The sequence below is a fragment of the Myiozetetes cayanensis genome, unplaced genomic scaffold, assembly GCF_022539395.1.
Source record: "Myiozetetes cayanensis isolate MyiCay16 unplaced genomic scaffold, myiCay2020 scf248, whole genome shotgun sequence".
Lineage (NCBI taxonomy): Eukaryota > Metazoa > Chordata > Aves > Passeriformes > Tyrannidae > Myiozetetes > Myiozetetes cayanensis.
The window spans coordinates 1-63,819 of record NW_026087465.1 but is presented as its reverse complement, the minus strand read 5'-3'; the positions used below and the strand labels follow the sequence as shown (position 1 = coordinate 63,819).

The window sequence follows — 63,819 nt, the reverse complement described above, 5'->3', positions numbered from 1 at the left end:
TTGCATAGGGTTCTTTGTCCACTCCCGTGATGATCCAGCGGAACCCGGGGAACCTCGCTGGAGTAACATCCCAGGGTGCGCAGAGGGTCCCCGGTTCTGGAGGGTCTTCACAGACGAGCGGAGGTCTAGTCCCATCTCGGGGTGCTGCAAATTGATTCAAAGAAATCCTTGAACTATATGTAAAGTACACTTTTATTACAGTCGGGGAGATGCAGGGGGGTTGCCCCCCCGTGCATTCCACCGAGTAAAAAAACACAACAGCTTTTTATACATTTGAAGGAGTGAGTTTCAAAATTATCTATCACGTACACTCTTTACAAAGTCTGCCTTATCTAAAGAGACATTTGGTTGTCTAACTCCTATTCTTACTACCATAGAGTAGTTACCTAAAGATTTATCAATTAAACAGCTTAGGTTTCCCCCACCCCTCTTTTGTCTCCCTTGCAATCCTACACGCTGGAAGTCTTTCTGCTTTCCCTGACAGTCCCTTTTGTTTAGGTAAGCTAGCTTTATCTTAATTGCCCACAGTTAGGGCAGCAACCTTCTTTCAAGCAGTTACAAGTTTTCAAAGTCACACTTAACATAGGTAAATTTTACTAATATAACAAAATTTTTATTGTATTTTAACTTACCTTTATTTCACAGTTGTATAAGTACTACCCAGTTAGGCCAAAACCCCCTAGATCAATAAAGTTGTTTATCCTGGTTACACTATACCCCTTAGGAAAATAAAGGTTCAAGCTTATATTAAGCACTCTTCAAAGGTTAAGGAGAACATTTCCAATAAATAAGTTTGTTAAAGAACCAAAGTAAGAAGTGAGTAGAGTCACTGTGATACTCTGGTAATTGTTAAAAGTTTACAAAGTTTAAAGATGTACTGTTCTGTTATTTGCACTGTTCTGTGATTCACCTTAAATATTTAGAGAGGGGGAGATGTAGGTAATGGCACGGGCTTAAGCTCTGTCAGGAGAGGTTTAGATTGGATATTAGAAGTATAGTTTTCCTTCTCTCTTTGATGTGCACAAGGACCACTGCTAAGAAAGAAACAAATGGGAATGGGGAAGGGGAAAAAAAACTTCCCAAAATAGTTCCTCTCCGATGAAAATCCAAGCAGGATCCACAGCTGGCAACCAGACTGAGAACAAACAATCACTCCGAGCTCTCCTCCAACCTTGTTCCAACCTCCGCAGCAAGCCCGAACTCCTCCCCCCATTTCCCAGGAGACAGGGGCAGGGGGAAGGGGAAAATTCCTGCCTAGTTTCCAAGAATCAGTAAAACCATGACATAAAACTAGATGCAAATTTTGCTCCCAAGTCAAGACTGAATTAACTATTGTCAGGATAGCAATCAAGACTTAAGCATTTTGTTTCTTCTCAGACAACTGATCAGTTACCAGAGGGGTTTCAGTCTTTTTAATTCTGGAATAATGTATCCATGATTTTACTTGTTATACTACTGCAGTAAAGTGGGAACTTCTGTCTGATAACATTCCCAAAGGTGCCCTGAATCTAGGTATTATTTGATTCCATAGTTTTTCTTTAATTCCAAAGCTGGAGTGAGCATAGTTAATTCCACTTTCTGGGCTGAAACATCAGAGGGAAGTGCCCCCAATTCCATGACCTCATGGTTGGTAGTTACTGTATATCCAGAGAATCGTTTTCCATTCAGGACAAAGCTACTCCCATCGGTAAACAATTCCCAATCAGGACTTTCCAAGGGACTGTCTCCTAAGTTAGGTCTTCTGGGATACACTTCTTCTATAGCCTGTAAGTAATCACGCTCAGGGTTTCCTTTGTGGCTGTGAGAGCTGACAAATTGCTTCTTTCTGTTCCTGTACCAGCCTCTGCTGTCCTTGGAGAATTTCGAAGTCCAGGTAGGTTACTGTGGCCTGGACTACTTGCGCTTTGGTTTTGGATACCCTCTATCCACTCAGTCCGAGGAAATTCAATTGTGCCACAGTCTGATCCCAAGATTGCTGTTTTGCTTCAGTGGCTATCAAAATATCATCTACATACTGTAATAAGGCTCCAATAGGGTTTTGATTTCTCCAGTCCTCCAGTTCTTTTGCCAATTGATTTACAAATATTATGGGGCTATTTTTAAACGCCTGCAAGAGGACTGTCCAAGTCAACTGGGTTTTCTTCCCTGTGTTTGGATTTTCCCATTTGAAAGCAAAAAGCTCTTGATTTTCAGAACTCAAAGGAGATACAGAAAAAGGCATCTTTCAAATCTAATACTGTGAACCACTTTAAACTGTCGCAAAACGCTGGGAGACACGAGCAGAAAATTGCTTTTTGTCTCGTTTATTAAAGATTTTACAAAGGTTTATATGGTATTTTTGCGAACAGCATGCAATGCTCGCATTGGTCAGAATAAGGGTGGTAGGTTGTTTTCTCTACAAGGATTTGCTATAGATACAGAAACCTATTTTTCTACACATCTTTAGAAAACAAAAATCAGAAGGTTACACTTTCCCAGAGAACAGAACACTTTCCCAGAGAACAGAACACTTTCCCAGAGAACAGAACTCAAAACAAGATTTGTTATATTTCATTCTAATTAAAAGTATCAGTGTCCAAATCATAACATCTTCCTGCTGGAGACAGTTCTTCCTTTAATTTACCAGGACAGCTGGGCTTTGTTTTCTTGCATTCCTTTGTTATCAACCTGTAGCAGCTGCAAGGCATCCGAGCAGTCATGTCCACGGTCAAGCAGCCACTGCTTTGTGAAGCTCTCCACACTTCCCCCTTCTTTTTTAACCACGACAAGAGAGGAGTTAGTTGCATTTAAGGCCTTGGAGATCCTGGATTGTAGAAATTGTAAAAAACAAGGAAGAAACAGTAAAAGTAATACTATAACAAGGAAAATCACAATACCATGCTTAACTAAGTCTAAAAGCCAGCCAGAGATGCCCCAGCCAGTAAGCCATTTGTCTAACCAACTATTGCTAACAGTAATATCTTTAAAGTGATTACATAATTTTTGTATTTGAGCATGAATACTATCGCTATGATCAGAGAGATTCAGACAACACATTCCTTCAAACTCTTTACAGCCATGACCTTGTGCCAACAGAAGGAAATCAACAGCAGCACGATTTTGTAAGACTGCATGCCTAATGCTGTCCACATCATGTAACAATTCATCCAAGATATTAGATGTAACATTGAACTCTTGGACGGCAAAACAGGCAAGATTTTTAATGTTACGCCAATTATGGGCAGCCAGATGATATTTGGTTCAGTGCCGTCCACAGTTCGTATTCGCTCTCTCCCTTTCATGATGATTGTTGCAAGCATTTCAATTTTTTGAACGATTGTTTTGGCTAGGTGAGTACCTACTGTGACTCATTCTAAGACTATTACTTCACGTAGTACTCCCCCTTCCTTTTAAAGAGAGGTATCTGGTGGCACTTGCTGGACAATGGCTCCCATAGCAAAAAGATCACTCATCCAACAACACAAACATAGGGGTACATCAGGGATCCTTCGAGAGACCAAACCCTGCAAAACAAGATCACAAATAGTATTAATAACAGAGTAATCGTCAGAGTTTAAATGAATTGGTGCTGCTGGATCTGTGCCATGTAAAAGGTGACGTAGTTTATATATCAATTCAGTAGGAATGCCTACGATGGGACATAACCATTGCAAATTTCCCATAAATTTTTGCATGTCATTGAGAGTTTTTATGGACGATTGTAACATTAGTTTTTGTGGTCGAATGACTCTGTTGGTCAAAGTCCATCCTAAATATTTCCAAGGGCAGGTGTGTTGGGTTTTTTCGATCGAGACCACAAGGTGGCGCTCTTGTAACACTCTGAGAATTTCGAGGGTATCATTCGGTTGAAAGGGGTCCTTTGCGGCGAATAAAAGGTCATCCATGTAGTGGTAGATAACCCAGGTAGGAAACATTTTTTACGGATAGGCTGCAAAGCAGCTGCAACATAAAGCTGACATAACGTAGGGCTATTTTTCATCCCTTGTGGAAGAGCGACCCATTCATATCTAGAGTCCGGAGATTCCCTATTCAGGGCAGGCAAGGTAAAAGCAAAACGTTGAGTATCCTGAGGGTGTAATGGAATAGTGAAAAAACAGTCCTTTAGATCAATAACTAAAATGTGCCAATCTTGTGGGATTAAGGCTGGATTCGGTATGCCAGGTTGTAATGCACCCATGGCTTGCATTTGATTGTTAACTGCCCGTAGATCATGGAGAAGTCGGAATTTTCCTGTCTTTTTAGGTATAACAAAAATTGGGGTATTCCAAGGACTGTGTGAGAGTTGTAAGTGTCCTTGCTGAAGTTGTTCCTGAACAAGCTTATGAGCTTGTTCAAGGCTTTCCCTTTTCAGAGGCCACTGCTTAACCCAAACTGGCTCATTTGTTAACCAAGTTATCGGGATGGGGAAAGCCCAAGAAGCGGCCCCTAATATAAAGGGTGCTCATTTGTTAGGACCCAGTTAAGCTGCGCAAGGACATCTCGACCAATTAAGCATTGTACAGTAGGTGGTAATGGTACAACAGAAAACACAGCAACAGTGGATTGATCTTTTAGAGTCACTCTTATTCGTGGTGTTTGCTTCCCCACCGAAACACCACCTACACCCGTAACAGTAGCATTTGTCGGAAAAAGCGGCCAATGCTTTGGCCAGGAATCAGGGGAGATAATGCTCGAGTCAGCTCCAGTATCTAATAATGCATCAAGGCGATATTGCTCATTTTCCCACTGCAAAACAATTGGTTGTTTAGGTCGATTAGAAAGGTCTAAAGTTAGTAATATATTATGGCCAGTAAAGCCAAAACCTCTTTCTCCACGGTCCTTTTGTGTGAGAGGGCACAATTTGGAAGTAAATTGAGGTAAAGGAATTAATTGCGCTATACGTTGTCCTTGGTCTATCTTGATAGGAGGGAAAGGTGTATAAGCCATGATTTTAATTTCCCCCGTATAGTCAGCATCAATTACTCCCGGTAGTACAAATAAGCCAGCTAATGAGAGAGAAGAACGACCTACTAATAAAGCTCCCATAGTCTTATTATTAATTATCAGTGGTTCTTGAACACCTGTGGAGATCGTCTGTGGCTCTGTAGTAAAAAGTATCGTATCTACTGCTGCTGCCAAGTCAAGTCCGAGACTGCCGCTTGTTGCAGGCTGGAGGGTGGAGGCTGAGCGCAGAACGCCGCTACCGGGGAAGGAGCTATTTGTTTCATAGCGCAGCTCTTGTTCGCGCTTTGCTTCCCGTTTCCCGTACGGCAGATATTGGTATTATGAGAAGGAGACTTGCAGTATTGGCACCACACTCCTGTAGCGGAGCAATGCTTTCTCATATGTCCCGATCCTCCACAGCGGTAATATTTTAATCGAGAAGTATTTGTTTTCTGTGGCTTTGCTGTTATCACTTGAAGAGGTGCAAGGGCAGCTAAAATTTGCGTCTGACTGCTTTCTGCTTGTTTTTTCAAGCCTTCCCCTAAGTTGTTTAAAGCGTTAACTAGGAAGGCTTGAGTGCCTGTGGGGGTTTGAGCTAATCTCTCTAATGCCTCTTCAATAGTCCAATTAGAGCCCAGGGTGCTAATGACTGTTTTAGTGGCCGGATTAGCATTTTGCAATGCACATTGTTTTAGAATGGCTCCTTTAAGGTACTCAGGAACGCCGGTTTTTATAATTGCCTCGGCTACTTTATCAATAAAGGTCCCAAAGTGTTCATCTTTCCCTTGTTTTATGCTCATGTATAAAGGAGTTCCCCCGGGATCTTTAACACGGTCAATTGCATTACGAGCACAACGCATCACCTCTCTAACCTTATCAGCCCCAAGGAGCATTTGTGCTTCAACTCTTATCCAAGCTCCTATGCCTAACAATTCTTCTATCGTCACTCCATGTAAAGGATCGCCTGGTCCTCTCTGTGTAGCTACAGACTGCTCAACTACAGCTTGCCAATGTGCATTAAACAAAAGCAATTGATGGGGAGAAAACAACAATTTGGCGATAGTGCGACAACCAGCAGGCAGAAGGAGCCGAGTGCTCCATAAGTAATCAAGAATTTGACGTGTGGGCTCCCCGGTTGCACCGTATTGACTAACAGTGCTACGAAGTTGAGCAAGCAATTTCCAATCCAAGGGTGTCATTGTGATGGCAGTTTGAGGATTGCCTTGAGCATCAGGGGGTCCCGGGTTATAGGTTACAGGGAAAGCCAGATTTACAGCAGCCAAACCATCCATATCCCCATCCTGCATGCAGTGCCGAGCAAATGCAGCCCACGCTTCCCTACGTTCTCGCGCCATAGCCTCCGCAAGGCCACTATCGGCCCCAGGGACAGGCGTATAGCTGGGCGTAGGTACAGCGTTTGGAGAAGGGGGGGGAAGCGGCAGCGGCGCCGATGGGGGGGGCGGCGGCGGTGCCGATGGTGGTAGCGGCGGCGCGCAGCCGCTGCCGCGGGTTTGGCTCAGCCGCGCTGGTGGAGACGGCGGCTGCGCCGCTGGTACAGCGGCATTGCTCTCCATAGAAACTTTTACTCCCGAGGACTCACCGCGATGCATGGGGTTATTCGGTACGTGTATTACAGAAACCGAAGGGGGTAAAGGAGTCGTAGATTCAGAGAACCATGTTTCCCCAAAAGACTTATTTTCCTCTTTAATTTTTGCAGCCTTTTCAACAGCCCGCTTTTCTGCTTCATGCTGCAGTAAAGTATTATAGACACTACGCCACAGCTTTGCAAATTTTTTAGCTGTTTTATCCTCATCAATAACCCTCATCCACAAATCATCCCCAAATTTTCTCCACTCTGCTAAAGAGTGAACAGTATGTGGATTAACAAAAAACCCTAACGAGTGACCGTAATCTAATAAAAAAGGTAATTCCTTCTTATAGTCAATATCTACTAACCCTTTCTTTTTTAAGAAATCCCCAAATAATTGATATGCTGCTTCCCTTTCCATACCTTATCGAGGCGCGCGCCTTTGCAGCTTTTCAAGGATTCGGCAGCACGTAACAGCCAGGCTCGTCTATACGACACCAGGGATCCGGGACACGTTGCAGGCAATGTCCTTATGATCACCTCCGCTGCGAGAGGTCTGTCCACCTCAGCGTCTTGTTCTGTACAGGTTCGGGACTTATGCGGTCCTTGGCTCGGGACTTACGCGGTCCTTGTTTCGGGCGCCATTATGTCGCAAAACGCTGGGAGACACGAGCAGAAAATTGCTTTTTGTCTCATTTATTAAAGATTTTACAAAGGTTTATATGGTATTTTTGCGAACAGCATGCAATGCTCGCATTGGTCAGAATGAGGGTGGTAGGTTGTTTTCTCTACCAGGATTTGCTATAGATACAGAAACCTATTTTTTTACACATCTTTAGAAAACAAAAATCAGAAGGTTACACTTTCCCAGAGAACAGAACACTTTCCCAGAGAACAGAACACTTTCCCAGAGAACAGAACTCAAAACAAGATTTGTTATGTTTCATTCTAATTAAAAGTATCAGTGTCCAAATCATAACATCTTCTTGCTGGAGACAGTTCTTCCTTTAATTTACCAGGACAGCTGGGCTTTGTTTTCTTGCATTCCTTCGTTATCAACCTGTAGCAGCTGCAAGGTATCCGAGCAGTCATGTCCACGGTCAAGCAGCCACTGCTTTGTAAAGCTCTCCACAATGAGCCCTGTTCTTTTGAATTGGGGATTTGATAAGTCACCTCTAACTCAGAACTAAATTACTGGCATGTTCAACTTGCTGATTTTCATGTCATTTTCTGTAGTATTTTCTCATCTATCAATAAATGTTTCTTAAGATTGTGAGTGCTATGTGATTCCTTAGCTTGATTTCTTATACAGAAAGGAACACAGTTGTACCAAATTTTGAACCTTCTCTGTCAGTACCAGCTGTATCTAGAAGAGGAGTGCAAGTCTTAGGGTAATTTGTTATTGCAGGCTTCATGAAGACTGTCTTTGCTGAATGTGGTATAAACCCTAATTAGTCCTTCCCTGCCATGTTATCTTCGAATAAAATCAGTCATAAGTTCATAGCATTGACCAGCATACACTGTAGTGCTGAATTAGGAGTAGAATGTTGTGTGTCTATACATAGTATATCTAGATAGATAAGGGTTAAAGGATCATGTTCAAGTTAGTGTGAAGGTAGGATACAAAGCTGCATGAAATAATTTCTCCTTAGTTCTACTTCATGTGGAACAGCTTATTTTGTTCTGTGTATCCTTGTACCAGGGAGAGAAACAGAGAAAGTGTCTTGGGTCATATCTAGTGCTTCTGATGATAATGCCTTGCTTCTTTCCATATCTGGCAAAATATTTGGGGTCTATGAAGTCATAGAATTCTCAGATTACAGGCTTAAATGTTTGTTTTAAACTGTTCTAGCAATACTGGGGTATTAATTTTTCATGTAGGTTACTAAGATGGAGTATACAATAAAAATTTTTGCAGACACATTTGTTAGGACATTTGTGTATCTGATGTTTTCTTGGTGGTTTTAGTAAAGGTGCAGGTGTTGCTAATGAGTAATTTCTGTCAATGAATTGATCTAAAATATGTGAAAAATATGCTCATCAGAAGTTGTTGAACTAGGGAATTGTGCTTTTTTATAGCCAAAATCTTAAGTGCTGACTGAAGCAGTAATCAGAGGAAAGCTGATTACTTTCTAACTGCCTGCTCTCCTAGTTTGTATTTATTTGTACTAGTTTAAGACAGACTGGGAAGTTCTTCACTCTTGAAAGAGGGAAATGTCAGATTTAAACTGTGAAGAATAGGTCGTTTCCTCCTCACTTTAACCCCCTAATTGTTAGTTTATAGAAATAACTTAGTCCCTCTGATTTTTATTATTTTTCTTTTGTATTGATCTCTATCTCTCATTCTCCTAGTTTTGGAAAGACATTTAATATTGAATGATGTAGTTAAAGCAAGATAATGAAGCATTATGTGACAGATTTTGATAATGCCTTTGAAAGTATTGCTGAGTTCCTTATGACTATGTTAAACTCTGATTATTTACTCTTTCTTAAGTTTTTGTGCCTTAATCAGCTTTTAATTTATTTGTGTCACTCAGTCACCAGTTTCTATTACAAAGTCCCTTAAAGGTTGTTCTAGAAACAATTTGGAATCAGTTGTATGTAAATTGTATATTTATGAGCACCATGTGTAGTCATACTTTTCATGGCATTTTAACTACAAGAAGTATGTAAGCATAACTTGGAATCTTCATGAGTTGTGGAGTTGGGTTTCTTAGTATCATAGTTGCATGTTGTAGTGGGTTGACCTTGGCTGGATGCCAGGTGCCCACCAAGCTGCTCTATCACTCCCCTTCCCAGCCATAAAGGGGAGAGAGAATAAGATGGAAAATGACTCGTGGATTGGGATAAGGCAGTTTACTAAAGCAAAAGTGAAAGTTTGCACGCACAAAAGTGAAGCACAAAATATCAAGGTTTATTCTCTACTTCCCATCAGCAGTGATTTCCAGCCACTTCCCAGGAAGCAGGGCTTCAGCAATGCATAATGGTTTCTTAGCAGGCAGTCATTGGAAACAACAAATGCCCCCTTCCTGTTCATTTTCTTAGCTTTTATATCTGAATTGACATCATATGGTCTGGAATATTACTTTGGTTAGTTTGGGTCAGCTGACCTGGCTGTGTCCCCTCCCAGGTTCTTGCCCTCGACTGGGGAAGGAATGTTACAGTACTGATGCTGTGCTCAGCAGTACCCAGAACACTGATGTGTTATCAACACCCTTCTAGATACCAATGCAAAACACAGCACTGTGAGGGCTGCTATGGGGAAATGAACTCCACCTCAGCCAGACACAATACATGTTTATTAGATTTATGTTTTAATGGGCATTTAAACTACTTTTTCAGATACTGAAAGTAGGACTTGGTAGTATAAAAATCAGAAGGCCATTTAGTGCCTTTTTGAAGTAGCTATGCAGTTTTGACCACTGTGTATTATGCATCCCTTGAGAAACTTGTTCATTTCCATTTTTCCATTTGTTCTTTGATCTTCAGTCCTTTCAAAACTGTCAGAGGAATGCCACCAAATGCAGGTGAATGGCATGGACAGACATGCTCTGGAGCCGAGGATCATGCTGAGGGAGCAAGGCGAGCTTTCCTACCCAGCAAGACCTGGAGACTAGAGCAGAGAGAGGCACCCCAGCCCTGCCTCCCAAGTGGGAAGCAGTGGAGCTATGACTCAGAGGTGGCTCTGACTCAGGGTGGGCAGCACCAGCAGGCATAGCACCCACCCATACAAAACCCACCCCCAGGGAGCCTGAAGGAACTGAACCAGCAAACAGGGCATGGTGTGGCAGTGAGGTGCTGCAGCTCAAGCTGTTAGCTCAGTTGGTGGTCCTCACCCCCGCTGAGGGAGCTCACCTATGGTGTCCACTTGGACAAAAGTTTCATCCTCTGTGTGCCCCAGAAAGGATGTGGCAACGCAGCCGTGAAACATGCAGCTGTCCAGGTCTCAGGTTGCAGGGAGTAACACAGCCTGCCACTGCTCTCAGAGGGCAGCAGAGACAACAGCTGTGTGAGGTGCGATCAGGTGAATGATCTGCTTACCCTGGTGGTAGAGCTGAGAGAGGAGATAGAAAGGCTAAGAAGTATTAGGGACTCTGAGGAGATTGACTGGTGCAGCTGCATGCGACCATCCCTTAGACAAATACACCCACCATCTACTTCACAAGAACCGATAGATCCCCTACCCTCTCACCACCAGGCAGAAGGAGGGGACCTTAGAGATGGAGGGGAATTTTGCTGCAGGCAAATCCTCTGCCGATCTTCCTCACCTTCCTAGGTGCCCTTATACAACAGGTATGAGGTCCTGGAATGTGAGGACCAGGGAAATGAGAATGCAGATGAAGGCCCATTCAGGTTGGAGCAGCCTATCCCCCACATCACAACCTCCTCAGTTAAGAAAAAAAGAAGGGTAGTTGTCATCAGTGACTCCCTTCTGAGAGGGGCATGATATGCGGACCGGACCCAACCCATAGGGAAGTGTGCTGCCTCCCTGGGGCCTGGATTAAGGATATCACCAGGAAACTTCCCAACCTGGTATGGCCCACTGACTATTACCCACTACTGGTTTTTCAGATGGGCAATGGTGAAGTCCCAACAAGAAGGCTGCAGACAATCAAGAGGGGCCTCAGGGCCTTGGGACGACTGGTCAAGGGATCTGGAGCATAAGCTGTGTTCTCTTCTGTCCTGACAGTTGCAGGGAATAATGGGGCAAGAAACAGGAAAATCTACAAATTAATACCTGACTACGAGTCTGGTGTCACCAGTAGAGTTTTGTGTTTTTTGATCATGGGTCGGTTTACATGATGCTGAGCCTGATGGCAACAGACATGGTCCACCTATCTCAAAGGGGAAAAAGGATCTTAGCTCAGAAGTTAGCAGGGCTCCTTGAGAGAACTTTAAACTAGATTTGAAGGGTGATGGGGACAAAGCCAGGCCCGACAGAGATAAACCTGGGGTTGGCACACCACTGTTTGAGGGACAGTGTGCTAGCAAGGTCCTTCAGTCTGCTGTCTCACTTGAGGTAGGGGATGAAAATCCATGTGGAAGCAAGGATGCAAGGGTTATCAATGTGCTAGAAATCCCAGAAGTACCCGGGAATGGTCACACAGTAATGTGTGCATAAAGGCAGAGAGATCAATAGCCTAACTGAAGTGCATGTACACCAATGCACACAGCATGGGCAACAAACAGGAGGAACTGAAAGCCATGGTGCAGCAGGAAAACTATGACATAGTTGCCATAACAGAGACATGGTGTGGGATCACTTGCGTGACTGGAGTGATATAAACTCTTCAGAAGGGATCGGCAAGGAAGGAGAGGCTTTAGATATGTTAGTATGTTAGGGAAAGTTTCGATTGTCTGGAGATAATGATGGTGTTGATAGAGTCATGATAAGCAGTTGGGAGAAGTCTCATGATCACTGGTCCTTGTTCTTGTGGGGAACATGAACTTACCAGATGTCTACTGGAAATATAACACAGTGGAAACAGTCCAGGAGGTTCCTGGAGTGTGTGGAAGATAAGTTCCTGACACAGCTGTTGAGTGAGTCAACCAGGGGAGGTACCCTACTGGACCTGCGGTTTGCAAACAGAGAAGGTCTGGTGGGTGATGTGATGGTTGGAGGATGTCTTGGGCACAGCGATCATGAAATGATAGAGTTTTCGATTCTCAGACAAGTAAGGAGAGGGGTCAGCAAAACTGCCACCTTGGACTTCCAGAGGGCACAATTTGGCCTATTTAGGAGATTGGTTGAGAGAGTTCCTTGAGAGGCAGACCTGAAGGGCAAAGGGGTCCAGGAAGTCTGGACATACTTTAAGAAGGAAACCTTAAAGGCACAGGAACAGGCCATCCCCACGTGGGTGCTGAAAGACAAGCCAGCAGGGAAGAAGACCAATCTGACTGAACAGAGAGCTTTGAATGGAACTCAAGGAGAAAAAGAGTTTATCAGCTCTGGAAAAAGGGGCAGGCAGCTCAGGAGGGCTACAAGGATATTGTGAGGTCATGCAGGGAGAAAATTTGAAAGACCAAAGCCCAACTAGAACTTTATCTGTCCACTGTTGTAAAAGACAACAAAAAGTATTTCTATAAATACATCAGCAACAAAAGGGGGGCCAAGGAGAATCTCCATCCTTTACTGGATGTGGGAGGAAACATAGTGACAAAGGATGAGGAACAGGCTGAGGTACTTAATGCCTTCTTTGGCTCAGCCTTTAATAGCAAGACCAGTTGTTGTCAAGGTACCCAGCCTCCTGAGATGGAAGACAGGGCAGGGAGCAGAATGAAGCCCCCATAATCCAGGAGGGAATGGTCAGTGACCTGCTATGCCACTTAGACCCGCACAAGTCCATGGGGCTGGATGTGATCCACCCAAGAGTACTGAGGGAGCTGATGGGAGAGCTCACCAAGCCATTTTCAAGCTGGGGTTGTTTAGCCTGGAGAAAAGTGGACTCAGGGGAGACATTCTTGCTCTCTGTATCAGCCTGAAAGGAGGTTGTAGTGAGGTGGGGGTCAGGTTCTTCTCCCAGGTAAAAAGTGACAGGATGAGAGGAAATGGCCTCAAGTTGCACCAGGGTAGGTTTAGATTAGATATTAGGAATTTTTTTTCATGGAAAAATTGGAACAGACTACCCAGGGAATTGGTGGAACCACCATCCCTGGAAGCATTCATAAAATATGTGGATATGGCACTTGAGGACATGGTTTAGTGGTGAACATGGTGGTGCTGGGTTGATAGTTGCATTTGGTGCTTTTAGAGGTCTTTTCCAACCTTAAGGTTCTATGGTTTTGGTTTCTTCATATTTCTGTACAGGACTCATCAGTGCTGCTGTTGTCTAAAGGCTAGAAACCTATTTAGATGTTTTGCATTATTCATAGAATTGAGGATATGATTTAACTGCCTTCCTCTTCTTCATTGCCAGTTTCTATTATAAAGTCTCTTACAGGTCATTCTAGATACCATTTGAAATCTATTGTATGCAAGTTATACACTCAAAAGTATCATCTGTAGTAATACTTTTCATGTTTATGTAATTCTTTGATTTAAAAAGTCAGGAAGAAGTACCAGCTGAGGCCTTTTTTAGATAACTAGAAGAATCCTCACTTTCCCAGGCCCTGGTCCTCGTGGAGGACTTCACCTTTGTATCAGCTGGAGGGACACCATAGTAGGGCACAAGAAATTAATAAGGTTTCTAGAGTTTATTGACAACTTCCTGACACAGGTGACTGGCTGATGAGCAAGATGCAGTGCTGGACCTTGTCCTTAGAAACAAGGAAGAACTGTCCATTTGACGGAGCTGATGTACCAAACCCTTTTAACAGCTCTTGCTCTTCTACACATCTCTTAACTATTTTCTTTCAATAAAATGAACTGTATCTAATATCAACTGCTGTTTGTGTGTCTGAACAAGCAAAAAGGCTGTACTCACTAAAAAGAGCATAATTACAGATGTACTTTCTTTGTCGCAATGGAAGTTGCATGAGGAATATGTAGTGCAGATGGGAAATAAATGTATGAACTACTGAAGTAGTTTGGGATTTTCCCTTTATGTTTGAATTTCTCAGTTATGCTTTATATCACAACTGCTTCCAAGCAAAGTTTTTTTACAGTTTAATTCTATGTTCACTTGTGCAGAATGAAAACAATTCAGTAGCTCTCAGTAGTGTCAGAATCTTTGATGTCAAAAGGCTCATAACGAAGATACTTATTGTTTAAAAAGATGTAAAGAAGCAGTAATAAATTCCCTGAATAACTGGATTCTCCCTGACAGAAATTCTAGCTGTTTTAATTTGCAGAACTGGTGAACATAACTGCAAAAATAATGTGTATTTTATATAGCTTAAGTTTTTGAAACATACCAGTTCTTGGTTTAGATTTTGCTACCTTATCAGTTGCACTTAATCTTGTACCCCTTTTCTAATGAGAAGAGTATTTTGAAACCAGGTGCAGGATTTCTGTTCCATTCACTTAAATTTAATCCCCATGTTTTAAAGTGACAACTGAGCTGTCTTAAAAGTAAGGCTCTTAAAACAGATTCTGTTTTGCATTTGCTGTAATGAAGTAGCAGGAAATACACTTTCCCATGGAACAGTGGGGGTTTTTTTTTTAGTTTTTTTGTATAGCTTCATTGATGCATTGGGCATTTTCCTTGAAAATCAGTAATTCTGATATTTGCATTTTTCTCTTTGGCTGACATACTGTACACTTGTTAATCATTACAATGTTTTGTTGTATAATTTCGTTTTCTGCAAAATTTTAAAACAGGTTGTGTTGCCTTAGTGAATAGACTTTTTCTTGTTGCTTAAATGTCTTATTTGTATATGAAGGACATGATATGGCCTCATTTTAAAGAGTTCTTAGTGCTAAGGTACCTGAATTAAATATTTGAGATGTTATTTTAAAGTGGAGAACATTGTTAATAAGTGCTTTTTAATTTTTATAGAAAATTAATTAATAAAAAGGAAAAGCTTCCTGTGTTTACAAGAAGGAAATGGCTTTAACAGAAAAAGGCACTAGTGCTGTTCATTCTTTTCAGGAAACTATTCAAATGAATTTTCACCCTTTGCAATTCCAAAGTAGCAAGAAATGTAAACATTACCTGCTAGACATTCATGTATTATCGATTACCCATAGGTATCTGCTCTCTGCACATGGCTTAGTCTGGTTTTGTTTTGGTTGTTGTTTGGTTGTGTCAGTTCTTTGCCTTCCCCGGGAAGAGTTATTACAGGTGCAAAGCACAGTTATGCTTTATGTTAGTTTACCCTGATAGAAACTGTGCATATACTCCTGTATTAGGGGGCATCTTTCCTTTGCACAAACCTCTCGTATTGTGTATGTCTTGGTTTAAAGACTAATGTCTGCCAATGAAGGCAGGAACCTTCCTGGAAGAGAAAGAAAACCCCTTCCTACAAATTATTATAACTTTGAAATTAAGAGGCTTTCAGGCAAAAATGTAGAAAAAGAAATAACAGTTCTTTACTAAAAATATATAGAACAAACCAAAACAAACAATGACACCATAACAGAAGCTTTTAAACAGCTAAGTACTATTTTACCCTTTCGGTGCAGTTATAACCACAGCCAGCAGGGTGCGTCCGCGCACTTCGGGAGGCGAAGGTGCAGCCGAGAGCGCGGCGCCGAGTTCCAGGGCCCACGTGACCGTGCTGGCAACCGATACGGTGACAGAGACGATCTGGAACCCTCCCGTGGGCAGAGCAAGGACTCTCTCACCGTCTCCCGAAGTAGGGGGGGAGGTTAGAAGCTCCTCCGCGGACGGTGCTGGCCACCGATGAGTCCGGAGCGAGCTCCGGAGGTGATGATAGTCCCCAGAGATGACGGCACGGGAGGCGCGGGGTCGGGGGGCGAGCCGGCAGCGACAGAGAGGTGGTAGTTCCTAAGCTGGGCGAGGAACAAAGAGCCCGCTCATGTGACACCAGCGGTATTTTATAGTTTTCTAACTCCCCCGGCGGCTTCACCCGAGAGCTTCCTTCTCTCTTCTGGGTTGGCAGCCTCAGCCCATAACAAAACGGGGGATGGTGCTTCCCCTGAGTAATTCAGTTGGTATGCGAGGGCTATTAGCTACTTTCTTTGTGTAGCTTAATTACCAGCTATCCACCAGGCAGACACCGCTCGCCCCGCCCCCAGTGAGCTACCCCCTCCCCCTCCCAGCATCTTTGGGATAGTAATGGGAAAATTCTCTGAGAAGCCTAAACCCGTATCAGTATGCTTCCACCACCTTTACTGTGGCTTCTCTTGCCATTTACTGTGGTGTCACTGCCACTACTAGCACATGAGCAGCAGAGGCATCAGTTTCATTGAAATCGAACAGAATAGCAGAGACCAAAGTGTGACAATAGACACAGAGGACAAAGCTGGTTGCTCTAAAATTTTTTTCTAAAGGTTGCTTTATATTCAGAAGCAACTCTCCCTTGGCCCAGTACAGTACTTTTCACTAAATTTTTTTTCTTACAGTAGTTGTAGTGATTTAAATGGCTACTATTGAAATAATTTTAGGAAAAACATTATGCTAATGCTGGTTCAGAAGTTATACTAAATAATCTTTATCTCAAACTTTTTAATTTTTCACTTGCTTTGGCAACATCACTCAGTCTGCTGGCTGATAACTTTTTGAACCAAACATACAAATTTCACTAGTACACTGAATTTCATCTGGTTTTGTGCTTCTGGGATTTCTGTCTCTCTCTTTTAAAACTTAATTTTTTGTAGCCAGTATTGTAGGTGAAACTATTCTGTGTATGCTGTGAACTTTTTGGTTTTATAAATGCTGTTGTGTTTTCATGGGCTTTTATCATTAATAATGAGTCTTCTGGATTTCTGACACTCTCTCCTCCTCTTTCTCTTTGCCTCCTCCCACATGCTGCCCCCCTTTTTGGTTGTTCAAGTTAGTTCCATATCAGGTTTCTTGCATTACTATTTTAACCTTAGGCAGCTGCATCACTGTTCACTTCCAATACTGACTTTTTCTGAGATTCAATTAGTGTTAAAATGTTTTATATTGTGAATGTGTATGCTTCTTGTTTCTATGTAACTTAAGTGTTAGAGTATGTTTTGACAACTCTATCTCCTTCCACAGTGTTTTTTAAAATATTTTTAAAAGCATTTCGTTCTGCAAACTTGTAGCAAAAGTACTGTCATTGTATCAAACTGTAGCTCTGGTATAGAAACCAGAAATTTATCCTCTTGTAGCTAAATCTGTTCGACGTACTCAATCATGGCATCTTATTTGAATGAGAACTAATAATTCATTCTCTTTCTGCCTCTCATTCACATTCAAGTGTTCGGGGCTTTTTAAAATTTTTTTTAGGACAGTTTATGGACTGATAACTAGCAGAGTTTCATGTGCTATCTAACAAGAGTAGTAGTTTATTGCAAAATGGGGAAGCTTAAAACTGGCTATGAGACAAGGCTTCTTAAATTTATTATAGCATGTTTGCTGTTTTAAAAGAAGAATCCACTGCTCACTTAAATTATAAAGTAGCTAATAAATGAGTTGTACTGGTTTACTTTGTGCAGCTGTAGAAATCAACTTTGATCATAGTGCTGTGGTTATATCAGTACAATGCTATTCAACATATAAGAAATTAAAACAACTTTTTAAAGTATTTTCGTTCTAACTAAAGATTTCATAATATAAACTGCATAAACCACAACTGTATTTTAAGTGTTCTATTTAATACAATGTTTTAAAAAAAGAAACCTATAGAGATTTAATAGCCTATCCCTTCTTTAAAATTTAATTTTAATCCATCTATGTTTATTTTTCTCAGAAATATATTAGGTTAGTCATATATAAGTTACTTTTTAAATCTAAAGATATAAGTTAAAGAATACTCTGGAGTATGGGGAATGAAACATTGAAATGTACATACCAAATTTCTGAATCCTGAGGTGTGATACTTATCTTTGCATTACTACTGATCCTGTGTATTATTGCACATAAACAGATTTTCCCCTTTATTTTCTTTTCCAAGATTCTCATGGGTGTACAAAGCTAAGCCATGGAAGAACTAGTATTTCTGTTGAGGGGACAAGAATGTATTTCAACTTAGAGGAAAGAAAGAGGAGAGAAAATAAGATGGAAAAACACCCCTTGTAGGTTGAGATAAGGCAGTTTACTAAAGCAACAGCAAAGGTGCCGTGCACAAGCAAAGGGAAAAGACTTTATTCTCTACTTCCCATCAGCAAGCAGTGTCCGGCAACTTCCCTGGAAGCAGGGCTTCAGCATGTGGAGCAGCTGCTCCAGAAGGCAAACATTGTAAATAACAAATGCCCCCTCTTTCTCCTCCTTGTCTTAGCTTTTATATCTGAGCTGAGGTCATATGATCTGAGATATTCCTTTGGTCAGTCTGGGTCAGCTGGCCTGGCTGTGTCCTCTCCCAGGATCTTGCCCACCCCCAGCCTACTGGTGAGGGGGTAAATGCTGGGGAGACAGTGCTGATGCTGTGCCAGCCCTGCTCAGCAGCAGCCAAAACACCAGTGTGTTCTCAACACCTTTCTAGCTCCCAATGCAGAGCACAGCACTTGGAGGGCTGCTGTGGGGAAATGAACTCCAGCTCAGCCAGACACAATACACTTTATCTTAACCCACAAGATTTACCTTTTTTCAGATTCTCTCCCCCATTGCTCTAGGGAGGGGGGAGTGAGGGAATGACTGTGTGGTGTTTAGCCAGGTTAAACCACAACACACTTAAAAAAACCCAACCAAAAAACCAACAACATTTTAAATTTAAAATTTCAATAGGAATTTTCTTTGGAATGTTAATTTGCAGTAAATGAGAGTATACATAATTGACAAAAAAAGGGAAGGAGATAACATACAGAAAGAAGTAGTGTTTTAAATGTATGGTTATTATCTGTAGCATAAACTTTTTTAATATTACTCTCCTTGCTATCTAGGTTTGGTTTTACCTTTTTTGTGTATTATGTTATGATGATACTTTTTCATATATTATTCTCAGTGTGTGCTGCCCTTTCACTGTTGCCCTTTCACTAAGGGGTCCTTTGTATCACTTCCTTTGTGCACTGTAGTTTCTTCCTCCCTGGAGTGTCTTTTACAATGTTGTTTCTTATAAAGCAGTAAGAGTCTAAATATGTATATACTGAATATGCAAGACTATCTTTGCATATATGTAAATTGGGTTTCTACTTCTCTGTTTAAACTGCTACACTCTGATGCATTGTTTAAAAGCTTTTCAATGCAACAGTTCTTTGATTTCCTTAATTCAGCTAATATTAAAGTAACAGTTTTCTTTTTTCCGGCCTAGAGGCAGAAATGTTGGACTACTACTGGTAATAGCTACTGCACAAAGCTGATAATATAAATATTGATAAATGTTGACTTGTTACAGTTGGGGAATGAAAAAACAAAACAACAAAACTTGTCTGTTTTGACTTGTCTGCCTTGTCAAACCATTAATTATTGCATGATAGGGAAACATTGAAAAGTTTACTTCAGTGGTTTATGAAAACTGCAGGAAAAATGCTTATAATATTAAGTTTCTTTGTTTTGCTTGAAATCTGTACATATGTATTAGCAGTGGTGTTATATGTTATTGGTATGACATAATCGATTCCCGGTCAGGGCCACTCCCGGGCAGATGGAGCTCGTTAGCCCTTAAAAGGCAACCCATCTACATCCTGAGGACCTCGCTGCCACCGTCCAAGCTCGCTTGGCCCCGGCAGATGAACCTTAGGATTAAAGGGTGGGCTCAGTTCTGCGCACACTGTGTCTCACCTAAAAAATCCAATGCACAGGCTGGAAGGTGTAAAGACCTTCCCCGGATCTTCGCTTGCGAAGACTGGCCATTATTATTATTATTATTATTATTATGACATAAGAAAGAATGAGGTAAAGATTATTAAGGAAATGACTGATATTTTTGTTTATATGTATTGTATATGTAATTTGCAAAAATGTTGACTTTTAAAGTGTAAGTAAATCATGATTTCAGAATTTTCAGTAAACAACATAAATGCTGACAGAAGAAGTCTTACTATTTCATGAATTGTTAACAGAGGATCCTGTCTATAATAGGTAAATGTATATATATCAAGTTCATTTAATTTACTTTGTCTTTGGAAAATATGCTAAATTTTTGTCATTTCATTAGTATAACAATAGTGGATTGTAATGTGGGATATTTGTAAATTTTTGTTGTTTTGGAAATGCAGTTCAAATTATTGTGATGATCTTTTTTTTTGGGGGGGGATGGGGGTGTTTTTTTGTTCTTCTGTTTGTTTTAAATAGCATGGACTTCCTTACAATTGGGATCTTTATAGTGACTGAGAACTAGATGAACAAATTCCTTTTCAGTAGTTGAATATAAATTATGCTGTTTTACAGGAAATAAACAAGATAGTCAGTGGTGACTAAACCTTTTCTTTCTGTGGAGGGGGTGAAACAGTTCCTGGTAGTAGTTTGACCAGAGAGTGTTTAATATTAAAGAGATATTTTTAGATAAATTTTGAAATGCTATTACTTTTTAAATTGTCCTGGTTTCGGCTGGGATAGAGTTAATTTCTTCTCAGTAGCTGGCTCAATGTTGTGGTTTGGATTCAGGATGACAATAATGCTGATGTTTTGGTTATTGCTGAGCAGTGCTTACCCTCAGTCAAGGGCTTTTCAGTGTCTAAGACTCTGCCAGGGAGGAGCTGCACAAGAAACCGGGAGGGAGCATGGCCAGGACAGGTGACCCAACCTGGCCAAAGGGATGTTCCCTACCATAGAATGTCATGCCCAGTGTATAAACTGGAGACAGTTTGTCAGGAGGGGCCGATCACTGCTCAGGGGCGGGCTGGGCACTGATCAGCAGGTGGTGAGCAACTGTATTGGGCATTGTTTGTTTCTCTTGGGTTTTATTCCACTCTCGTCTTTGGTTATCTCCCTTTTCATTACAAGTAGCAGTAGTAGCAGTATATTTTACTTTATTTAAATTATTAAACTGTTCTTATCTCATCCCATGTGTTTTTGCCTTTTTCCGATTCTCCTCCTCATCCCACCTGGGGCAGGCAGTGGGGGGAATGAACAACTGCACGGCACTTAATTGCTGACTGGGGTTAAACCGTGACAAAAATATACTAAGATTTTGTATTTGTCACTTCGCTTACTGTTTGACTTTTGCACCTGTAAATTATTCCTTTTGGTTTTTCTGTCTTCTTATATGAAAAATATCTCCTCCAGAACTGGGAAGTGAATATAGCAACTAATTACTTAAACTTATTATGGATTAAGCACTGTCCACTGCATTATGAACCAGCAGAAGTTTTATTACTAATTTTTGCATTGGTACCATATAACCTGAGCAAATTTTATTTCGATTGCCTTATGTTGCATCTTTTTTGGTGAAGGGCTCTGCTTCTGAAACCAGAAGCTTGCCTTTTGATTGCTTAATTCCATTTAATATTTAAATTCTACCTTGTTCTACCCACTTTTGACAGAATTACTTAGCATGCATATGAGGTTATGGTCTATGTTTCATTTATGTTATTGAATTTAAAATTATTTTAAGTAAATTGAGAGTTTTAATTTGGTTTTGTGGTTTGTTTTTTTGTGTGTGTGTGTTTTCTGTGTTTTGTTTTTTGTTTGTTGTTTTTTTTTAGTGCTTGGGAGATGGGAAGTAATGATAGCTGGCACCTGAACTAAAATATCTGTGTAGGCGCTACCATCCCAGAACTTCAGGATGAATGGGGATATGCCTCATGTTCCCATCACTACTCTTGCAGGGATTGCTAGTCTTACAGACCGTAAGTACTCTTTTTTTTTCTGTCTTTGCTATGTTCCCTTCTACCTCTTCAGTAAATACCTACATTTTCAAAATACTAAAAATAGTTTTATATTTAAAATTCTTAAAAGTAAATCTGGTCAAACCCAGATTTGGTATTAAAATATTTTTTGTTCTTACTAGAAGTTTAAAAATATATTCAAACAAAATATGCTAATTTAAACATGAAATGAAATGTAGGTTAAAAAAAAAGCCCTGAAGTACACCCGGAACATAAAATATAGGAATTCACTGTTCATTTGGAATATCATTTGGTAACATATCTGGGAACCCCACAAATAAAGAAAAACATATAAATGATAAAATACTCTAAAACATGCATATCATCTTCACTGGAGAGAGAGGGAGAGAGAGAGAGATGATTAGACTGATGTTCAGCTAGAGAGAGTTGTGGAATATGCTGAATATACTTGAAACCTAGTTCCTTAGTTTTGGACAAAGTACAAAAAAGTTGCTCTAATTAACAAGTGCAAAGAATGGCTGCTAGAATGGAAATAAGCAGCTGAACCTATGAGGCTTCTTTCTTGTCTGTGAGTAGATGAGGTGTGTATACTGTCTTTAAATATGTCAGGAAGACAAAATGCAAGGAAAAAGAATTATTTACATTAAAAGTGGATGCTGGCACAAAACCAAATGGTTAGAATCTGACAAAATAAATTTCTAGTGGAAACTAAGAGGACATTTGTCATTACTATAATGAAGTCCTAAAACAACCATTCCAATAAGAGAAATTGCGTCAAAGGTGGATCATTTTTTATAAAGTGTAAGCAAGAGTTTATAGCTCAGTTGTCTGTCTGAGGATAATTGGACTCAGTGATCCAAGTACTTATTCTGAGCTCTTGTTTTTATACTGTTAAAATTTGGAGACTTTCCAAGAGACACTAAAAGTATATACCCAGCAATTGAATTTAATTGCCTATAGTAAAAAAAAGTAAATGCATTCAGTGGGGGGGGGGGAAAACACTTCATGTCTTTCTCATATTCTGAATTATCAAACCGGAAGATGCTGCTTATGTATTTTTATATGTATCATTATGTGTGTCTAATTATGGGCCATCAGGATGCAAATCATAAGTCTCTGTGCTATGGGCAGTTTTCCAGTACTAAGTATTTGCAGGTAAGGTTCTCAGATCAAAATACTTAACTGATAGAAGTCACTGGCTGGACTCCCGGTGCCAGAGTTTCTTAAAACACTGAATTGCCTTTGGTGGGATTAGCCCTTGTGTTAGGTGCATTTGCTTCTTTATCTGTCATATTTCTCTGATGTTCAGAAACTCAAGAGTACGTGAAAGAGAAAGGCATGTCACTGCTTTACCTTATTTCTCTTTGTGTGAAAAGAAGGTACTGGAATGGACAAGTCTTGTTGCCCTAAAAACATGGAGGACGTGATGACTAGAGGCAGTAGAGTAGGCTCAATTTACTAGCTGAATTTATACTGTTTTAATAAATATATTTAGCTGATCTTGCTAATTTTTCTGAGTTTCAAGGCACATTCAAGGTAATCTAATTCAAGTAATGAAAGCTAACTATTTTGATATATTAATTTTTTTCAATTACAGTTTAGTTATAAATACAGAATAATATACATTGTATGGGGGGAGAAAAATACTGAAATTCTACCCGTCCCCTGTGGGTTTTTTTTAATACTTTCAAAATATAAAAGAGACAAAAGACTTTTTTGTTCTGAAGCTATTTCTAATGTAATCAGACTGGGAAGTTGAAGTCACAGTCAGTTTGTTTTTGTGGACCCATGAAATTGGGTTGTTAAGGTTTTTTGTTGGTATTTTTTGTTTGTTTGTTTGTTTTAAACGACTCTCACCATACAAGGTGGGAACACTAATTAAATCTCAAGGTCAGAATAGAAAACATTTCCTTCCTTACCTTTGTCCATGCTTTCAACTCCAAGCAAAAACTGCCATAACAGTAAATAACTTAGTATTCTGGAATGTTTAAAAGTATGTTTTTATTAATAATACTTGCCTTAGCACAGTTAAATATTTACAATAATATAGTAATATAACTTATGGATTTGACTGTATTACTTTGTGTAAAACAGTCCTGCCTTTGTGTGTGTGTGTTCATGATTAAAAAATAATCCAGAAATCTTTCCTATATTTCGAATGTAGTTGTCAGGTTTCCTTTCTTAGTCACATGACAGAATAAGGTGTCCATCTTTGTATGCTCATGTTTTGTGAAATGATTCCGAACTCCTTTCTGTTTTCCAATAACAGTTTTGAACCAGCTGCCTCTTCCATCACCTTTACCTGCTACAACAACAAAAAGCCTGCTTTTCAATGGACGGATAGCTGAAGAGGTGAACTGCCTTCTGGCTTGCAGGGATGAAAATCTGGTTTCACAGCTCATCCACAGTCTCAATCAGGTGTCAACAGATCACATGTATGTATTTTGAACTTCAACTATATTAGATCATCATCCTTATTACTTGAAATTAAAGTGAACCGAATTGAGAAGGGTGTTTGTGAGAATCTGAAGATCATAACGTGCCATTTTTTTTATTAGGCCAGCTTAGCAGATTACTGCTGTATAGTAATCAGTTGTTTCAGTCAGTCAGAATGATAGTCATTGTCTGACAGACCTTATGCGTAACTAATTTTTTTTAATAGATCTGCTGCTTGTTCCATTCTTACTAGTTAGGAGTGCAAACTTTGTGGTATTGATTGTGCAATAGTCATTTGTGTTCCAATTTGGTTAATAATGTACACTGACAAATTATATACCCAGTATTACACAAAAAGATAATTTTTTGAGACACCCATGCAAGATCTATGTCAGTTCTGATTAGATATTGAACTTAAATATTTTAAGAATTGAACCAGCAATTATGCTAATGTAGTTTTTTTGTTAATATATATTTTCTTTTTAAATTTTTCACCGATGTCCTTTGAATTTTCTTATGTTGACAGCCTTGTCCTTTTCCTACATGTTCCAATCTATTATTTTGATCAAATGGAAGTAGTCCTTAAACGTCATCAATGCAAAGAATAAGTGAAAGTACAGATGCATTTAGAGAAAATCCATTACATTTTTGATGGTTCAAAGGGAATCCTGTGATGTCAAAAATATGCCAATTTCCCTTTTTAAAATAAAAGATTCTCAAAGGATTGGGCTGCAACCTGAATGTTATGCATTCATACATATCTTATTTTCACTCCTACAACAGTACTTTCTTGACGTTATGACAAAGCATTCTTCTTTTATGGAGAAGTGGACACAAGAAGATTTTTATAATATTCTGAAACTAACAACCATGTATATTTAAGTGCTTATTAACAGAAAATAATTTTGAAGGCTAGTAGGAATACCTTTTCTGCCATTCCTTTAGCATGAGAGGAAAAAAAGTAGAGGTAGGGAACAGTGCTTTGAAGATTTGTGGGTTTTTTTTCTATATTTTAACAGTAAAATGTTGTCTTTTTGTTTTGATTTTGATTGTTTTGGTTGTTTTTTTTTTACTTGGCTCGTGATTTCTTATAATTTTAAAATGCATTTACCTCTTTATTTGCTTACTTCCACAATTCCAGAGAATTGAAAGATAACCTTGGCAGTGATGATCCAGAGGGAGATATACCAGTCTTGCTGCAGGCTGTCCTGGCAAGGAATCCTAATGTTTTCAGGGAGAAAAGCATGCAAAACAGATATGGGGTACAAAGTGGTAAGGATTTTGGATTGACTATTGATTGGTTTTTTATGTTGTTCTGTAAGTTTAGGGGGCTGGTACTAACCACAAATATATATGGAGCACAACTGTGAAATTTATGCCTTACCTTGTATTTGATAATCACATAAAGCTATGTGTCTTGAGATCTTCTAAGAGCAATTGCATTAGAATAAGCACAGAAATACACTCTACTAGGTATTTTTGTAAAAAATAATGTTGAATTTCACTACAAAATTTAATTTCTAGGATGAGTGATTGGTATTATTTTAAACCAATTTTATTTGAATTTCTTTATAGCTAGGTTCATATGTTTATCTTAGTAAATAATTTAAGTTGGGAAAATATGCTTTGATCTATATTGAAAATCTGTACAATTATAGTATATCATTATAGTGGTATTTCTTAATAGTTCTGGGGTAAGGAATAAGGTTGAATGAACCATACATAACATCTCCTCCTTGCCATTCCTCTTCTCAGAAATTTGTGATGCCCTACAGATTTTACTGTTTCTATAGCTAATTCTTTTCTGAGGTTTAGTGAGATATACTGCTGGATAGCAAAGATGGAGAAGGGGAGAGACCAAGCACAGGATTAATCAGACAGATTCTATTTGTAGATCTGGAGACTTCTTCATTTGCATCTGAAATCTTTTCTTTAAATACTAAACTATGAAGTGAGTGGGTGAATTTTCAATTTTCACAATGTGAGGATAAAGGTTTGCTAGCATTGTAGAGATATAGATAGAAGTGTTACTAAAGTCCACAGGGCATAGAAAGTGTTAGGTTGTTTATGGAGGGGGAAAAAAAAATAAAATTATATTATTAAGTTCATTCACCTAGGCTAGTGAGTAAAAAGCAATACAGTATCTGAAAAGAACTTGCTAAGGACAGGACACATAATGTTCCTTGAAAGAATGCAGAAATTTCCAGGAATGAAAATGTGAAAGGCAGTGCTAAATATTTACTAGGTCATTGATAGCTATATCCTGAAATATAAGCTCTGAAAACAGTCTCCAGGTTCTGGATTTGGTGGTAGCTGTTGCAGAGTATGATTTTTCCAGCTGCTGGAAGAATTGTGACTGTCCTGCCAGTTCTTGCAGAGTGGTTCCACAAAGAACATATACTTGTCCTGGCTTCAGTTTGGATAGAGTTCATTTTCTTCTTAGAAGTTGGTACAGTGCTGTGATTTTTTGATTTAGTATGAGAATAATGTTGATAACACACATTTTTTCCACCAGTTTTGTAGAGTAAAATAAATCTTTTCCAGTGTAAAAGAGAGACATTGTTTTTAAAATTATTTATTCCTGCAGAGGTTTTTGAAGGACAGAAGATATAGCAAGTTAGATTCTTTCCAATTTTTTCTAATTCTGTGCTTCAGAGGGGAAAACACTTTTGCAGTTTGATTCAGTAGATTAAGAATAATCCTTAATGAAATAAAACCACCTATCTTTAGTAAATGTACTTGAAGGGAGGTACTAGTATTAATTAGAATTAAAAACCAATTAAACATAAAAGAATAGTTGATACTATTTTAATAAAGCTAACAAAGTGCTTTCAGAGAACCAGACTTTAAAACTTCCTTGAATATTTAATTTTATTTTACATAATTCTGAATACTTGTACCAGTGCAAACATTGCAATGTAAGTGTGAAATTGGAAAAATTGAAAGAGGGAAGAAAGAAAAAGTATAACTGTACACAAAGTATTTTGAGAGGAAGAAGACCCTGTAATGAATGTTTGGCAAAGCTAGGTGAAGTGTGACTTTATTTTCTATGGAAAAAGGCCACACTTTTATCTGGAAATAGGGGGATCTTTAAGCTAGGTGTTGGCAAATTGTGGTAGCCTTATTAGGTGTTAGTACATCCCATTCAGGAGCCCCTGGTGGTCTAGTGGTTAGGGCGCGGCGCTGTCACCGCCGAGACCCGGCTTCGATTCCCGGTCAGGGCCACTCCCGGGCAGATGGAGCTCGTTAACCCTTAAAAAAAAAGGCAATCCACCTACGTCCTAAGGACCTTGCTGCCACCGTCCAAGCTCGCTTGGCCCCGGCAGATGAACCTTAGGATTAAAGGGTGGGCTCAGTTCCGCGCACACTGTGTCTCACCTAAAAAATCCAATGTGCAGGCTGGAAGGTGTAAAGACCTTCCCCGGATCTTCGCTCACGAAGACTGGCCATTATTATTACATCCCATTCAGATCTCTGAGGCCAAAGAAGGGTATACTGATGTGTTCTGACAGCAAACGTAGGGCTTTCTTCTGCTTTCTGAACAGATTTTGTAATCTCTGTAAAGTCATGATTTGTAGAACACTTGGGAGTTTGGTAGAGATCTTATGTAATGCATTTTACCAGCTATAAGAATGAAATGTAGGCTTTTTTCTAGTATTTCAAATTCACCTCTTCTGTTTTCCTTACTGTCTTCCTTATGAATATTGTTCTTTTGCCTTCTGTTGAGTCTAGCATGTGGTGAAGTCAGTGCTGGGTACTGTGATCCAGTATTTGTAATGCCCAGAACTGAGAAGGAATGAAGGCAACAGGACCTCTGGTCTATTTACTCAGCCTGGGGTGGACCTCTGCACCATGATCACTTGAGCATCGGTTCCAGCATTAGTATGGACAAACTGAACTCAAATTCATTTCTCCCAGCCTTTTTTTCTGTGATGGTTTTAAAAGTCAGCAGGAAGACCATGCCCACTCAAACCACCCCCTTTCAATAGTGGAGGAAAAAATAAGAGGATTACAAGTTAGAGTCACAATTTACTGAAGAAATTGCAATAAACACAACAATAATAGTAAAAGATTGTACAGAAGAGGGAATGGTTTAACCAACAAAGGCAAAGTGTTGCCTGGTCCCCCTAGGACAAAACTAAAATGACGTCTGTTCCCACGCTTTGTGCCATGTGGTCTCCCCCAGACAAAAAGAAAATGACGTCTGTTCCTGTGCTGCACGCCATGTGGTAACCCCCACCCCCCTGCCAAGAACAAAGGCAAGATTGTGGAGAGGCTCTCCTGGCTCAAACTCCCCCAAACTGAGGTGTGGCAATGGGCACATTCTCTCTCTCTGCTGTGGTAGCAGTGGCAGTGGCAACAGTAGCAAGAAGAGTGGCAGTGGCAACAGCAATGGAGGTGCTGAAAAGGGGTCTCCTGGTGGTGGTGGGCAGCTCTGCTGTGCTCTTTTTTTCTACCTCACTTGGCTGGACTGGGGGTTACCCCTGCTGTTCCCTTCCCTATGGCAACCTCCCACATTGGAGCTGTCCTTTTGGCACCACCATGAAGCTGCAGCTCAGAAGGCACAGGTAGGGAACTGGCAGTGGTGGAGGTGCAGTCTGGGTGGCAGCTACATCTCCCAAGAGCTGGGAAAGAGAAAATGGTGACACTTCCAGCCCCTCCCTGCTTTTCCCAGTGAAACCACCCCCACAGGGGGGTGATGTGGGTGGTATTGAATATTCAACACTAAAGCTCTACCCCCTTGCTTTGTAGCCATAGCATTTTCTAATGCAAGAACAGAAAGACCACTGGGCTAAAGAATTAGATTAAATGTGGAATAAAACTCTTGGTTCAGTACAATTTGTGAGGAAATAAATGCCTCTTCAGAAACCTAAATATTATGTGTTGAATACTTGTGAATATAAGGTAAAGCACAAGTAGAGTTCTGTGCTGAAGGTTTTTCCCACAGTCATGTTGATTTGTAGCTCAATACTAAGTTTAGAGCCAGAATTGTTTTTAGTTATGATGAACAAATAGTGCAAGAAAGATGTATTATGTGAATACTTAGTATCCTGGGCATATGACCCTCCCCCACCACCTCCACCCCTGAAAAATTGCTGGTGTATTTCATTTCAGGTAATGTAGCAGCAGTGTTCAAACCTGTATTCCATGTCTTATGATAATAATGTCATTGTTGAAACAGAGTTCATGCAGATAAGATTTTTAATTAGATTTTTCAGATTGTTTTCTATTACTAGGTTGTCTGAAAAGACCGAGTCACATCACTGTGCAACATCAGTACAAGGACAGCATGTTAATTTTATTTTAGACCTTTTTAATCAAATGAAAGGGAAAGTTCTGTGTGCTGTCTTTCAAATACGTCTTGTATCTTATAGTGTACGAGTGAAGTAGATTTCTTTATAATTATTTATTTAAAATTAAGCTATTATTTAATTTCAGTTTTCATAATTTTTTTCTCTTCTCAACATTTTGGCTTTGTCTTTCAGCAGATGTGTGTTAGAAGATCAACTAAAATAATGTATTGCAATAGGTTAGTCTTCATAGCATAGCTTAGGGTGCAGAAAGGACTTAAAATTCACTTTAAACTATTTACCACAACTTATACATTTTTGAGGATTAAAATCTTATGCATCTTTCCATAAGCATCAGTTGCTTTGATATTTTTTTCGTTTATACAAGAATTCAAATGTACATGTACCTGTAAAAGAGAAAAAACTTTGTAGATGTATGCTTTTAATAAGAGTGTATATTTAACTGAAAAATCACCTTTTGGTGAGCAGTCCTTGCTTAAGCATGCACGATGCTGTAATACAGTTTAATCATACAAGACTTTGTCTGTGATCTTGAGCTGTGTTTTTGCATTTTTTGGCATTTAGTAGGAATGCTAAAATGGATTTATACGTATCACTTTTTTCTGAGCAAAAAAAATTATAGTCAAGACTGGGAGTACGTGTTAAGGAAACAAAGCTGACCAATACCCCAGAGTGCTGCGCAGCCCTTTAGAAGGACCTCAACAGGTTGGAGAGATGGGCAGAGAAGAACTGTCTGAAATTCATTAAAGGCAAATGCAAGGTCCTGAACCTGGGGAAGAATAACAGCACTAGTACAGGCTGGGGCTGACCTGGGGGTCCTGGTGGACAAGTGTGTGCCCTTGTGGCCAAGAAGGACAATGGTATCCTGGGGTGCATTAGGAAGAACATTGCCAGCAGGTCAAGGAGGTGATCCTGCCCCTCTACTCAGCCCTGGTGAGACCTCACCTGGAGCAGTGTCCAGTTCTGGGCTCCTCAGGACAAGAGAGACATGGAGCTCCTGGAGCAGGTCCAGCAGAGGGCTACAAAGATGATTAGGGGACTGGAGCATCTCTCTTAGAAGGAAAGGCTGAGGGAACTGTTCAACCTCGAGAGGACTGAGAGGACCTCATCAATGTATCTGCAGGGAGGTGTCAGAGGATGGACCAGGCTCTGCTCAGTGGTGCCCAGCAATAGGACAAGAGGCAATGGGCACAAACTGATGCCCAGGAAGTTCTACCTGAACATGAGGAAGAACTTCTTCCTGTGTGGGTGACTGAGCACTGAACATAGTGCCCAGGGAGGTTGTGGAGTCTCCCTCATTGAAGATATTCCAGAACCATCTGGACACAATCCTGTGCCATGTGCTCTTGAACAGGGAGGTGGGACCAGATGATCCTTCCAGCCTGACCCATTCTGGGATTCTGTGAATGTTATTACTAGGATGATGTTTTCTCAAAACGGAACATTTCCAACAATCAAATTTAAAGTTGCATTTAAAAGAAATTCTTAAGTATTTTAAGGTATGGAAATGAACAGTGGAGCCATAAATCTGCTGCTTAGTGATATGAACAACAATGTAAAAAATGTACAAGAAGATATTTTAGCGTTAATAGCCACAGACTAATTTCAACTCCTTTTTAGACTAAATGTTAGGGATTATTTTTACACCTTCCTCATTACATCATTACTAGACTTATTAGTTGTGTGGAAACTTTGGAGACACTGTTGTGGTGTTGCTTTTTTTTTTTTTTCGGTTGTTTGTTTGTTGCTGTTTTGGTTTTTTAGTGGGGAGGGGTATGGGTACTGGGGATTTTGTGTGTTTTCTTTGGTTGTTTTTTTTAAAGTTATCTAGATTGTGTCCCCCATGTATTGTTCCTCCCCCAACAGAGATAAAGAGATGAGGACTACCTGTCACAGAATAAGTTTTAGGTTTTTTAAATGGCATTAAAAATGGATTAATTTTTATATTTTCTGTAGTTCTTTTAAACCAAAAACTTCTGCATCTCTGGTTCAAAACATGTTTTAAACTTAAGGAGGAGAAAACAGATATATTTTCCAAGTATTTTAAAATTGTAGTCTTTGCTTTAAACATAAAATGAAACTTTTGTAGAGTTCATACTCATACAACACATTCTGTCAGCTTTCTGTACACGGATGTTAAGGGTTAGAAGTTTGACTAACTTCTATGTAGCTATGGTGAGAGTGGCTGTGAGAGGTGGGTGGGCAGTGGGCATGCTGGGTGCTACCTCCAACACAAAACCTCTGGAGTTTTCTCCTCGCCTCTGTGCAAGACAACCAGTGTTCATTTAATCAAATTTTGCAGGAATTGAGGAATCCCCTTCTGTTACTCTGGGCAATGAAATGTCCTCTGTACTGAAGTATGAAAGTATCTTATTTATTTATTTATTTATTTATTTTCCAGCACAATATGAGAATTTCACTCCTTCTCTGAGCTAGTTTGCCTGTGCTAATATACTTGGAATGCAGCACTTCATACATACTGGGGGGTAGTAACAGCTTAATTCCTGGTGGATTATCCCATCACTTCTCTTTTGGGGAGAGGGGAAGAGAAAAGAGGATGACAGGGAGGATTTCTGAAACTAGCTTTGCTTGTGTGAATATTGCAGTAATTGAAATCGGTTATAGTACTCCAAAGATGGATGACTTTCAAACACTCTGGGTTAGGGAGTACTGTCAGCCATCTATCTAACCTTTGGTTTAAACATTTGCGCTACCCATAGCTTTGGATCACTTACTGTGGCTTCCCAAGCTGCAGTGTGTATGTGAATTCTGATGCTGTTTTAGCTGCAAGACGTTCGATTCTGTCATTAAGATCACCTGGTTAAAAGTCATAAGTTTTTGTGTACCTGTACCACTTCAACTTCCAGTGTCATGTAGTGGTTAGAAATTTTTTGTATTGAACAGAGGAAACAAAAATGATTCATTTAAATTCTCCCTAATAAAGATGCAAGTTGATTTCAGTCCCATTTGTACTTGTGGCTTGCCATCTAGTACAACTCCTGAATTTTTAAAGCATGACTGTGGAAATCTACAGGCTGTGAAAGTCTACATATGGGATATTGGTGGTTCTTTGCAATTGAAAATATTTCAGCACCTTCTTTGATAACATTCCTTATAAGTTTGGTGGAGGTGGAATAGAAAGCTGTTGTCCCTGGGTAGAAAAGAACTACTAAGGTATTAGGGGAACAGGGAGAATATCTTGCACCACTCAGCCCGAGATGACTGTTTGCTGTACTTGTTCTAAAAATGGGAGATAACTTTTCTGTGTTCCTCTGACTTGTTGTGAAGTTTCCAAATCATATTGGTACAATGAGTATTCCACAAATCAGTCTGGAGTATATGTCCTGTTATAAAATCTTTCTATTTACTAGCATGTTTTTGGCTAAGGAACTGCTGTTGATATTTATAATTGAATTAATACTGCTTTAGGGAACACTCTTCCTATGTCATGGTGTAAAATGGACATTTTACATGAAATTGATCTTTTTTTAATGTTTTCTAACAGTTGTAGGTAAAAGATAATGTTTTAAAGTTTATAATATCTTTGTACATAATAATTTCTGTAATGAGAGACTTCATTGATGGAAAAGGAAATGCATGTAAAGTAATACTGCTATCTTTTTCTTAATAGGGATGATGATGTCGCAGTTTAATATTTCTCAGAATTCCATGAGAGGTAGTCCTGCATCTTCTAATTATCAACAAACCACTATCTCACATAGCCCTTCCAGGTAACACTCTCTTTTAAATGGGGTGGGATGGGCAACAAACTGCAAATTCTTCCTACAGTGACAGTCAATTCTTGTTGCAAATATGTGAGTGAAAGGTGATCAGTGTCAAGACATATTCTGCATTTGTCTGACAGCAGGGTGAGTTTCTTCAACTGTCAAAGAAATATCTTTTTGCTAGTGAGTTAATCTTTGTATTCCAACTAGTCAGGATTCCCTTCTCTCTCTCCCTCCCATAATTTTGGCAAACTCTTTCCTGCTTAAGTAATCCCTCTGCCTCCTGACACCCCTCCAGCTATTCTCTACCTGTGGCAGAAGTTGAGACTGGTGGCAGGAGAATAGAAGAGGCTGTGTGTTCCAGCATGTATAACATTACCAATGTGACAGAAGGGTGGGAAAGAAGGCTTGTAAAAACATGGAATACTGATGTAACAGTTTATCCAAAAGGTTGCTCAGAGGAAGATAGGCCCAGTAATTTGGCCAGTCTTCCAGCAGCTTCCTCATCAATTTTCTGGTTCTTTTTCAAACTTTGAGTGTCAGCAAGTAGCATGTACTTGTGGAATCATTTAGGTTGGAAAAACCTCTAAGATCATCAAGTCCAACCATCATCCTAACACTGCCAGGTCCACCACTAAACCATGTCCCTAAGTAACACATGAACGTGTATTTCAAATACCTCCAGGGTTGGTGACTTGACCACTTCCCTGGGCAACCTGTGCCAGTGGTTGACAAACCTCTTGGTGAATAAATTTTTCCTAATATTCAATCTAAACTTCCCCTGGAGTACCTTGAGGCCATTTCCTCTTGTCCTATCACTTGTTACCTAGAAGAAGAGACTGACCCCCAGTTTGCTACAACCTTTCAGTGATAAAGTGTCCCCTGAGCCTCCTTTTCTCTAGGCTAAACAATCCCAGCTCCCTCAGTCTTTGTTAATATAATAAAGTACTCTGGACTAGAGGAAAGAATTCTGCATGTAGTTTCAACCCAGTTACTGGACTGTAACAGATTTAATCTCTAGTCATTAGATATCATTATTAAAATAAACTTATTTCACTTACTGAAATTTTTTTGGCAAATTGAATACTCTATTTATGCACAAAAAAACCAGTACAAATTTTTACTTTTATATCTAAAAGTGATATTGAAAAGCATTTTTTGAATAGTGACTATTACAATATGCTTTGCTATTTCTATCTATGGAAGCTTACCTTCATAGAGTTCCTATCTAGAAGAGAGGATTGTGAAAGCATGTACTTTCTGAAGTATTTTTTCTTTCATTTTTGTTTTGAAAAAGCTCATATAAGAACGTAGGTTATAATGTACATGTATTATTGTCATATGCCTATTTTGTTTTTATGATTTTCTATCTTTAGGTGTCTGAGATAAAGCCAGTGAAAGAATAAGATGTATTCAGTAGACTTTGGGTCAGGTCCTGCCTATCACATTCCTACATCTTGGCAATATTGTTCTGTTAAATAAAGTTCTTTGAAATCTTACTAGAAAAATCATATTTAGAGTAGATGGCTCCTTATTAATCCTAGCAAGATAGTTGTTATATGATAATTAAACCTTAGCTGTCACTTTCATTCAAACTTCTACGACTAACTTAGGGAAATTAGATATCTTGTTTTAGTAAATCTGGAGATCTTATTTTGTCATTGTTTCCTTTCCCTAGGTGGAGGTCTTAGAATGCTTTTTATTCTATTCTTTACTTTTACTAATGCCGTACCTAAACTGTGGCTCTTAAGTAATAACTGAAGTTGGTAAGGTATTGATAGCTTAAAATATTGCTTTTAAAGGGATTTCCTGATTGTGTTAAAATGTTGTCTCTTACAGAAGTTATGATGTTCCAAAGGTATAATATTCCAAAAAAAATAAGAAACTTGTATAAATTTCCTTTTCCAACTTTTGCAAACTTTTTTAATTTTATTTTTTAGCCGGTTTGTGCCACCGCAAACAAGCTCTGGTAACAGATTTTTGGCACAACAGAATAGTCCAGTGCCTAGTCCATATGCTCCTCAAAGTCCTACAGGATACATGCCATATTCACATCCTCCAAGTTATACACCACATCCTCAGATGCAGCAAGGTAATTCTTTGATATCCATTTTATTCTCCTATCTCATGTCAACTTTACCTTCACGTGTGTTTCACGGCTCTCTAATTTCTTTGAAGGAGTCACATGTTTAATGCAAATCTTGGAGTTGATAGGGAATTTTTTGGGTATGTGTGCTGATTTAAAGACAAACCAAAAGGAGGAATTAGCCCAGCTCAAAAGAGCATTTTTCCTTTACCAGTCTGTCTCAGTTTAAATGAGACACAGGTGTTTTGCTGAGGATGAGTTATGAGGAAGACCCAAACTCCTCCCTCTAAGCAATTGTAAATCCAAAATTAAGAGGCTATGACTGAGGGGAAAAAATTGTGGAAAAAGAAAAAATAACAACCTTTATTTAAAGATATATGTGTATTGGCAGAAACAATGAAAGAGAACAAAACAACCAAACAATACTCCTATACCCACAAATAATCCCCTTCAACACAAACCAATGAACAAACACAGGAAAAAAAGGTAAACAGTTCAGTTTGTACCCTTTGGTGCAATTCTAACCACAGTCAACAGGGGGTACTGTTAGATCACTGGAGATGCAGAGCTTGTAATGTCCTGTACCAGTCACCAGGGGGTGCTGTTGGATCGCTGGAGATGCAGAGCATGCAGTGTTTTGTGCTGGTTGTCAGGGGGCGCTGTGGGATCATTGGTTGTTGCCATGTGGGGGAACACAATTTGGGGTGTGTTGGAGAAACCGAATATGGATTTCTCTCCCCTCCCCCCACTGGGAAAGGGGAGAGAGAGGAGGGAGAGAAACAACAAAAAAAAGTCCTCCCCAATGGGAAAAGCTCATTCTGTCCTGCTGACCAAATCTTGCGGTATAGTTTTTCCCTCTCCCTTTGATGTGCACAAGAACCACTGCTAAAAAAGAAACAAACAGGAACGGGGAAGGGGAAAAAACTCCTCCCAAAACAGTTCCTCTCTGATGAAAATCCAAGCAGAATCCACAGCTGACAGCCAGGCTGAGAACAAAAACCACTCCGATCTCTCCTCCGACCTTGTTCCAGCTTCAGCAGCCACCTGAACTCCTCCCCTCTGTTTCTCAGGAGATGAGAGGGAAACAAAAAGTAAAAATTAAACTCCTCTCCCTTCCCTAAAAGCAAGATTCTGAGGGCCATTAACTAGGAATGTGGCCTTACCAGCAGTTCCTTTTGTATTACTTAACTGCCCATTTAAACATCTCCTCCACGCAGTGGGCAGGGGGAAGGGAAAAATTCCTGCTTAATTTCTAAGAACCAGGAAAACCATGACACAGTCTTATCATGCTAACAGGATCCTGCAGTTGTTCAGGGGTGAATTTCCAGATCATTGGAGGAGAGAACTTCTCCAAATACTGGCCGATGTCCTCCCACTTCCCCTGCCACTCAACATTATCCACTCCCAGGGCAAACCTCTAGACAACCTCCCTAGAAGGCCCTGTTCTCACCATAAGCATGGTGTAGACAGTACAGAGCAGACAAAGCAACACTAATAACAACATTACACTGTCTTTAACATCAAAAGGAAACTCAATATTTTCAAAGACTGTTGTAGCAGGACGAGGAGGTGAAAGGCTGGAAAGAACCATTCCCTCCTGTTCCCCCAAAAGGCTGGGTGCAATTTTTAATGAGGCCCCAGATGTAGCAACCCAAACCAGGACAGGCAAATAAGACTGAATACACATTCACAACGAAACTCACTGCTTCTGATGTTATGACGACATAAACATAGTATATTAATAAAGTAATTTTGATCCCTCTCCCTGATCTTAAAGACAGCATAAAAATAGGCAAATAGTTCCCCATATGCGGAAATATGAACAGGCTCAGATACAACATCCATGTGAATACATCAAGGAACATAGTGAGCAGGGAGGTTCTGTGTGCAAATAATAATAATGGTCAGTCTTCGCGAGCGAAGATCCGGGGAAGGTCTTTACACCTTCCAGCCTGCGCATTGGATTTTTTAAGTGAGACACAGTGTGCACGGAACTGAGCCCACCCTTTAATCCTAAGGTTCATCTACCGGGGCCAAGCGAGCTTGGACGGTGGCAATCCATCTACGTCCTGAGGACCTTGATGTATGCAAATACACAAATGCTTAAAATGAAACTGTGATTCTGACTTCTCTCTCAGGCCCCACTTTGGGCTCCAAAAATGTGCTGGTTTAAAGGCAAACCAGCAGGAGGAATGAACCCAACACAAAAGAGATTATAAATCAGAATTACAATTTAATAAGAATAATACAATAAGTACAAATATACAGATGAACAATTGGTTTTAACCCACAAAAAGACCAGATGTATAACCCGGCACCCTGGGACACGAACATAATGGTGTTCGTTGGCCCCCTGTGCTGAGCCCCGTGTGGACCCTCCTGAGTTCAAAAATAAAAGAAGAACCTGTTGGTGTGAGTGATAGTCGCAGTCCGGTTGAGAGCGGTGGTCGCAGTCCAGTTGAGGTTCTGGTCCTCCTCTGGATCCCACGAGTGGTACCAGAAGTCCCAAGACCCCAAGATTATATACACTTAGGTTCAGGCAGGAATGCCCAGCACCTCCCCCAGGGCAGGGAGTTCCACAATGGGTGTGTGTGAGTTGTGGGTGTAAGGACAGGAACATCCTCCTATCTCACAGGCCTCTTAACACCCAGCTTATAGCCTGAGGGGTCAGGTGTGCTCTGGGCAGCTTGATGCAAATGGTCTATTGTTAACAGTTTCTGGGAAGTGACATAGAGGGTGTAGAACACACAGTTTGGGTTACACCCACACAGTGATGAACTGGTCCCAACTGCTCTAACTAGGACATTATGTTTAAGCTTTGCTTTCCTGACTGTACAGAGTGGTAGTATATATTTTATTTCAAAAAAAAAACAAAGGAAGAAGAAATCAAACACACTGAATCACAGAATATTCTGAGTTGGAAGGGACCCACAAGGATCATCAAGTCCAACTCTTGGGTGAATGGCCCATATGGAGATCAAACCCGCGACCTTGGTGTTACTGCTCCTCCTCTATGTACACCGATTTTGCATATTTGTCATGTATACATGACAGTAGAAAAATATAAAGAAACCTAAAACTTTTATTTGTTAGCTATGCCAATTATTTCTATTAGTGTGATGGTTTGGACCTGGCCCCCAGCCAGGTGCCCAAACCCACAGCGGTAGCTTTCCCTCCCCCCCCCATATAAACACAGGAAAGGCAAGGGAAGGGCAAAAAACTATCAGAAAACTGAAATAACAAACCCAAAACATTATATATATATATACACACTTATAATATTTATATATTATATACCATTCAAACCTATATACATATAAAAAACAAAAAAAGAACCCCAACACCCCAAAACAGAGAAAGAACAGATATACCCAGTCAATGAAGAATTAGCAAACAAAACCTTAATACTTTCCTTAAGAATAGCAGAAGTGACTCAACCCACTATCAAATCTCTCCTCTCGAATCGGAGGAAAACAACAGCCTCTCAAGGCCTACAGGCCCCCCCCCCACACACACACGAGGAGCCTAGCTGCAAGGACACGTTGTTGCTTTTTCCAACTTCACCGGAAGGGATCTAACTTCTAACTTCCTCCTCCCTTCTATTTATATTTCTGCTTATGTAAAGAATAGAATGGAATATTGGGATATAGGTACTTCCTTAGTTTTGACCTGGTTACCAGGAAGAGACCTAAAACCAAACCATTACAATTAGCAAAAACCTAATTTTTGCCAGTGTAATGTAAGTTTTGCTGCCACCTTATTTAACCTTACAAAACCTTTGCAGTGTAGGCTAGACTAAGTTGTCCAGATTTATACCTAAGGTATGCAGTAACTGGCAAAGATGACCTTCAGAATGAATGGATTTCTTTGTTCTTCCCTTTTCTAAAACCAATCTTGAACAACATGAACACTGTTAAGTATCTAGGCATTATCCTTTTTTGTCAGTAGAGTTTTTGTTGGATTCTTTTAAATCATCTGTTCTTGAAGTTTAGCAATGTGCTTAGAATTTATACAGCTGTTCCATATGTAACATTACATGTCTCATGAATATCTTGGAAGTTACTAAAGGTAGTGTATCCATATTATGTAGAGGAAAATAAAGTTTTCTATAACCTATAAGTGTATGATAACTGACTGTAGTTAGGATAGATGTGGAAAGAAGCTTGTCTGATCTGTACATGGAATTTAGGTTTTAAAGCATCTTGAAAATTCAAATCTTAGATACCTAATTTTATTCAAGGTATTTGTGGCAAAAGGATTTAATGAAGAAAGTTAGGATTCTTGTTCCGATCCTAGACCTCTTGCATCCAACTCATTAATATTATGGTGTTTTCTGTGAAATTTTTTAGTTAACTATTGTGTGAATATGTTGGTATAGTTATTTATATTTTTCTGTATTTCAGCTTCAGTATCCAGTCCCATTGTCACAGCTGGGATGAGGAATCTCCATGAAAATAAAGTTTCAAGTCAATTGTCTGGAAATTCAGCTAATCATCATACTGATAATTCTAGACATGGCTCAAATGAAGACTACCTACAAATGGTGCACAGGCTAAGTAGTGATGTATGTTACCTAGATCAGTTTATGATGATAAAACAAATATTTACTATGATAAAGCAAGTATGTGTTAAGCTGCCCTAGAAATCAGATATTTTATGATGATGCTGTTGATGAATAAAACCACTGAAAATATATTTCAGTTTCAGATGTGTGCACTCAACTGTGCAACTTTAATGTGCGAGTTTCAATTTTTTTCTAGTTCTCTTTCCTTTGGAACAGTTTGTAACATTAATTCTGATCAAAGTATGAAAAGTAAAAAATCCTACTCATATGTGAGTTTATTTTAAAGAAATGATAGAGTTTCTCTGCAATTATTGTATCATTATGTTGATGAAAACAATACTAGATTCTAAATAGGGGTATACTTAACTTGTCTTTCTGAAGACTCCCCTAACTGTCAATTAGACGACATAATTGCATAACCTATTGAGTAATATAGTAGTGTGGTCAAAGGCAAAAATTTCTTTTAACACTTTTTCTTACAGGTCTGTTATGTGCTTTTATGGCTTGGTTTATTTATAACATGTTTTCCCATAGTGACTTTGGGAGAAATTCTTGTTGAGACCTTGAAGACAAATGAAAAAAAAATCCAGCAACTTTCTCCCATGGTGTTTTGAACTTGTTAATTTTCTTCTTAATGAGCATCTCATCCCGTGGATGAAGCATGTTTGGATTCTTCTTTACAAGTTTGGCACACAATCTCTTAAAACCTCTTATGGGGAGAGCACTTAAGTTTCATTTTTATTTTTTGACTTTAGCTCTTTGAACTGTGTGGTCATAGTGATACCTATAAGTTACAAAACTTAAAACCTGGTGGCATGCAGGCCTTTTTTTTTTTTTAACAATGTGTTTTATTTACATTATGAAAACTGAGGGCAACTCTTGACTTCCTAAATTAGCTTGTAAAAGCAAAAAATGGTGTTGAATTCAAGTGTACTACTAACTCCAGGCTACCTAAATTCCTTACAGGGATTAATACACTGCAACTCCAAGAGATTTATTAGTTTTGTTAGTCTTTTTTTTAAATTATACTGATTTAAAATATCAGCTAAGAAGTAGTATCTTAAACAAGAGAGTTTCTATCATAATACCCAATAATCAGATATTTTTCTCAGTCTCTGCTTCAGCAATGAAAATTCTTCAAAATAAGCTGTTCTTGGCATTAAATGTTAAAGGTACGCTTTCAAGAGAATCTTGGTTTTGTTAAGACAAGATTTTTGGAAAACTTTAATATTGGGATAATTTATTTCACAATGTTTAAAGAGGAAGTATTAAAAAATATTCACCCCTAATTTTGTGATGCAATGCAACTGCATCCTAGTTCATGAGAACTTAGAATCACAAATCGTCAGGCTTGGAAGGGACCTCTGGAGATCATCTAGTCCAACCCCAAGGTAGGGCCACCTAGAGCAGGTGACATGGAAATGTGTCCAGGTGGGTTTTGAATGTCTCCAGAGAGGGAGACTCCATGACCTCCTTGGGTAGCCATTCCAGTGCTCTGCCACTGGATGAAACTTATTATGTTTTAATTTATGGCCATTGCTCCTCATCCTTTCACTGGGATCCACTGAAAAGAGTCTGGCACCATCCTCTTGGCACCCACCTTTTGAGATATTTGTATGGATTAATGAGATCCCCTGTCAGTCTTCTCCAGACTAACCAGGCCCAGCTCTCCCAGTCTCCCCTCATAAGAGAGATGCTCCAGACCCCTCATCATCTTTGTGGCCTCCGCTGGACCCTCTCCAGTAGTTCATTATCTTTCTTGTACCGAGGAGCCCAAAAGTAGACACAGCACTCCAGATGGGGCCTCACTAGGGCCGAGTAGAGGAGGAGGGGGATCACCTCCCTCAACCTACTGGCCACGCTCTTCCTGATGCACCCCAGGATCCCATTGGCCCTTCTAGCCTCAAGGGTATGCTGCCGGCTCATGGCCAACTTGTCATCCACCAAGACTCCCAGGTCCTTCTCTGCAGAGGTACTCTCTAATAGGTCAGCCCCCAGCCTGTCCTGGTACTTGGGGTTATTCCTCCCCAGGTGCAGGACCCTACACTTGCCCTTGTTAAACCTCATTAGGTTTCTCTCTGCCCAATTCTCCAGCCTATCAAGGTCCTGCTGAATGGCAGCACTACCTTCAGGTGTATCAGCTACTCCCCCCAGTTTTGTATCATCAGCAAATGCAACTGAAGTGCATGTACACCAATGCATGCAGCATGGGCAATGAACAGGAGAAACTGGAAGCCATTGTGCAGCAGGAAAACTATTACATCATGGAAACACGGTGGCATGACTCGCATCACTGTAATGCTGCAATGAATGGCTATAAACTCTTTGAAGGGATCAGCAAGGAAGGAGAGGTGATGAGGTAGCCCTGTGTGTTAGGGAGTGTCTCAATTGTCTGGAGTTTAATGATGGTGATGATAGAATCAAGTGCTTTTGGGTAGGAAACAGGGGGAAGGCCAATAAGGCAGATTTCCTGGTGGTAGTCTGTTATAGACCATCCAACCAGGATGAAGAGGCAAATGAAATATTCTATAAGCAGCTGGGAGAAGTCTTGCAATCGCTGGTCCTTGTTCTTGAGGGGAACTTAAACTTACCAGATGTCTTCTATAAATACAACACAGCAGAGAGGAAATAGTCCAAGAGGTTCCTGGAGTGTGTGGAAGAACTCCCTGACAGCTATTGAGTGAACCAACCAGGGGAGGTGCCCTGCTGGACCTGCGGTTTGCAAACAGAGAAGGTGTGGTGGGTGATGTGATGGTTGGTGGCCATCTTGGGCACAGCAATCATGTAATGATAGTTTTTGATTCTCAGACAAGTAAGGAAGGAGGTCAGCAGAACTGCCACCTTGGATTACCAGAGGGCAGATTGGCCTATTTAGGAGACTGGTTGAGAGAGTTCCTTGGGAGGCAGACCTGAAGGGCAAGGAGCAGAAAGAAGCCCCCATAATCCAGGAGGGGATGGTCAGCGACCTGCTATGCCACTTAGACCCCCACACGTCCATGGGCCTGGATGTGATCCACCCAAGAGTACTGAGGGAGCTGGTGGAAGATCTCACTAAGGCACTTCCAATCATTTACCAGCAGTCCTGGTCAACTGCAGAGGTCCCAGGTCCTGGAAGTTGGCAAATGTGACACCCATCTACAACAAGGGTCAGAAGGAGGATCTGGGAAACTACAGGCCTGTCAGCCTGACCAGGATGCTAAGGAAGGTCATGGAGGAGATCATCTTGAGTGCCATTATGCAATACGTGGAGGACAACCAGGGAATCAGGCCCAGCCACCATGGGTTTGGGAAAGGCAGTTACTGCTTGACCAACCTGATCTCCTTTTATGATAAGATGACCTGCCTGGCAGATGAGGGAAAAGCTGTGGATGTTGTTTACGTGGACTTTAGTAAAACCTTTGACACAGTTTACCAGAGCGTTCTCCTGGAGAAACTGGCAGCCCATGGTTTGGACAGGTGCAGTATTTGATGGGTAAAAAAACTCTCTGGATGGCCAGGCCCAGAGAGTGGTGGGGAATGGTGCTGCATCCAACTGGCGGTCACTCACCAGTGGGGTTCCCCAGGGCTCAGTATTAGGGCCAGTCCTGTTTAATATCTTTATCAATGATCTGGATAAGGGGATTGAATGCACCCTCAGTAAGTTTCCAGACAACAAGTTGGGCAGAAGTGTTGATCTGCTGGAGGGCAGGAAGGTTTTGCAGAGGGATCTGGACAGGCTGGATCAATGGACTGATGCCAATTGTATGAGGTTCAACAAGACCAAGTGCCCAGTTCTGCACTTCCATCACAAGAACCCCCTGCAGTGCTCCAGGCTGAGGGCAGAGTGGCTGGAAAGCCAGTGGAGGACCTGGGGGTGCTGGTCAACAGCTGGCTGAATATGAGCCAGCATGTGCCCAGGTGGGCAAGAAGGTCAATGGCATCCTGGCTTGGATCAGAAATAGTGGGGCCAGCAGGACCAGGGAAGTGATTGTCCTCTCATACTTGGTACTGGTGAGGCCCCACCTCGAATGCTGTGTCCACTTCTGAGCCCCTCATGACAAGAAAGACATAGAGGGGCTGGAGCAAGTCCAGAGAAGGGCAACAGAGCTGGGGAAAGGTCTGGAGCACAAGTCCTGTGAGGAGCAGCTGAGGGAGCTGGGGAAGTTTAGCCTGGAGAAAAGGAGGCTCAGGAGAGACCATATTGCTCTCTACAACTACCTGAAAGGAGGTTATAGTGAGATGGGGATTGGCCTCTTCTCCCAGGTAACAATAGAACAAGAGGAAAAAACCTCAAGTTGTGTCAGGGGAGGTTTAGATAATATATTAGGAAAACTTTCTTAATGGAACGCATTGTGAAGCATTGGAACAGACTGCCCAGGGAAGTAGTTTAGTCACCGTCCCTGGAATTGTTCAAAAAACATGTGGATATGGCACTTGACGGCATGGTTTAGTGGTAAACACAGTGATGGTGCTGGGTTAACAGTTGGGCTTGATGATATCAAAGATCTTTTCCAACCCTAATGATTCTATGAAACTCATTCAAAACTGTCTATGAAAAGATAAAACATACCATCATTGTTCAGTTTAATGGGATAAGTACTAAGGGTAAAAATTAATTATACCTTTAAAAACTGATTTGAGTAGCAATCCTGCAGAAAACAGTTTGAAGAAGTTGGAGTAATGAAGAAGTTTGCATCTGTGTATGAATAATAAGGTTAATCATAATGTCGCAGCCTTTTTAGAAGCAGTGTGACCATTGGCAGAGATAGTTATGAACAAAGATTATTAAATCATAAAACTTAAAAATTTTAGGGTTTAGTTTTTTTCTTAGTTTTAGGATTTTGTTTCTTAAAAATTACGAAAATTATGAATACCTACAATATATTTACAATTTTACAATATATTTAAAAAATATTTACAATATTTGATTCTACTAAATCAGCAAGCATAGACTTGAAGGCTCACTGCACGTATACTCAATTTAAGGACCATTTTTTGAGAAACTTGAGAATCACAGAATGGTTTAGGTTGGAAGGGACCATATAGATCGTGTCATTCCAACCCCCTGCCATGGGCAGGGACACCTTCCACTAGACCAGGTTGCTCCAAGCCCTATTCAACTTGACCTTGGACATTTCCAGGGATTGGGTATCCACAGCTTCTCTGGGAAACCTGTGCCAGGGCCTCACCATCCTTTAGAGGGAAGAATTTATTTATTCCTAATATCCAATTTAAATCTATCCTCTTTGAGTGTAAAGCTACTTTCTCTTGTCCTGTCACTACATGTCCTTGTCAAAAATCCCTCTCCAGTTTTCTTGTAGGCTCCCTTCAGGTATGGGAAAGTCCTTTAAAGTCTCCCTGGTGCCTTCTCCAGGCTGAACAGTCCTAATTCTGTCCTCATAGGAGAGTTACTCCATCCCTCTGAGCATCTTCATTACCGTCCTCTGGACTTGCTCCAATATGTTGATGTCCTTCCTGTGCTGGGGACCCAGGTTCTAAATTCTTAAGGCTAATTGTTTTCTGGAATGTTGCCTATATAATAGTCTAATAGCAGTCTAAATTACAAAAATATTTATATAAATAACTATTTTTCTAATATTTTTGTATGCTTTTTCATCCAATCAATTTTATCAGTATATGTACTAATTTCAGTCTTTATTTTATCAAATGTTCATGTTCCTAATGTTTTTGGGGCTTTTTTTATCATTGTCACTTTAGGATGGCGATCCTTCAGTAAAGAATGCTGCATCTTTTTCCTTGAGGTCACCACAGGCAGTCTGCTCTCCAGCTGGAAGTGATGGAACCCTTAAAGGTAATCTAGCAGTCATGTATATCAATGTATTTTTTTTCCTAGTTTCAAAAACCAGAGAGTTTAAAGAGGCATTTAGTTAATTCTCATGAGTTCTGTATTCCAATAGTACTAAATTGTATGTCATTAAGTTATGGATACAAAATTATTTTGAGCCCTGATTCAGAAGAAAATGTTTTAAGTTTCAAAAATTGACTAATCATACTTCAAAACAAAGCTCAAATTCAGGGAGGACAGAATAATTTTAAATTGTTTCCAATATGAGGATTAAAATATAAGAATTATTTCAGTTACTCTACATAAGAAAAAATTTAAAGGCAGCATTACAAGTATTGAACTCTTAACCAACTCAAAAGTGTTTTAACATGCAATGCTTGTCTTGATTGCAATCATCAAATTTTATGAATTTGAAATTAAAAGTAGTTCAATGAACACAATATACATAGCATAAATGAAGCCTGAAAACCTTAGCTGTGGAGAAGGAATAGTGTAAACTGTCAGCCGGATGAGAAAATAATTCTTTATGCTAAAATATGTAATGCATACTGTTGTTTTTAATATAATCCCAAAGAAGCAATGGTTGAGATAGATGAGATTTAGTAAGATAGGGGTTTGGACATATTCTTACTAATCTAGGCTTTCAGTGTTTATGTATTTACATGGTAATAGTAAAAAGATGCAACAGTGTTTTCTTGTCTTTAGTTCCGAAAAAAAATTAAGTCTTTATGGGTGGTAAGGTTAGGTGGAGAGGGAGAAGAGGAGATGGGGGAGATTCCAGAGAAGGTGAGGGTATTGGGCTTGTGCAGTTGGGATAAGACAAGTCTTTGAGGGGGGACAGGGATGATGATGACAGGGACACAGACAGGATGACATACAGTGGACAGACAGACCTTAAAGCAGTCTCGTCATACCTATGAGGAGATTATCAGGAAGACTTGAGTCAGGCTTTCCACAGTTGTGAAGGAAGGATGAGAGACAAAGGACTTATACTGAAATGGGAGGTTCTGACTAGGTAGAAGGAAAACCTTTTTCACTATCAGGACAGTCAAGCATTGGAAAAACCCAGAGAATCTGTGCATTTTTCATCCTTGGAGGTTTTCAAGACCAGTCTGGATAAAGCCCTGCATAACATGGTGTTGTGGTTTAGGAATGATACTCCCCAATTCAGTGCCCTCACTGAGACTCCAAACCACATGCCACTCCCTTGCTCCCCCATTTTCTCCTCCTCCTCCCCCTTCAACAGGCTGGAGAGGACAATATGAGGCACAAAAGGTAAAGATCATGGCTTGAGATAAGAACAATTTACTGAAAGCAGCAATGAGATAAGAAAATTAACAGTAACAGCAACAATACTAATGACTGAGTATAAGAAAAGAAATTCACATGGAAACCATCCAATAGTAGACAATACCGGACAGCTCCCTCCTCCTGCTTTCTCCACTGGAAGGAATCCCTTTCCCCTACCCCTGGCAATGACAAGAGGTGGTATAGAATAACTTCCAGGTCCTGGCCATGCCCCCTCCCAGCTACTGCAAAAATTAACCCTGTCCTAGCCAGAACCAGGACAGATGGTTTTGCTCACCCTGCTTTGAGCATGAAGATCAACTAAAAGCCTCTTGAAGTTCCTTAGTGTGCTGGTTTAAAAGCAAACTGGTGGGAGAAATGAACCCGACTCAAAAGATTACAAGTCAGAGTTACAATTTACTAAGAAGATTACAATATAATGATACAGATAAAACTGGTTTTAACCTCCAAAGACAGATGTATAACCCAACACCCTGGGACAAGAACAGAATGGTGTTTGTTAGCCCCTGCGCTGAGCACCATGTCGCCCCCGGGGTGCAAAGTAAAAAGAAAGGAAAACCTGTTGGTCCAGATGATGGTCGCAGTCCTGTTTGAAGTAATAATCACAGTCCTGTCAAGAGCGGCAGTGGCAGTCCTGTTGAAGTTCTGGTCCTCCTCTTAATCCAGCGAGTGGTACCAGAAGTCCCAAAACCCAAAGTTTATATATGCTCAAATTCAGGTGGGAATGCCCAGTACCTCCCCCAGGACAGGGAGTTTCACAATGGGTGATTTAACTCTGTGAGTCATGGGATAATTTTGGAATCTTTGATGGTCTAGGTGTTGCAACTGCCTATTATGCCTGTCCAAGGTGGCCCATTAGCAGAGATGACCCCTCAGGCTGGGTATGAAGGTGTTAATGCCTTTCTGGAGAGGAGTTATTGGTGTGAAAACAAAAGAACATTCCCCTGCCTCAATGGGTTTCTTTAACACACAGTTTGTAGCCTGAGATGTCAGGTGTGCCCCGGGCAACTGCTGGAAACAATGAATTTATTAACACTCTGTAAGAAATTACATATAGGGTGTAGAATACACAGTTTTGGTTATACTTAGTGATAAACTGGTCCCAGTCCCTGTAACTAGGACACTGTAGTGGGTTGAACCTGGCCGGATACCAGGTACCCACTAAAGCTGCTCTCTCACTCTCCCTCTGCAGCTGGGCAGAGGAGAGAGGAAAAAAAACAGCTAAGGATTCATGAGTTAAGAGCTGGGAGAGATCAGTTACTGATTACTTTCACAGGCAAAACAGACTCACAGTGGGGATAGTACCTAAATTTATTACTAACAGAATAAGAGCCAAAGAGCGAGAAATAAAACAGTCTTAAAAACACCTTTCCCCCACCTCTCCTTCCTTCCATGTTATCCCTCCTCCCTGCCAGAGGTGCAGCAGGCGGGGAATGGGGATTACGGTCAGTTGATGTTTCTGCCGCTGCTCAGGGAGAGGAGTCCTTCCCCTGCTCCCATGGGGTCCTTCCCATGGGAGACAGTCCTTGATGGACCTCTCCAGCGTGAGTCCATCCCTCAGGCAGCAGTTCTTCCCAATCTGCTGTCCTGTGGGTCACTCCTCCATGGGGTGCAGTCCTGCACAGATGAGCTGTACCGACATGGGTCCCATAGAGGGGCCACAAGTCCTACTCGGGGAAAACCTGCTCCACCGTGGGCTTCCCTCTCCATGGGCTGCAGGTCTCTGGCAGGACCCTGCTCCATCTTGGGCCTCCACAGGGTCACAGCCTCCTTCATGCATCTACCTGCTCCAGCATGGGCTCCTCCATGGGCTGCAGGTGGGTCTCTGCACCCTGATGGTCCTCCATGGGCTGCAAGGAGCCAGCCTGCTTCACCATGGTCTTCACCACAGGCTGCAGGGGCCACAGCTCTGGTGCCTGGAGCACCTCCTCCCCCTCCTCCTGCACTGACCTTGGTGTCTACCTTGTTCCCATGTTCTCACTCTGCTCTTCCCTGGTTGGAATTCTGGGCAACAACCTTCTGTTCTTAAATACGTTATCACAGAGGCTTTACTATTACTCCTGATTGGCTTGGCCTTGGCCAGTGGCAGGAAGTCCATCCTGGAGCTGGCTGGCATTGGCTTCACGGGACAGGGTAAGCTTCTAGCAGCTTCTAACAAAAACCACTCCTGTAGCCCCTCCCACTACCAAAACCCAGCCACAGAAAACCACTACAGACAGTAACTGAATTATCCTATGATCCTGTGACTGATAAATGTGGTTCATCTTCTGTAGGCATATACTGTGGTAAACAGAAGAAATGTCGCTGAAATGCAAGTGAGAAGTAGTTGTATAGCATGCCAACAGCATCAGTATTTTAGAAAGTCTTGTGCTAAAGGACTTGTTGTGAGACTTGTGTAAATGACAAAGACTAAATGTGGTTGTTTGTCTTTATCTCAGCACACAAAATAGATGTTTGTTGATCTTATTAGTTAAACAACATTGTGAATCTAAGCTACTTCCACTTAAATATATGATTACCACTCAACTAGAAGAATATTTGAATTATTTTTCTGTTTAAAGTTGCTGCTGTTTCAATTGGTTGTCTAGGAACTCATTTTGAAGGGATACCTCTTCAGAATATTTCTGAAAACAATCTGATTGTACAATTCAGATTGCAACATTTAATCATTCCAGAGGCTAAAAAAAGTGAAAGAGGAGCTTTTTGATTTACCTGTTAGCTTTACTTTTCTCATTGATAAAGCACACAACTGAAATAGTTACTAATGATGCTACCATTTTGCCTTCTTAAAGAAATTAATGAACCCTGATCAAAAGGACCAGTTCTTGATGCTGCAAGAATCTTGCCAGATATTTACTTCCTCTAATCTTGCATTTTAGAAATGTATTGAAGAGATGTGGATAATTAGTGCTACTTAGAATATGTGATCCCTGACAGTGAGGTTTTGGCCTATAATTTGGACTATAAGCAATTGGTTATGCTGATAAGTTTTCCACTGATGAACAAACATCAAGTATTTACACTGAGCTTTTTCTCACTACTCTCATTCGTCCTTGAAAGTCTGATTAAGAAGTTGCAAACTTTGATAAAGAAAATTAGCAAAATGATTATTTTTTTTGTTTGGGAGGACAAAAAGAATGGCACTAGACACCAGTTCAGAGAAAAATCACAAGAAGGATAACATCTAAACTTTCTTATATAACATAGAAATGTGAGGCAATTACTAAAGGTATGGATACAGGCTGCATTTCTGTACTTCTAACAGAGAAGTAACAAGGACTTCTGGAGACTGTGATTGTACAACCTTGAATTACTTCAAGACTGGAGTGCCATGATATGATTACAGTCTCTTCAGGAGGTATAGGAAGGGCAGGTGAGGTGGGGGGAGTGTGGCATTGTATGCAATAGAGGGACTGGAATGTATGGAGCTTACAGTTGGCAATGGCACAGCTAAGAGCCTCTGGGTAAGGAGTAATGGACAAACAAATAATGCAGATGTCACCATGAGAGTCTGCTATAGACCTCCTAGCCAGGATGATGATACCGACAAATTATTCTTTGAGGAACTAAGGGACATTTCCAAATCAACTGCCCTTGTCCTTATGGGGGACTTCAACTTGTCGGATGTTAAGTGGGAATATCACACAACTGGCACAAACAGGTCCAGAAGATTGTTAAAACACCTGGGTGATAACTTCATGGTACAGGTAATAAGGGAGCCAACAAAAAAAGGGGTGCCCTCCTTGATTTGTTGCTTGTTAACAGAAAGGGTCTCATGAATGAAATGGGGATTGGAGGCCGTCTTGGCTACAGAGACTGAAAAGTGATTAAGTTTAAAATCCCTGTTGACAGGAGGAAAAGTGCCAGCAAAACTTCAACCCTGGATATGAGGAGAGCAGACTTCAGGCTGCTCAGGGAACTAGTGAGTGAGGTCCCCTGGGAAAAAACTTTTGAAGGTACTGGGGCCCATCAGTGCTGGTCACTTTTTAAGCACCACCTCCTAAGAGCACAGGAGCAGCACTTCCTAAATGTCAGAAGTCAAGCAGGCAAGGCAGAAGGCCAACTTGGCTGAACAGGGATCTTCTTCTGGAGCTAAGGCAAAAAAAGAAAGTGTATGGCCAGTGGAAGCAAGGTCAGGTGACATGGGAAGAATACAGAGATGCTACTTGTCACTGTAGGGAGGAAATTTGTGCTGTCAAAGTTCAATTGGACTTGAAGCTGGGCAGTTCTGTGGGGGACAATAAAAAGAGTTTTTTAATATGTCAGTAGCAAAAGGCAGCGCAAAAATAACATTGACCTGTTCCAGGATGAGGATGGTCACCTCACAAACAGGGACAGAGACAAGGCAGAGGTGTTTAACTCATTCTTTGCCTCTGTCTTCAACACTGATGACAGGCTAAGGGGGTCTCAGTACCCTGAGCTGGAGGACCATGACTGCAAGAATGATCGACTCCCAGGTGACCCTAAAGTTGTGCGGGGTCTGCTGCTCCATCTGGATCCCTATAAGTCTATGGGACCTGATGGGAATCATCCAAGAATACTCAAAGAGCTGCTGATGTCATTGTGAGACCTCTCTCAATGATTTTTTGAATGGTCTTGGGAATCTGGAGAGGTCCCAGCTGACTGGAAGCTGGCAAATGTTGTCCAAATTTTCAAGAAGGGCAAGAAAGATGACCTTGGAAACTACAGACCTGTCAGTCTCACTTCAGTGACTGGTAAAGTTATGGAGAGGAATAGTAAAGTTAGGACCATGAACTTTAGGAAAGCAAACTTCTAGCTCTTCTAGGAGTTAGTCAATAGCACCTCCTGGGAAACTGCCCTCAGGGAGAAGGGAAGAGAACAGAGCTGGCATATCTTTAAGAAAGTCTTCCATAAAGTGTAAGTGATCCCCAGGAGCAAGAAATCAGGCAAGGAAGATAAGAGACCAGCATGACTAAGTAAGGACCTGCTGGTCAAACTAAAGGGTAGGAAAGAAATGCAGAGGCAGTGGAAACTAGGACAGGTAACCTGGGAAGAATATAGAGATGAAGTTTGGTTGTGTAGGGATGGGGTCAGGAAGGCCAAGGGGAAGCTGAAGCATAAGCTGGCAAGGAACACAAAGAATAACAGGAAGGGCTTCTACAGGTATTTCAGCCAGAAAAGGAAGGTCACAGAAGAAATTACTCCCCCCCACACTCCCCAATAAACAATGCTGTTTTAGTATTCAATGGCAACCTCTCTTCCCACACCTCTTGAGTGGATGGACAGCAGGACAGGGACTGGGGAAGCACAGTCCTTCCCACTGTAAGTGAAGATCAGGCTCGTGACCACATGAGGAACCTGAATGTACATCAGTCTATGAGACCCGATGAGATAAATCCCAGAGTCCTGAGGGAACTGGTTGATGGAGTTGCCAAGCCACTCCATGATATCTGAAAAGTCATGGCAGTCGGGAAGTCCCAGGTGACTGGAAAAATGGAAACATTTCATCCACCTTTAAAAAGGGTAGAAAGGAGGACCCTGGGAACTACCACCCTGTAAGCCTCACCTCTGTTCCTGGGAAGATCATGGAGCAGATCTTCCTAGAAGCTCTACTAAGGCACATGGAGGAAAGGGAGTAGATTTGGGACAGCCAGCATGACTTCACCAAGGGCAAGTCCTGCCTGACCAACCCAGTGGCCTTCTATGATGGAGTGACTCCATCACTGGGCAAGGAAAGAATCATAGAATCGACCAGGTTGAAAAAGACCTCTGAGATCATCAAGTCCAACCCTTGATTCAACGCCTGTGGTTACTAGACCATCGCAGTAAGTGCCACATCCAGTCTCATCTTAATAATCTCGAGGGACGGTGAATCCACCACCTCCCTGGGCAGCCCATTCCAATGTCTGATTACCCTCTCTGTAAAAAACTTTTTCCTAATATTCCACCTAAACGTCCCCTGGCAGAACTTAAGACCATGCCCTTTTGTCCTACTACTGGTTGCCTGTGAGAAGAGACCTGTTGGGTGGACGTCGGCAGAGACCGATGCTCATCTGGCTACAACCTCCTTTCAGGTAGTTGTAGACAGTGATGTCTCCCCTGAGCCTCCTTTTCTCCAGACTAAACAACCCCAGCTCCCTCAGCCTCTCCACATAGCACTTGTGCTCCAGTCCCTTCAGCAACCTTCTCTGGACCTGCTCCAGCACCTCAATATCCTTCCTGAACGGAGGGGCCCAGAACTGGACACAGTACTCCAGGTGTGGCCTCACCAGCACTGAGTACAGGGGGAAAATCACTTCCCTGGTACTGCTGACCACACTGTTCCTGATACAGGCCAGGATACCATTGGCCTTCTTGGCCACCTGGGCACACTACTGACTCATGTTCAGCCTCCTGTCAATCCAAACTCCCAGGTCCCTTTCTGCCTGGCTGCTCTCCAACCACTCTGTGCCCAGCCTGTAACCCTGCAGGGGGTTGTTGTGGCCAAAGTGCAGGACCTGGCACTTGGCCTTGTTGAACATCATCCCACTGGAATCAGACCATCTCTCTAGCTTGTCCAGGTCCGTCTGAAGAGCCCTCCTGCCTTCCAGCTGATCAACACTCCCCCCAACATGGTGTCATTTGCAAATTTGCTAATGATACTATCAATCCCCTCATCCAGATCACCGATAAAGATATTAAATAGAACTGGGCCCAACACTGATCCCTGGGGAACACCACTAGTGACTGGCCACCAACTGGATGCAGCACCGTTCACCACCACTCTCTGGGCCTGGCCTTCCAACCAGGTCTTAACCCAGCACAGAGTGCAGCTGTGGGCTGCAAGCTTTTTCAGGAGAATACTATGGGAGACCATGTCAAAGGCTTTCCTGAAGTCTGGATAGACTACATCCACAGTCTTCCCCTCATCCACCAGGCAGGTCACCTGATCATAACAGATCAGGTTGGTCAGACAGAACCCGTGCTGGCTGGATCTGATCCCTTGTCCATCCAGGTGTTATGTGCTTGCATTTAGGATGATCTGCTCCATGACTGTGCCAGGCACTGAGGTCAGGCTGACAGGCCTGTAGTTTCCCAGGTCCTCCTTGCAGCCCTTTTTGTGGATTAGCGTGACATTCGCCAACTTCCAATCATCTGGGACCTCCCCAGTGAGACAGGACTGTTGGTAGATGATGGAGAGCAGCTTGGTGAGCTCTTCCGCCAGCTCTCATCACCCTAGGATGGATCTCATCTTGTCACATAGACTTCTGAGGATCCAAGTGGGTCAACAGGTCTATCTCAGTTTAAATGAGACACAGGTGTTTTACTGAGGATGAGTTATGAGGAAGACCCAAACTCCTCCCTCTAAGCAATTTTAAATCCGAAATTAAGGGGCTCTGACTGAAGGGAAAAAAACTGTGGAAAAAGGAAAAATAACAGCCCTTTATTAAAAGATATATGTGTATTGGCAGAAACAACAAAAGAAAACAAGTAAAACAACCAAACAATACTCCTATACACACAAATAATCTTCTTTAAAACAAACCAATAAACAAGCACAGGAAAAAAAAGGTAAATCGTTCAGTTTACGCCCTTTGGTGCAATTGTGACCACAATCAACAGGGAGTGCTGTTGGATCACTGGAGATGCAGAGCATGCAGTGTTGCGTGCTGGTCAGCAGAGGGCACTGTGGGATAACTGGTTATTGCTATGTGGGGGAAGACACTTCGGGGTGTGTTGGAGAAACCAAATATGGGTTTCCCTCCCCCCACACACTGGGAAAGGGGAGAGAGAGAAGGGAAACAACAAAAAAAAGTCCTCCCCAATGGGAAAAACTCACTCTGTCCTGCTGGCTGAATTGTGCGGTATAGTTTTTCCCTCTCCCTTTGATGTGCACAAGGACCGCTGCTAAGAAAGAAACAAATGGGAATGGGGAAGGGGAAAAACCTCCCAAAACAGTTCCTCTCTGATGAAAATCCAAGCAGAATCCACAGCTGACAGCCAGACTGAAAACAAAACCCACTCCGAGCTCTTACTCCGAGCTCTTACTCCGATCTTGTTCCAGCTTTAACAGCCACCTGAACTCCTCTCCCCTGTTTCTCAGGAGACGAGAGGGGAAACAAAAAGTAAAAAGGAACTCCTCCCCCTTCCCCAAAAGCAAGATTCTGAGGGCCATTAACTAGGAATGTGGCCTTACCAACAGCTTCTTTTGTGTTACTTAACTGCCCATTTAAACATTTTCTCCACGCAGTGGGCAGGAGGAAGGGAAAAATTCCTGCTTAGTTTCTAAGAACCAGCAAAACCATGACAAGGTCACAAACTGTCCCTCATGGATTACAGGAGGGCTATTTGGCTTCCTGTCTCTTTCTACCAGTTCCAGAAGCCAGTTGTCCTGAGGACAACCTGTCTTACTGCTGAAAACTGATGCAAAGAAGGTATTAAGTACCTCAGCATTTTCCTCATCTTTGGTGACTATGTTCCCCCCCATGTCAAACAAAGAATGGAGGTTTTCCTGCTCCTGTGCATTCAAGACTTGCTTCTTGAAACATTTCCATCCCTCCTGGACCCCTTTGTTTTCAAGGGCTGTTTCCCAGGGTACAATCTGAACCAGTCTTCTGAGTAAGCCAAAATCTGCCCTCCGGAAGTCCAGTGTAGAGGGTTTTTTGATGACCCTCCTTGCATCCCTGAGTATTGAAAACTCTATTATTTCATGGTCACTGTGCCCCAGATGGCCTCCAACCACTACATCTCCTACCAGTCCCTCTCTCTTTGGTAACAGTAGATCTAGCAGGGCCCCGTCTCTGGTAGCCTCATTTACCAACTGGAGCAGGAAATTATCCTCTATACACTCTAGGAATCTCCTAGACTGCCTCTTCTCCACTGTGTGGAGTTCCTAGCAGACATCTGGCAGGTTAAAGTCACCCACAAGAACAAGGGTTGGCGATTTTGAGACATCTGCCAGCTACTTGAAGAATAATTCATCATCCTCATCATCCTGGTTGGGTGATCTATAAAAGACTCCCACCAGAATGTCCGTCTTGTTGTTTTTCCCCTTGATTCTGATCCACAGGCACTCAGCCTTATTGCTACTGACTTCAAGTTCTACAGAGACAAGACACTCTCTAACATACAGAACCACCCCTCCACCTCTCCTACCTTGCCTGTCCCTTCTGAAGAACCTGTAGCCATCCATGGCAGCACCCCAGTCATGTGAGTCATCCCATCACATTTCTGTGATGACAACTACATCATAGCTTTCCTGCTGCACGATGGCTTCCAGCTCCTCTTGTTTGTTACCCATGCTGCATGCATTGGTGTACATGCACTTCAGCTGGGCTGTTGATATCACTTCTAACTCTGGCTTTCCACCCTTAGGCTCATCTCTGGAGATCTTGGTTTCAATCCCTTTCCCCTTCAAACCTAGTTTAAAGACCTCTTAATCAACCCCACCAACTTATGGGCTAGACTCCTTTTACACTTGCTAGATAGGGGCTACAGATGTAATTTGTCTAGACTTCTGTAAAGGCTTTGACATGGTCCCCCACAGCATCCTTTTCTCGAAATTGAAGAGAGATGGATTTGAAGGGTGGACTGTCAGATGGATAAGGAATTGGTGGATGGTCGCATCCAGAGGGTCATGGTCAAAGTCCCAATGGACATCAGTGACCAGTGGTGTCCCTCAGGGGTCCCTTTTGGGATCAGTGTTATTTAATATCTTCATTAATGACACAGATGAAGGGATTGAGTGCAGCCTTAGCAGGTTTGCAGATGACACTAAGCTGAGTGGTGCAGTGACACACCTGAAGGATGGGGCCATCCAGAGGGACCTGGACAAACCTGAGAAGTGGCCCATGGGAATCTCATGAGGTTTAACAAGACCAAGTGCTGGTGCTGCACCTGGGTCAGGGCAACCCTTGGTATTAATCCAAGCTGGAGATGAAGAGATCAAGAGTAGCCATGGCAAGAAGGACTTGGGAGTGCTGCTGGATGAGAGGCTCAACATGAGCCAGCAATGTGCACTTTCAACCCAGAAAGCCATTTGTGTCCTGGGCTGTATCAAAAGTAGCATGACCAGCATGTCCAGGGAGGTGAGTCTGCTCCTCTGCTCTGCTGAGACTCCACCTGCAGTACTGCTTCCAGCTCTTGGGTCACCAGCACAGGATGGAGATCGACCTGTTGGAGCAAGTCCAGAGGAGGCCACCAAGATGATCACAGGGCTGGAGCACCTTTCTTTTCAGGAAAGGCTGAGAGAGTTCACGCTGTGTGATGGGGCCCTGAGCAACCTGATCTAGTGGAAGGTGTCCCAAAAACAGATATGAAGCTTTAAAGACTTTAGACATCCAGGAACAAGGCTAACTAGGAGAACCTGTACCAGCAGCACATGGTGGTTACCGTAAAAAGAAATGTCAAGTGATCATAGTGGGCGACTCTTTTTTAAGGGGCACTGAGGCACCCATCTGCCAGTGTGAGAGTCATGAGAAGTTTGTTGCCTAATGGGAGCAGGGATCCATGATGTTGCTATGAGAGTACTCCAACTTTTCAAGAGCACAGACTACTACCCACTATTACTTTTTCATGTGGGTGCAAATGATGCCTCAAGCCAAAAAACAGGTAGGATCAAGGAAGACTGTAAAGCCCTGGTGAGGCAGGTGAAAAACATTGGTGTCCAAGTCATCTCATCTATCCTACTGATCGGAGAAATGAGGACAACCAGAAGCAGATGCATAGTGCAGATCAGTGTCTGGTTTTGTGGCTGGTGCTGTAGAGAAGGTTTTGGCCTTTATGACAATGGATTGTGCTTGAATGATTGTTGCCTGTTAGAGAGGGATGGGATCCACCTGACTAAAAGGGGCAAGAGAATCTTTGGCAGCAGACTGGCCAATTTGGTGGGATGGGCTTTAAACTGAAGGACTTGTGGGGTGGGGTCCAAAGTGGCAGTGCTTGTGCCATTGCTTCCTCCTGGGGAGTAGGTCATACCGATAATTGCAGTGAAAATTGTTCCTTGACAGCCTATCAAGATGAGGATCAAAGGGCAAACCACACCAAGAGTGTATATGGATGTGAGGAATCCTCTTACACCCCTTCTAGGGAACCTGCATGCTTGATTAACTCTCTGAAGTACCTGTATACAAACACACCCAGCACAGGAAATAAACAAGAACTGGAAATCTCTGTGTGGTCACAGGGCCATGATCTCATTGCAACAACAGAGACATGGTGAGATAGCTCGCATGACTGGAATGTTGTCATTGATGGCTCTGTACTTTTCAGAAAGGACAGGTCAGTGAGACAAGGTAGTGGAGTTGGTCTTTATGTGAGAGAGTAACTGGAATGTATCAAGCTCTACCCAGGGACAGAAAAACAATTTGAGAGTTTATAGGTGAGAATTAGGGGACAGGCTGATATGGGTGACACTTTTGTGGGTGTTTACTACAGGCCACCTGATCAGGAGGAGGAAGTTGATGAGGCTTTCTATGGGCAGCTGGAAATAGCCTCACGGTCACAGGCTGTCATGGGTTTGCTCTGGGTCAATTTTTTTCTCACCCCCCACACAATTGCTATTAGTTGAGAGAAGGTTTATGCAGACAAAAGAGACTTGATTGGGGAGAGTAATATTAGGATTTATTATTAGCAAGATAAAAACTAAAGAACTATATATATTACAATTCTAATCAGGCAAAAGTACTATGTATTTACAGAAATACCCCTCCCCTCTTTGTATCAGTCCAGGAGGAGAAGCAGTTTTTGTTCCATTTCCGGAGGTCCAGGTCTTTTAAATAACTTTGCAGCACTCTAAAGTTCTTTTTCTATTATCTCTAGGAGGACAACTCTGATTCGTTGCAGCTGGAACTGTTTCTCTCTCTCTCTCTCTCTCTCTCTCTCTCTTCTATGTCAGCCTCAGGGCTGGGCCTACCCCGCTCCTGGGCTAAGACCAGAGCCTGGGGGGTTACCCAGTCCCTGAAGAGTCTTCCATGGACTGCAAGGGGACACTTGCCTACCATGGAACTTCACCACAGAGTCACAGGGGATAATGGCTTTTGAGTCCACCCCTGTTCCCTGTGGGGTCCCTTCCCACGGGAGAACAGTCCTTGATAGACCTCTCCGACATGGGTTCATCTCTTGGACAACAGGTCTTCCATTCTCTACTGTCCCTCAGGGTCACAAATTCAGCTGCACCAGCATGGATTCCTCACTCAGATCCCAAGCCTACCTGAGCCATCTCACTCCAGCGTAGGTCTCTCTCAGGGTCACAAATCTCCAGCAGGACTGTTTCATTTTAGGCCTTTCACAAAGTCTCAGCTTCCTCCTGCATCCACTTGCTTCAGTGTAAGCTCCTCTATGAGCTGCATGGGGGTCTCCTCACCCCAATAATCTTCCACAGGTGGCAGGGCTTTATTTTTCAGTCTTCTCCCTGCTGAAGGGAGAGAACGAAAGAGGGAGGAGAAGCAGCCCCCCTTCAAACTTCTCTCTCCTGCTGCTGCCAGCTTTGACCTTGGAGGTCTGTTATCTCTCTGCCGGAATTCCTTCTGCAGCGTTTCTCGTTCAAGTAGTCAGTCCTTCTCTAAAGTTTTTTTTCCTCTACTCTCTTACAGGAGAGAAGGGGGGCTTCAGTGCCACACCTGCCCCTGGCCCAGGGCCGGGGGAGGAGGGGGCCCCGGTCCACTTGGGGGGGGGCACATGGCTACTAATTTTATCTGCCCAACCACCTTCTCTTCCATTTTCTTAAATATGTAATTGGCAGAGGCGTCACTAAAACTTTTGATTGGCCTTTTCTCCGGAAATCTACCTGGAAAAAACCATTTTCAGCCGCAGGGGGCTGGGGCAAAACCACGACACAGGCTCTGGTTCTCCTGGGGGACTTCAATCACCCTGATATTTGTTGGAGGGACAACACAGCCGGGCACACACAGTCCAGGAAGTTCCTGCAGATCACTGAAGATAACTTTTTGATGCAAGTGGTGGAAGAGCCAATGAGGAATGTTGCCGGACCTTGTTCTAATAAACCAGGAGAGACTTGTTGAAGATATAAAGTTTGGGGGCAGCCTTGGCTGTAGCGACCATGAGATAGTGAAACTCAGGATCCTACATGGGGGAAACAAAGCAATAAGCCAGAACTAAAACCCTAAACATCCGGAGAACCAACTCTGGCCTCTTCAGGGACATGCTTAGAGGTATCCCATGGGATAGGACTCTAGAAGAGAAGGGGGTCCAAGAGAACTGGTCAGTATTCAAGCATCACTTCCTCCAAGCTCAAGACTAGTGTATCCCCATGATCAAGAAATCAGGCAAAGGGGGCAGGAAACCTGCATGGATGAGCAAGGAGCTCCTAGTAAATCTCAAATGCAAGAAAGAAATTAATGGGATGTTGAAAAAGGAACAGGCCACGTGGGGGGACTATAGGAACATCGTCAGAGTATGCTGGGATGTGAGGAAGGCCAAGGCACACTTGGAATTGAGTCTGGCAAAGGATGTCAAGGGCACCAGGAAGGGCTTCTACAAATACATCAACAGCAAAAGGAAGATTAGGGAAAATATGGGGCCACTGCTGAATCACATGGATGTCCTGATGACAGAAGACACAAGAGAAGGTGGAATTACTGAGTGACTTCTTTGCCTCAGTCTACTGCTGCTGATGGTTCTGAGTCATCTCAGATCACAGAGGTAAAAGAAGAAGGCTGGAGAAAGAAAGACTTATCCTTGGTCATAGAGGGTTGGGTGAGAGATCAACCAGGCAGACTAAACACTCAAATTCATGGGCCCTGATTGGATGCACCAAAGGGTGCTGAGGGAGTTGGCAAATGTTGTTGCCTGATGACTGGAGAAAGGCCAGTGTTACTCTCATCTTCAAAAGGAGCAAGAAGAGGGCCCAGGAAACTATCAACCAGTCAGTCTCACCTCCATCTCTGGAAAGGTGATGGAACAGGTCATTCTGGAGGTCATCACCAAGCATGTAGAAAAAAAGAAGGTCATTCGGAGTAGTCAGCATGGATTCACCAAGGGGAAACCATTCTTGACCAACATGATTGCCTTCTGTGATGGCATGATGGGATGGGTTGATGAAGGGACAGCAGTGGATGTTGTCTATTTCAACTTCAGCAAGGCTTTTGACACTGTCTCCCATAACATCCTCATAGGTAAGCTCAGGAAATGTGGATTAGATGAATGGACAGTGAGGTGGATCAAGAACTGGCTGAATGGCAGAGCTCAGAGGGTCATGATCAGCAAAATAGAATCCAGTTAGAGGCCTGTAGTCAGTGGTGTTCCCCAGGGATCTATACTGTGTCCAGTCTTAATCAACTTGCTTATCAACAATCTCGATGAAGGGATAGAATGGACCCTCAGCAAGTTTGCTGATGATACAAAACTGGGGGGGGGGTAGCTGATACACCTGAAGACTGTGCTGCCATTCAGTAGGACCTTGATAGGCTGGAGAGTTGGGCAGAGAGAAACCTAATGAGGTTCAAGAAGGGCAAGTGTAGGGTCCTGCACCTGGGGAGAAATAACCCCAAGTACCAGGACAGGCTGGGGGTTGACCTATTAGACAGCAGCTCTGCAGTGAAGAACTTGGGAGTCTTGGTGGATGACAGGTTGACCATGAGCCAGCAGTGCGCCTTTGCATCCAGGAGGGCCAATGAAATCCTGGGGTGGCAGAGCACTGGAACTGGCTGCCCAGGGAGGGCATGGAGTCTCCCTCTCTAGAGACATTCAAAACCCACCTGGATATATTCCTGTGCCACATGTTCTAGGTGACCCTGCCTTGGCAGGGGAGTTGGACTAGATGATCTCCAGAGGTCCCTTCCAACTTGAACGATTTTGTGATTCTCTGAAAGGCCTTGAGGGCAAGACTGATGAGGAGCAGCTGAGGTCACTTGGTTTGTTCTGCCTAGAGGAGGCTGAGGGGAGACCTCATAGCACTCTACAGCTTTCTCCCAAGGGCAAGCAGAGGGGCAGCACCAATCTCTGTGGTGACCAGTGACAGGACCCGAGGTAATGACATGAAGCTGAGTCAGGGGAGGTCTAGGTTGGATATTAGGAAAAGTTTCATCCCCCAGAGGGTGGTTGGGCACTGGAACAGGCTCCCCAGGGCAGTGGTCACACCCCCAAGCCTGACTGAGTTCAAGATGTGCTTAGAGAACACTGTCAGGCACATGGTGTGATTCTTGGGGATGGTCCTGTGCAGGGCTAAGGGTTGGACTCGATGATCCTTGTGGGTCCCTTCCAACTAAGGGTATTCTATGATTCTATGAATGATGACTGTTTAGTAAACAGAATCTGAATGAGGCAGAAGTTTTGTTTGCAACTCAGGCAATTACTTGAGAGATGACAGAAGTTATATCTGTTCTTTTTGTTGGTTATTCTCTTACTCAATGGAGTAAAATTTCTCTTAAAGAAATTTTTGCCTCACTTCTGCTCCAGTAAAGGTACCAGAGCACCTGAAGTTTTATCCAGAAGTTCTAGACTTGGCTTTATCCTTTGTTATGTAATTTGTATATTTTTAGCTATGCAAACAGAATAGTTTCTCTGCTTTCTTGCTATCATCTGCTTTCATAAAAAAATTAATTTCTATAAATTCCTCTACAAGAAGTTAACATCAAGTATTTTACTTCTGTTGAGCTCATAAAATATTCTGTGGTATTATCCATTACCCAAGATCAAAATCCTTTATTCATTTGCTCTACTTTTCCAATACTCTGCAATCAGAAATTTTTTCTTTTTTCCACTTAAGACAACTTCTATAGATCTGTATAAAGGGAAAGTCATCTACAATATTTTTAGTCCTTAGCTTTCCAAAGAGAAGAATTCATATATTTACCATCCTGTTTCCATACAGTTCGTAGACTTCTGGGAAAACATCTGTAAGGAAGAGCAACAACTCTTATGAAACTATATGTTTTTGCACTCTTTTCCAGAACTAAGTTGTATTTCCTCCAGAAATTGTTAATGGGTACTCATTTATTTTCTGAACAATTTTGAAAGATTGCTTTTATTTCCTTAGGTATTTTTAAAACCTCTCCATGGAGATTTCGCCACACTTGGTCTTTGCATGTATAGTTCTTGTCAAGAAGAATTATCAGTCTTCTCAAATCTGTAGTACAGACTTTAGTGCTCTCAAAGGTATTGTTAAGAAAAATTATCATCTCACCTTCTGTCATTCAGAAGAAAGGTTGAAGAAATGTATTCAAAGATATTTTCTGACAAGGCCAAAATAAGCATTCATTCTTGTTTCTTTCTTCAAGTCTTAGCTTTTTTTTACACAAGGCTTCTTCTGAACAAAGTTTTAAGTTGGAACAGCCAAAGCTGAGGTTTTTCATGAGGCATTGGAAGCTCTGGAGAAAGTGACAGGACCCTTCCCTGAAAAATATTGAAAGCGTGTAGAAAGCGAATATAATCTGTCCTGAAAAACCTCACAAATGTATGTTCTTCTTTGTGTCATATGCTATCCCTGTTTGAATTTTAAATTATGCTCTTTGAAAATGAATGTCAATATAGTGTGTTAATCAAAACAAGTAGTAATTTCTTTATATCTAGTACAAAACTTGGGAAGATTTCCAGAGGAAGATTCTGTGATTTTAGAAAATACAGCAGGAAAGGCCTTGGGGGCTTCCCATCTTCTTAGCCTCATGTTGGATGAGCTGTACCAGTATCACTCTGAATAACTTCCATCTCATTTTTTTTGTTAAAATGTCAGTAATGGAGTTTCCTTACTCTTGTCATGCAACCTGTTCAAATTCTTTGTGCTAGAAAGGTTTTCTCCTAATGCTTAGCCTGAATCATTTTTGTTGCAGTTAGGTATGACACTTCTTTCTAGTGGGCAAGGACAAACAATTCACAGTTTTCATTTTTTTATTTTTAGCAATCATTTACACATCAAATAATGTTATCCTGTCTTGC

The 63,819-nt window shown here is 41.6% G+C and overlaps 1 protein-coding gene across 1 annotated transcript; it reads left to right on the top strand.

Moving 5' to 3' along the window:
- Nucleotides 1-21,582: 21,582 nt before the first annotated feature.
- LOC126642832 (nipped-B-like protein) lies at nt 21,583-56,034 on the top strand. The gene is made up of 8 exons (XM_050320786.1): nt 21,583-21,770; nt 24,040-24,205; nt 25,348-25,478; nt 33,150-33,249; nt 35,184-35,335; nt 39,733-39,893; nt 45,591-45,684; nt 55,997-56,034. The coding sequence occupies exons 1-8, from the start codon at nt 21,707-21,709 to the stop codon at nt 56,017-56,019; spliced, it is 891 nt and encodes a 296-aa protein (XP_050176743.1). The 5' UTR covers nt 21,583-21,706; the 3' UTR covers nt 56,020-56,034.
- Nucleotides 56,035-63,819: the final 7,785 nt, after the last annotated feature.

What these genes read in the sequence shown, in the direction of transcription:
- LOC126642832 (XM_050320786.1), top strand. Translation starts at nt 21,707, where the DNA reads ATGAATGGGGATATGCCTCATGTTCCCATCACTACTCTTGCAGGGATT. An exon ending in CAGGTGTCAACAGATCACAT is followed by an intron (nt 24,206 to 25,347) that starts GTATGTATTTTG and finishes CCACAATTCCAG; the next exon opens with AGAATTGAAAGATAACCTTG. An exon ending in AAGTGATGGAACCCTTAAAG is followed by an intron (nt 45,685 to 55,996) that starts GTAATCTAGCAG and finishes TCTGATCCACAG; the next exon opens with GCACTCAGCCTTATTGCTAC.